Source organism: Henckelia pumila, unplaced genomic scaffold (genome assembly GCF_033568475.1).
Source record: "Henckelia pumila isolate YLH828 unplaced genomic scaffold, ASM3356847v2 CTG_429, whole genome shotgun sequence".
Taxonomy (NCBI): domain Eukaryota; kingdom Viridiplantae; phylum Streptophyta; class Magnoliopsida; order Lamiales; family Gesneriaceae; genus Henckelia; species Henckelia pumila.
The window spans coordinates 4510-76598 of NW_027331826.1; the positions used below are offsets into that span (position 1 = coordinate 4510).

Genomic DNA, 72089 nt, shown 5'->3' on the forward strand with positions numbered 1-72089 from the left:
CGAGTTTTGAGTATGTTGTTTTGGACTAGTAGAGATCGTTTATTCTCAGTCGGTTTTGAGATAGAGCGTCATTCGGAATTGTTATGATTTTTGAAGTGATTTTTGAGAATTGGAGTTTTGAGATTTGGTTGATTTTATTTGTTTTGATGATATGGAATTTTTTTTGAGTTGGTATCGATATTGTATTTTTGTCTATATTTCCGGTTTGATCAGAATATGGTCGTTATGCCGTCAGTTTGAAGTTTGTATATCGTTTCGTTGTTTAGATTGAACGATGTTTGATTGAAGAATTGAATGCCGATATTGATCTTTATGACTTCTTTGATAGATTGATTTGAAGCCAGTGGAGTTACGATTGCAGCTTTGAACAGTTTTGAATATCGAAGTCGGTATAGTATCAATTTTCTTTTTATCGATCGAGGAAGTTTGATTGAATCTGAATGAGTATATTGTTGTTGTTTCCAGGTTGGAGCATCAACGTTAGAGAAGAGGTATAAGACGACTTAGACTTGAATGGAACGATTAACTCGAATCCGACTTGATTCGAGGGTTTTGGAGAAATCACATACTTGCATGTTTTTGTGAACTATTTAAATTATTATTAAAGGCATTAGAATTCATATGCATTCATATTAAGCCAAATGATTGTTTTCATTTTGAATTAGACGTTCTGGGGATTATAGTTGAGTGGCTTTGTAGGCGATTTACTACAATTGCGGATTGATATCCCTATAGTGCTCCGGAGTCTAGAGGATTGAAGTATACATCATCCACCTCGAAAGGTGAGTTCGGTGTGATTGTTATGATACTCTTTCCTTGGGATCCCAACCGAATAAAGAAGAGACGAAATGCATTTTGATTATCAGAGTTGATAATCTAGAGATTTTGAAGTCATGCATATCAATTTTATTCCGCACTTGAATGGATTTGATATATGATGTGGAAGTTGATATATGTCATGATTTGATATGTTTACGTGATATTGTATGTGAGTCTCTTTACTGAGAATATAATTTTTCACCGGATTTATCTGGTTGTTGTCTTTGTTTGTATGTGTACTTGGCAATAGGTGGGGCAGGACCGAGTCAGAGACCGCATGGCTAGGTGGGCGAGTTGATAGAAGTGAGGACTTGTTGTTGTAGAAGTCGAATATGTAATCGAACTTAGATTGTATTCGAATTCGTTATGAGTTTTTGTCTATTGGATAAATTAGACTGAAGCACGTTGTTCTAGTTGAGATTTTATAACTCTAGAACTACCTTGTATTGGTTTATGCATGTTGATTGGATTGAGGTTGTAATGCATGTTTATGTTTGGAATGTATTTTTGTTTGAGTTGACAATATTTTTTTTCGTTTTTTTGTTCTGGTGCAGGGGGCGACCGATCTGCTGTTTTTAGCAGACCGAGCGCACACCCTGTTTACATAACAATAGGGCTGCGATTTTGGAGGCGCCCGGTCTGTAGTTTTTAGCAAACCGAGCGCACCCCTTTTAAAAAAAAATTCCTTGATTGCTTTTAATTCTTGGATCTTGTTTGATTAATGATTGTTTAACCGAGATTAGATGTTTAGAACCGAGGCCTCACAGTTGAGGTTAGTCAATTGAATCATTTTCTTTTCGTGTGTCCATGTCAATTGGCAAATAAATGTATTATGCGGAATAATGTCAACTAACAGATTAGAACTTGTGATTGAATGGATTGATCGGAGCAGCAAGTAAATAAGAGTGTGCAACTGAAGTAAAGGGACACAATGATTTGTTTATGGATGTTCGGAGAATTCAAAACTCTTACATCACCTCTTTTTCCACCTCGGAAGAATTCACTCTAAAAGACTTTGATTATTACAATCAACTCGCAACAGCTCACTTCAAGACTAGGACTTACACACAATTGTCTATCTCAGAACTCCTAAACACTCAAGAACTCAACTCGCAACTGATTTTTGTTAAATGTGGTCTGCAACACCTAAACTAATAACACTAGAATTACAACACTTGATATTCAACTCAATACTTGTGCAAAATGTAATCCTAATTGATCTGATACACCGATATGTTTGCTCGTGTTATTAAGCTCTTTGATGTAATAGTTGAAGTAAGCTTCTGTTACTCAACTGATTTTGGGTGAACTGTTCAGTTTACCTCTGATACCTCTGATAGCTGTAAGTATATGTGTAAGTATCTCTAAGAATAGATGTCGTTAGCTTGTATTTTCCGCAACATTCCCTGACATTGGTAGCGCTTAATCGTGTCACACCCAAATTACCCGACTCAATCGGATAAACAAATAATACAGTAGTGTGAGTAGAGATCGTTCCCATGAGAAAAGGTAAATTTAACGTGTTTAAATAAACTAAAAAGGGGTTTGAGTTTTGAGATTAACTACTAGAAATTTAAGAAATTAAAGAGTAATATTATCACTATCATGCAAGAATGAAAATTAATCTGGAGAAATCAATAAGAGACGAGACTTGGTATCGGTCGACTACACCCTTGATATTCATTAATTCAATCATCGAGTCCCTAAAAATAATTAATGCTATAAAATATTCATCAATAAAAATCAAATTCTTGTTTCACCTTAATTTTAGTTAATTTGAAACCAGCGTTCTAGATTAACCCTTACCAATAAATTAATCCGGATTCCAGCGATCTAGATTTAAACCTAAGGTAGCATTTAAACAAGTAAAACTGACGAATCTAGACAACACAAACACCAGCAGTTATATTTAGCCTAGTCAATAATTGATCCTATGAATTAATAAATTCAACAGCAGAAAATAGCATACGTCTACTGCTTCGCAAATTAGTTGATTCAAACAATTACGGATTTGAATTCTAATTTAGCTATGGTTTGTATCACAAAATTCTAAGATGTCCAGTCCTAAAATCTCGCATACAAGCATAAAATAAAACAGATCAAATATCGATACTTAATAAGGATTAAACACTAAAAATCAAATCTCATGAACAAATTATATCAAAGTTTCGTCTCCCTCAACCAAGTATAAAAGTTTAGCTACAACGATTCATCACAAATCAATAAAAATTCAAAAGAAAGGAAGAAAACTTGAGAGAGAATTGAAAGAACAAAACCTAGCCGCCTTAGAGAGTCTAGAATCTCCAGATTAATCTCCCAAAAACGGAATAAAATCTTAATAAAAACTAGAGTCCAAAATAAAAGAGTTTCTAAAATTAAAGCTTCTTCTCGAACAGACCCGCTCGCTCGATTGGTAGAAAGCTGCAGCTCGAGCAAACCAATTCTTTAGCCAAATTCCAGCTTTTCCATTGCTTCAAAGATTCCTTCCATGTATCCGCCAAAATGCACAACCTAACCACAAAACCGGGAAACCAATCATGCAAACACGGAATATGCAATACGAACAAAATAAATAAATAAAACACGTAAAAAATGCAAAACAACCACAAAAAGACATTAACAAACGCAACAAAAACACAACTATCAAATTCTCCCATACTTGAACCTTGCTCGCCCTCGAGCAAGTCATGCAAAAACAGAATGAAAGGACAAACAAGAATCAAGAAATACTACGGAGCACCGGCCTCAGTATTTTAAAATTTTCACATCCAACCATATCCAACACACTGACATTCTTTTGAAAGTTTTTAAGACACGGACTAATTTCACCGTACAAACTTATAAACTCCGCAACTCAAATTCAAAACACTCTCTTTCAAATTCAATTCACACATTCATAGATCATGAGGACTTCTCAAGGTTTCACAGGATCAAAATGAATAGATAATCAATTTAACATACTCACAATCGGTCAAATGCAAAGAATTCTAGTGTGTGCGTGTTTTGATCGAAAATTCATACTCATCAACAGTGTCAATCGATAGTCCATACACAAAATTCTCGCAACCCCTCTCCCCTAGTATATTGGGAGACTGTGACTCGGTCAATAGGTCTTAATCAGCTTATAATGTCAGGTTTGGCTTATGGCTACAAATGAAGGAAAGTTATTCAAAGAGGGAGTAAATTATGCTCAATATCAAAAGCCCACTCCTTTTTTCTCAAATTTCAACCTCTTTGCACTTCATTAATATTCACATTCTTTATTGCATTTCACCAACTACAAATTTTTTCTTTCTTTTTCACCACTGCCTTTTTCATTCAATTTTTTATTCAATTTTTTTTTTTCATTCCCTTTCACTACAATCTTTTGTTTTCAAACTCCTATCACAACACCATTCCATGTTCACAATACAAAGTAGAGGCATAAAAAGAAATAATTTTAAAATTCAACTTACTCCCTTTAAGGTAGGAATTAGTGTTTAGGCTATCGGTAGTAGTTGTAGGACCTTGAAACAATGTCGAATAGGGGTTTACCACATGTTTACACGCGTGCCACTCGTTTTTCAATTAGTCTCAAACAAGGTACTAGGGATAAATAATTCAGTGAGTGGCTTTAAAAGCTCAAACGATATTCAGACAGACTGCCTACATCACTCCTAAGTCACAGTTTACCCGTATTGCGCCTCGAGGGGTGTCCAAAATTGTTCTAGGCACATCTCAATTCACCGTCGATTCATACGAATTTCAATCAGTGCAGAAAAGAGAAATTTTCAACAGTAAACGATGATTTTGCACCAAACTCAGAAGTATGCACCTCATGTGCTCATATATACTTGCAAGCTCAACAGGGCATCTAAGGATAATTCACAAAAAATAACAAAATTTTGGCCCAAATAATCCAACAATTCCTCAATCCTATCCATGTTTGTATGTTTCAAATCCAAACTCAAGCATAATTCATCGAGTGTATAAGAGTTCAACCGTCTATTTGGTTCCATGAGTTCAAAAAAAAAAATTTAGTTAGATAGGCATGTGATTCAGTGACTAAACAACAAAAATAACTCTTCATCATTGGCCAGACTACCATTTCGTTATCAATTCAGTACGAATGCAACACAATGTTATGACATGAACATGAACTAAATGCAACAATGCAACAAAAAACAAATGAAATGCATGAAACACCCCCCACACTTAAATGATGCATTGCCCTCAATGCATCAAAACAAAACAAAACAAAACAAAGAACTAAACAAAATGCAATGAAAAAAATAAAAATCAGAACTCCCCTGGTTTAGTGGGCGGTGTCCTCTTCCTCTTAAACCTCCGGAGGAAGGACAGAAGCGGCGTACTAAAACGGGTAAGGCGGTGGATAAGGGAGAGCAGCAGGAATGGCTGTGGTATCAATGCCCAGGTGCAAAAATATACCCCGAATGAGAGAGTCTAGAGCTTGAGCGTTGTGTGCCGCCACAGTATTGAATGCATCTTGATGATGGGCAAAGGCGGTGAGCTCGCGGATAGACTCGGCCTGGGAGCGACGATGGGGTGGAGGTGGCCTTGGCGGTGCCGGTGGAAGTTGATATCGGCCGTCCCTTAGAAAGTGCTTAACACAATATGTATTTTTAGCCGCAATAGTGGCGGCGTCGATCGCTCTCATAGGTGGCAACCATTCTTCATCTGGTCGAGTGGGAACACTGGCATGGGTACACAAATCGGTGAGGATCATATGGAAGTAAAGACCCATGGAGGGGTTAGTGATCGATCGTTGAATCTCACTATGGATCACTCGTCCCACGTTAACTGGCCATTCCAGATACAGAGCGTAAAGAAGGAGAGCACGTTCAAGACTAACTTCACTCGAATGTAATATTGGCATCAGACGCCGAGTCAGAAAGATATACCAGGCGGCCGGAATCAATTGCAAGAAACGCTCCTTAAAATTCAGCGAGGACACAGGATCAACCCACGCAGCTCCAGAAAATGTCAGTTGGCGAAGAATCTCGTCCAAATCCGGGTCGACTTTTAGGCTTTGATAAAGAGAATCATCGACCTCCGGGATGTCAAACAAGGAGTTTAACTCCTGTGAAGTAAAAGACAACAGTTTCCCCCGGACAAACGCCTTATTGTCCATTCTCTCTGCGGAATTCGCATAAAACTCACGGACAATGGGTACGACAGCGGGATTGGGTTGCTTGAAAAATTTGTTCTAACCACGTTCTTGAATGAATCGAAAGATCTCACTATCACCAAATTCTAATTCAAATCCACGCTCGGGTATGGGAGAGCGGTTTACCTTGTTGTTATCGTAACGATCACGAGCCGCTTGATTGAAAAAGTGCCCGGCAAGATTGGATGAAGAACGACCCGCACCTGAAGAAGATGATTCGCCTTTAACTCGAATGCATTTAGGCCTCATGTAGAAGTAAAAAGATGACACAATAGCAATAGAGGAAATATGTCGAGCTTTTGGCGTGCAAGAAACTCCCGGTAGATTATTGAAGATACGGGAAATAAAAAACAAAGACGAAATCCGGTGGATGGGACTGAGAGGTCGGATGTCCCGAGTAAGATGATCGGCGACGAGGAGAATTTCCTTGAAAGGCTGAATCTGGCGACGTGAGTCAATTCCCTAAGAGAGAGAAGACCGGCAAAATTGATCGGAGAAGATGGTGCCCGAAGAGTCGTAGTGTCGCCCCGATGAATTCTCTGCGGATTAAGGTGGAGAAAAAATAATTAATACGAGAGAAAAATAGGGAAAGAGTTTGGGGCTTTAGGGATTTAGATAAGAAATAGAAGAGAGAATGATGAAGAGAGAAGGGGATTCACGATTTAAATCGTGTAAAAGTGGCATCGCTCGATCGGTAAGATGTTGCCGATCGAGCGACGCAGAAGTTCAAACTTACTGGCCGCATGAAAAGTGTGCCCACTCGATCGGATAGATGTTGCAGATCGAGCGGCACAAAATGTATTAACTTTCTGCCTTGCTTCAAAACGACGCTCGCTCGATCGGCAAGATTTTGCAGATCGATTGAGCCTAAAAAAATTTCAAATCTTTTTGGATTTTTCTAATTTCCGAAAAACAAATAAACGCAAGAAAAGAACAAACACTGGGAAGTAAAATGAAAGACTAGGGAAAAGAAACGAAAAACCATTGGGTTGCCTCACAATCAGCGCTAAATTTATAGTCAGTCTATAGCTCGACTACATGCCATGATTTACTCGACAATTGGCGGGGCATCAAGAGTGATATCATGCTCGCTCCCTCCGACATGTTCTTGGACTCTTTCATAATAGTGTTTAATCCGATGGCCATTCACCTTGAATGTTTTGGATGTATCCAAGCTTTGAATTTCAACTGCGCCATGGGAAAAGACATTAGTTACAACAAACGGTCTATTCCAATGTGAACGTAACTTACCTGGAAACAACCGAAGTCGTGAATGATAGAGCAAAAATTTTTGACCGACTTATAATTCCCGTCTAGAGATCATCTTGTCATGGAAGACCTTTGTTTTGTCCTTGTAAATCTTGGAGCTGGCATAAGCATCATTGCGGATCTCTTCCAATTCTTGCAACTGCAACTTTCGGTGCTCGCCACTCTCATCCATCTGCATGTTAAAGTTTTTGATTGCCCAATAGGCTCTATGCTCCAATTCCACTGGCAGATGACATGATTTTCCAAAAATCAGTCGATATGGAGACATTCCAATCGACGTCTCGAATGCGGTTCTATACGCCCACAAGGAATCATCCAAGCGCAAGCTCCAATCCTTTCTTGTAGGGTTTACAGTTTTCTCTAGAATGGACTTGATCTCCCAATTTGAAACTTCAGCTTGACCATTCGGCTGAGGATGATAAGCAGTGGAGATCTTGTGAGTCACATGGTATTTTTTTAGCATATTGGCCACAGTACGGTTGCAGAAGTGAGTTCCTCTATCACTGATAATGGATCGTGGAATCCTAAACCTAGAGAAAATGTTATGTTTGATGAACTCTGCAACCACTTTAGAATCATCAGTACGGGTGGCTTTAGCTTCCACCCATTTCGAGACATAATCCACAACAAATAATATATAGATAAATCCATACGAACTAGGAAAAGGTCCCATGAAGTCGATGCCCCATACATCAAAGATTTCACAAACTAAAATAGGTTGCTGGGGCATCTCCTTGCGTTGGGAGATATTACTTGTCTTTTGGCATTGAGTGCACGACTTACAGAACATGTAAGCGTCTCGAAATAAGGATGCCCAGAAAAATCCGCTGTCCAACACCTTTCTTTCGGTCCTTTTTGCTCCAAAGTGGCCACCACATGGATAATAATGACAAAACATGAGAATAGGATTACCTCGCTTGCCGGTATACATCATTGTATGACTTGATCAGCGCAGTGTTTCCACAAGTATGGATCATCCCACACATAATACTTTGCATCGCTTCTCACCTTGTCTTTTTGTGCCTTAGAAAATTCAGAAAGAAACCCTTTAGTAACTAAATAATTGACAATATTTGTGTACCAGGGTAATTCTGTGCTTGCTGAAAACAGTTTCTCATCAGGGAATTCTTCTCGCAAGCTCAGCTCTTCATCAATATGAACTAGACGGCTTAAGTGGTCAGCGACTCGATTCTATGTCCCTCTTTTGTCCTTGATTTCCACATCAAATTCGCTCAAAAGTAGTATCCAGCTTATTAGCCTTGGTTTTGCCTCCTTCTTCGCCATCAAAAAACGAAGAGCTGCATGATCAGAAAAAAAAATGACTTTAGCACCAAGTAAATAAGAACGAAATTTTTCTAATGTAAAAACTACAGCCACAAGCTCCTTTTCAGTGGTAGAATAATTTCGTTGGGCTTCGTTCAGAATACGCGAAGCGTAATAGATGGCATGCGATGCCTTTCCAACTTTTTGTCCCAAAACTTCTCCAACAGCATAGTCACTGGCATCACACATGATCTCAAACGGTTTACTCCAATCCGGTGGTTGGATGATTCGTGCCGAAGTCAATGAGTCCTTCAGTTTGTCAAACGATAATTTGCATGACTCATTAAACTCAAATGACACATATTTTTGTAATAGCGTGCACATGGGGGATGTGATCTTGGCAAATCTTGAATGTACCTCCTGTAAAAACCTGCATGGCCAAGAAAAGAGCGCACTTCCCGCACACATGTGGGATAAGGGAGACTGAATAATATCAATTTTAGTCTTGTCTACCTCTATTCCCTTAGATGAAACAACATGACCCAACACAACCTCTTGCCCAACCATAAAGTGACATTTTTCAGAATTTAAGACTAAGTTGGTTTCGACACACCTCTTGAGGACAAGAGCAAGGTTAGACAAACAATTTTCAAATGAATCACCATAGACAGTGAAATCATCCATAAAAACTTCTAAGATATGCTCAATGAAGTCGGAAAAGATACTAACCATACACCGTTGGAAAGTGGCCGGTGCATTGCAAAGTCCAAAGGGCATGCGTCGATATGCAAAGGTGCCGAACGGGCAAGTGAATGTCATCTTTTCCTGATCCTTTGGGGAAATAGCAATCTGAAAATAACCAAAATATCCATCAAAAAAACAATAGTAAGGATGACAAGCTAACCTTTCAATCATTTGATCAATAAAGGGTAAAGGAAAGTGGTTCTTTCGGGTTCCGACATTCAGCTTCCTATAATCAATACAAAAACCTCCACCCATTTTGAATACGGGTTGGGACCATCTCGTCATCCTTATTCTTCACCACATTAATTCCGGTTTTCTTGGGTACCACTTGGACCGGACTGACCCACTGACTGTCAGAAATTGGGTAGATAACCCCAACTTCAAGTAGTTTCAGAATTTCAGCCTTTACCACCTCCATCATTGGTGGATTCAATTTTCGTTGCGGCTGAAGTGAGGGATTTGCTCCTTTCTCCATCAATATTCGGTGCATGAATGTGGAAGGGCTAATTCCCCATGATGTCTGCTATAGTCCACCCAATATCAGTCTTATGCACTTGTAGAACTTTGACCAATTATTCCTCTTGATCGGCTTCCAAACTATTGGAGATGATGACTGGTAATGTTTCTCCTTCTCCAAGGAAAACATACTTGAGATGTTTTGGAAGTGTCTTTAGTTCGACCACTGGTGCCTGAAAAACAGATGGAAGGCGTCGAGTATTAGAAATTGGTAGTGATATATAGGATATATTACCTGACTGAGGTAGCTGAGGAGCACTGTTCAGAATTTTCTCAATCTCTTCCACTTCTTTGCTGAATCCAATTCCATCATCCTGTTGAATGGGTGCAACAATGGCCACCTCTAGATCATCTTTTCCTACACGATCACAATATTTTTGTGCCAAGTAATCCACAATATCAACAGAAAATACTCAATAATCACTGTCAGGAAATTTCATGGCATCATAAATATTAAATTTCACAACCTCGCCATCAAATTATATAGTGAGTGTGCCACTGTGAACATCAATTTTTATCATGGAAGTTTTCAAGAATGGTCTGCCTAACAAAATAGGACTATTATGATCACCGTTTTCCATGTCTAGCACATAAAAATCTGCAGGAAATACCAAGTCATTCACTTGCACTAACACATCTTCTACTATTTCCCTAGGGTATGCATTAGACCTGTCAGCTAACTGAATAACAATTTCAGTTTTATTCAATGGGCCAAGTTTCAAGGATGCATAGATGGAATATGGCATAACCTTTATTGATGCTCCTAGATCTAACATGGCCTTCTCAAGTCTAACATTCCCTATAGTGCATGAGATATAAAAATACCTGGATCCTTGCATTTTGCGGGCAGTTTTTGTTGGATCACAGCAGATACGTTCTCACCAAGTTCCACTTTTTGACAGCCCTTCAGTGTCTGCTTCCTCTTTGCTGTGCATAATTCTTTCAAAAACTTTGTGTATCGAGGTACCTGCTTAATAGCATCTAGCAACGGAATATTCACCTCAAATCGACGAAAAGTCTCATAAAGATCCTTTATCCCTTCATTTTTTCTAGACTCCTTAAGTGCTAAGGGAAAAGGGGCAACAGGCTTATACTCAGAAAGTGGAGGAAACTTACATCTTGGTGCTTCTTCCTTGGATGCTTCTGCATCGGTCAATTTCTGCTCTTCTAGCAGCTCATCTTTGGCTGGAGCATCCACTTCTTTCTCCTTGATCTTCAACTCCTTCCCATTCCTTAGAGTGATTGCACTTGCGTTCTCTCTGGGGTTTGAAATTGTTTGTGATGGTAAACCGTTGGAATTCTGTGCTTCCAACTTGTTGATTGCAGTGGCGAGTTTCCCCATTTGGGTGTTCAAGTTCTGGATGCTTGCTCGGGTTTCCTGTTGGAAAGGAAAAGTATTAGTCGCAAGATCCTTAACTATGTTTTCAAGAAACTCACCTGGTGTTGGAATCTGTGGACGTTGTTGTTGAGGAGGATATGGTGGTCTAAACGCTTGATTGTGCGGTGGTGCCTGAGGTCCAGGTTGATATGTCTGATGGTTTCCGTATCTCAGATTTGGATGATCCTTCCAACCAGGATTGTACGTGTTGGAATATGGATCATACTTCCGTTGTGGTGGTCCATGAAATCCTCCAGTAGCATTAACATGTTCGACCGATTCCTCTTGAAGTGTAGGACACATATCAGTGGCGTGTCCTATTGCAGCGCAGATGCCACATGCCCTTGCAGTTTGTCTGTGGGGACCTCGGGTGCTAATCTCATCTTAAAGGGCAATTAATGAATAAACATCATTCATGAGAAAATAATAATTCAATCTGAATAAAATTAACTAGAACATTTGGCGACGCAAAACTATACATTTGACGACGCAAAATCACGTCGCAGAATGAACAATTTTTTTTTCAGGACCCCATGCGCGCCCGTGCCCCTCTTCAGGCGCGCCAACGCATGGGTTTCGGACATAATCTGGAAAAATAATAAACATAATAGTTGTAGATATTTTTCTTAGATTTCCAATTCCGCCGACCGCACCCTAATCGGAATTTTCAGTAAAAGGTTATACTCATTCTATCAAAAAGGGTCGGTGCATAAATTTACAAAAATTACCAAAGGCTACAACAAATATCAAAGTTGCTAGGGCTATTTCAAATCTGAAAAATTGCATACATAAGCTCAACATGTCCCAAGCATAAACACATGCATATCTAGACATAACAATAATCGCATACATGTTTCTAAGGTGAAATACAATAAACTCAATTCTAAATTTTCAAAGCTCAAACTAAACCAACACCTTCTAACATGCATTTGACAGCAATCTATTCTTAGCACGAAGTCACCACATGCTAATCTTTCTCAATCACGAGCTATCCAAGCCACTTCTGACTCGCTCATGCCCCAAACCTGATGAAATGCACATATACAAACAAACCAACAGCCGGATAAATTCGGTGAGAATAAATCTCAGTATGAAATACATGCATATACACCATATATGCATATTGAATCTATATGCTATAAGAATTCTAAATCATCAAAACATGTAACAACATGTAATCATAGAAATATACTTCATTCCTAAATCCTTAAAGCATAGTTATTCATCTAAAACAATATCATATCAAGCATATCAATACATTCATATCTAGAATGACATATCACAACATTCTATCATTTATAATTGCATATTCTAAACTATAGAAATCTCTATGTTAATGCATAAATGCAATGCATGTTTCAAGGAATAGGCAATCAAATCTGATACCAATAAATCTTAGTTCTTGGGATCCCGGGAAAATAAAATATTTAACCGACCACCAACTTACCCAATCGAGGTGGCGTTAAATATCTCAATTTCCTTGACTTTGGTGCAACTATAGTGAGTCTTTTAGCTCTAGAAGTAAATCTACATTCTGTGCCACTCAACTACAGCCCTCCAAACGTCATATGCACTCTAGGCCAATCAGCCCTCTGTGCTTTTCAAGGTAGGGTTCAAGATGAATGCAACATAATACTGATGCATTAAATCATACAAATACTGATAAACATCTTGAACACACAATTTAATAATCATTCATAGAAACAATAGTAAATAATCACATAAGAGCACTTAACTAGATAAGTGTGTGATTTTAGGAAAACTCAAAAACCACCACGTTCTCGAGTTGTTCTACCTGGCGAGGATAATGTCGAATCATACCTGTATTTTGATTCACATATCTGAACTTGTGCAAGTCTTGATCAATCACAAGTTATCAATCTTTTGCTCTTCAAAATCTGCTCAATCTCATCAAGATTGTTCAAACTCTACTTGATTCAACTTTGATTCAATTTCAACCAACTCGAGCTCGCCGAATCGAACTCGATATCTTGAAATTAAAATCTGATATGTATTGGTATATACTTCAATATCAGCTGCCAATATCATTTCAATCTTATATAGGCTCAAACAATCTAACAACTTGATCACGTGACTTGAATTCAAACCGACGGCGTAACGGTTTGAAACCGGCAATTCTAATAGCATTAACATCATTAATTACATCATCTAAACCAATCCTCATCACCAATTCAGCAGCATATTCACGTATATAACAGCCCCAATATTTCAGTCTTTCGAATATTCTTTCTAAAATCGAAAACATGTCCAAACGATGATTTTTTTCCGATCCGTCTTAGATATGCTATCGTCGTATATACTAAAACACGTTTATACAATCAAATCTAAATTCTAACAAAATAATAAAATTCAAACATGGTATAACTTCATAAAACTTACGTCACAACAAATTCGTCGACGTCGGGATCGCAAAGATACGATCAATTGGAAATTCTATCGGGCAGATCAATTTCTACGGGGATTTGAAATGAAGAAAATATTGTTGGAACCCTTTCTTCTTCCTTTCCACGGCTGAATCTGATGATAATGACATATATTTACATTCATATACATGCTCACACGTGTGATTTCCCACTTGCATGGGAATTGCACTTTGGTCCTCCAATTTTGGCATAATTGCAAATCAGATCCCGAACATGCGATTTAATTAAATTTCAATTCTAAATAATTTAAGAATATTAGAATTGAATTCTAAACTCTAAATATTCTCAAATTAAATATTCTCGAATTAAAATTAAATCATTTCGGACCTTATCACATTTTAGTTCTTGAACTTCTCAATATATACAAACGGGTCCTTGCTCGGATTTCATCCTAAAATTAAATCCTTGATATTTATAATCTTGGAATTCACATCTTAAATTCCATAAATATCAATTCAAATAATTTTAATCTTTAATTTAATAATTCCAGATATTAAAATCTTACAATCTGAAAATTCTCAAATTAAATATTTTCGACCCGAAATCAAATTTATAATTTCTCAAATTCTTCAAAGTAATATTTTCTCATATTCGGAATTTAAATCTCAAATCCCGTAATTAAGAACTTAATATTTTCGGGCCTTATAATTCCTCTCCTCTAAGGAATGATTTCGTCCTCGAAATCGCATTCGATCTGCTTACTGAGTCTCGTAAGCTGTATAGCTGAATGAAGTAATACTTACTTCAATTATGTGAGCTTTAGATATCTATTCTCATATCTTCTCTTCTATAGTATCTTATTCTTTTTTCTGATCGCTTCTGCAATCATATCTATTCTCATTTACATATAATCACTGAGTCAACTTATATCTAAGTTGCTCTTTCTCGTGATCAACTCTGCATCGGTTAGTTTGCTTCTCTTAAAATATTATCGGCTTCTGCTTTATCTGAATTGAATGCACATGCATATTCTAGCTGCTATACTTCAGCCGATGCATATGGATAACAATTCATCTATCTGACAATTCGAGATTGAGTATTAATCAATAATCTAGATCAAATACTAACAGGGATCAATTATTGATTCACTTCTGAAATCTCTTTCTGAACCTAATGATGCTCGGGAAAGAACTTCTTTGCTGATCATTCGGTTCAGGCTTCAAAATCTATATATGTTGCTCATTTTCTAACTCTGTCTATGCTGCTTTGTTATTATTCTGTTCAAATAAATCTTCACATTCTCTATCTTTTCTTGACTCATATCTGGTGTGATAGCTGATACTTCTGAAATATTGTTTCAATCTAAAGATAATTCTGCTTTTCTTATCAATAAATCATCAAAATACTGTCTCTATATCTATCAGATAGCTATCACAGGAATTATAGTAATCAAGTGAAAAATAATCAATCAACTAGTACCGAATCTAGTACTATAGTTTTGAGCATATCCTCGGAAATCTGGATAATCATATCTGATATTCCACTAGTCGGAGGATGGTATAATGAAATCTCATACATCCTAACACTCAGAACATCTGACAATCAATGTCACACTCTAGAAAACAAATCTAAAGTCTCTATCTCGACAATAGATTTCAATAATTCCTGTAATCTGATCATCTTGCTAACTTCGTAACAGGTATCTCTTTATGTCTGTATCATGTCTAATACAACATATTCTTAAATCTGTCGAAATCTACTACAATCTAAATCACAAAATCATGACGATTTGAGTAGATTCGAACTAAAATCTTTCGAAAAGTTGATATGTTTTCATCTCTTATGTAACTAATCTGTTACAGAAACCACTTGGGTTATTATTTTCTGCTTCTTTTACTGGAATTTTAGTATTGGTAATGTTAATTCTGTTGTATCTGCTTTCATTTCTTTCACCAATACTAATTTCCAAGTAATGACTACATGTAAGTCATACATGTTTAGACAACTTAATGGATATTAAATCTGTTGTCATATGCCTCTTTCAGAATATGATATTCCATATCTAGAATATCTGGCATACTCAAACGATTATTCACCGCAAATTGTATTTGTTCTGATATGCTGTCTTGTCTCATTTCTTAATCTAGCGTTCTCAATCGAATTTTTTTATTGCTTGATCTAATATCAATGTTGCTTTTATCTTTCCAAACCAATCAAGTTTATCTTGGATTGCAACAATTCTGATTGTTTGAGTATCTGTCTCGAAACTCAAGCACAAAAGTACAAAATTACAAATCTGTACACAATTGATCAAGCAGTCATCTAATTTATTCTTTCTATTCCCCAATTATTGGCAACTTATGCAATCAACCCATAAATCTTGCTGCTATTGGAAATCAGAATATCTATCAGTTACGAGCCAAAAACTTCAACATATACTGAATATACACATCAAATAATCAATAATTCTCAAATTTCAAATTAAAGGAACTCGCTCAAGTCAAGGTCATCCAAAATCAATTATTCTGAATGATAAAATCTGCACAATGAAAACAACTCACTTGCATATCAAAACTTAAGCGAGTAAATAAAATCAGACTCTAGCAAAGGAATAAGAGTCAATCAATATCGATCGAGGTCGAATACAAAAACCTCAGAATCGATATTAAGAAATTCAAGAATCGTTATTTCTATGATGAAATAACTTTAGAAAAAATAAAAAAAAAGCTCAACTGTAACCGATTTTTCTTATTTTCTATTGATATGAGTTTCTCTATTAATTCTCAATAGACAATATTCGAATATCATCTTTTTGACTTAACTTATTGTCGTAGAATTAATAAGCATTATGTCGGTACTAGGATAATTCTTCTCTACGTATTATTCTAGCTGTTTCTGGAGTTCTTTAGCTTAAGTAATGCTCTTCTATACGAGTTGTCATAATACCTTCATACTAAACACCACTCTATCTCAAACTCTTTTCATTTCGTAGAAAGGTCGGACTCTTTCATCTGAATAATTGCTGTATAATCTAACCACTGACATATCTATCAATTCTAGGTTAGGTCTATACTAATTCAGTACATCGACTAGAATTATTCCGACATTCTTCTACGTTCATCTTGATATAACCAGTACCGAATAAAAGTAATCGTACTTTCTAAAACTCATATCATAAATCTCTAGTCATTTCTATTGCTGATCTAACTGAATCACTGCAGGTATTGCATAAATATGTATAATGCATGCTAGCTTAGTACCCTAAATTTTAATTATCGAATTCAATCTTATTTCCTCAAATCTGTATTGTATATTTTCTGACTAATCTTATAAATGCGTTCCATCTACTCAAAGATAAAATCTCAGCAAATACAAGTAATAAAGGCTCAACAGATAAGAATTGTAGCATAACAAATCATTGATTTATGAATGTATGTTATACAATCAATATATAAGCAGGTTAACGAGAATTAACTCACTTACCTGCAATATTCTTATCTGATACAACTTGAATCCAATCTTCTGTACTCACTTATTGCCTATAAGATTATCTGTCATTCAAATTTTCTCTTGATCTGTTTCAGCTAGGGGAGTTATGCTTATATGTCTTTATCTGCTGGCGTTTAGGCTGAATCAATCTTTGCTGTTGTTGTCACTATCTCTTATTTCATAGCTATACTACTATAGATGTTGTAGTAGAAGTGATGATCATAGTTTTTTGCAATTACAGAGGCGTGAATAAAATTCTATTCTGCTTTCTACAACCGGTTTGTAGTTTCTTTATTCTATCTCTGGCTTCAATCAACTTATTCAAGTTGTTATGCTTTTATTCTGCAAATTCTGCTTTTTCTATCTTCTCTATCATATGCGGAAAGAAACAATTCTGTTTACTTACCTGCCAAATCATTTCAGCACATCTTCTCTTCAACAAGCTCTTTTGTATAATTTACCAACTTCTTGCTAAGTCATGGAGTGGATATAACATCAGGCTGGCTCTATGTTCATCTGAATATGCTTCACTTGAACAACTGACCCAACTTTTCAACTCAACCCCTTTCTAGACATAGCATATTTTGTATCTTTCTGAGTTTGTGATTCATAGTTCTGGAGTTGTTCAACTCACATACTCCTTAGGGCAATCATCATATCGATCGGCTCAAAACCTTACCTTAACACTGTTCTGTTCTGTCTGAGGTTCTGTTCTGTTTGAGGTTCTCATACTATCTGCACAATCTTTCTTCTTCGATAACAGAAGCAATATATAATGCAGAGATTATAAAAGACAATTCAGTATACAACATATATTCTCATGCTTCTGAATCTAACCCATGCTTGCACATTCTCATGCTTTTGCACCTATTACATACTTACACCGAATTCACTTATTCTAATGAATTCAATAAATCAGGCATACATATCAGCATATAAGCATGTAATTCTCATATCAGTAAAGCAAGCAGTGGTCAATCAACAATCAGGTTTGCATAAGTAAAGCATAATCATGCAATATCATAAATTCATGCGACTCAATCTACCCCGCTCAACTTCTATCTTAGTCCAAAACTTTATGCTCTGATACCACCTGTTGTGGGGACCTCGGGTGCTAATCTCATCTTAAGGGGCAATTAATGAATAAGCATCATTTATGAGACAATAATAATTCAATCTGAATAAAATTAACTAGAAACATTTGGCGACGCAAAACTATACATTTGGCGACGCCAAATCACGTCGCAGAATGAACATTTTTTTTCAGGAACCCATGCGCGCCCGCGTATGGGTTTCGGACAGAATCTGGAAAAATTATAAACATAACAGTTGTAGATCTTTGTCTTAGCTTTCCAATGCCGCCGACCGCACCCTAATCGGAATTTTCAGTAAAACGTTATACTCATTCTACCAAAAAGGGTCGGTGTAGAAATTTACAAAAATTACCAAAGGCTACAACAAAGATCAAAGTTGCTAGGGCTATTTCAAATATGAAAAATTGCATACATAAACTCAACATGTCCCAAGAATAAACACATGCATATCTAGACATAACAATAATCGCATACATGTTTCTAAGGTGAAATACAATAAACTCAATTCTAAGTTTTCAAAGCTCAAACTAAACCAACACCTTCTAACATGCATTTGACAGCAATCTATTCTTAGCCCGAAGTCACCACATGCTAATCTTTCTCAATCTCGAGCTATCCAAGCCACTTCTGACTCGCTCATGCCCCAAACCTGATGCAATGCACACATACAAACAAAGCAACCGCCGGATAACTCCGGTGAGAATAAATCTCAGTATGAAAGACATGCATATACACCATATAAGCATATTGAATCTATATTCTATAAGAATTCTAAATCATCAAAACATGTAACAACATGTAATCATAGAAATATACTTCATTCTTAAATCCTTAAAGCATAGCTATTCATCTAAAGCAATATCATATCAAGCATATCAATACATTCATATATAGAATGTCATATCACAACATTCTAGCATTTATAATTGCATATTCTAAACCATAGAAATCTCTAGGTTAATTCATAAATGCAATGCATGTTTCAAGGAATAAGAAATCAAATCTGATACCAATAAATCTTAGTTCTTGGGATCCCGGGAAAATAAAATCTTTAACCGACCACCAACTTACCCAATCGAGGTGGCGTTAAATATCTCAATTCCCTTGACTTTGGTGCAACTATAGTGAGTCTTCTAGCTCTAGAAGTAAATTTACATTCTGTGTCACTCAACTACAGCCCTCCAAACGTCATATGCACTCTAGGCCAATCAGCCCTCTGTGCTTTTCAAGGTAGGGTTTAAGATGAATGCAACATAATCTTGATGCATTAAATCATACAAATACTGATAAACATCTTGAACGCACAATTCAATAATCATTCATAGCAACAATAGTAAATAAATCATATAAGAGCACTTAACCAGATAAGTATGTGATTTTAGGGAAACTCGAAAACCACCACGTTCTCGAGTTGTTCTACCTGGAGAGGATAATGTCAAATCATAACTGTATTTTGATTCACATATCTGAACTTGTGCAAGTCTTGATCAATCACAAGTTATCAATCTTTTGCTCTTCAAAATCTGCTCAATCTCATCAAGATTGTTCAAACTCTACTTGATTCAACTTTGATTCAATTTCAACCAACTCGAGCTCGCCGACTCGAACTCGATATCTTGAAATTCAAATCTGATATGTATTGGTATATACTTCAATATCAGCTGCCAATATCATTTCAATCTTGTATAGGCTCAAACAATCTAACAACTTGATCACGTGACTTGAATTCAAACCGACGGCGTAACGGTTCGAAACCGGCAATTCTAAAAGCATTAACATCACTAATTACATCATCTAAACCAATACTCATCACCAATTCAGCAGCATATTCACGTAACAGCCCCCATATTTCAGTCTTTCAACGATTCTTTCTAAAATCGAAAACATGTCCAGACGACGATCTTTTTCCGATCCGTCTTAGATATGCTATCTTCGTATATACTAGAACACGTTTATACAATCAAATATAAATTCTAACAACATAATAAAATTAAAAAATGGTATAAATTCATAAAACTTACGTCACAACGAAGCCGTCGACGCCAGGATCGCAAAGATACGATCAATTGGAAATTCTACCGAGCAGATCAATTTCTACGGGGATTTGAAATGAAGAAAATATTGTTGGAACCCTTTCTTCTTCCTTTCTACGGCTGAATCTGATGAGAATGACATATATTTACATTCATATACATGCTCACACGTCTGATTTTCCACTTGCATGGGAATTGCACTTTGGTCCTCCAATTTTGGCATAATTGCAAATCAGATCCCGAACATGCGATTTAATTAAATTTTAATTCTAAATAATTTAATAATATTAGAATTGAATTCTAGCTCTAAATATTCTTAAATTAAATATTCGTGGATTAAAATTAAATCATTTCGGACCTTATCGCATTTTAGTCCTTGAATTTCTCAATATATACAAACGGGTCCTTGCTCGGATTTCATCCTAAAATAAAATCCTTGATATTTATAATCTTGGAATTCACATCTTAAATTCCATAAATATCAATTCAAAGAATTTTAATCTTTTAATTTAAGAATTCCAGATATTAAAATCTTACAATCTGAAAATCCTCAAATTAAATATTTTCGACCCGAAATCAAATTTCTAATTTCTCAAATTCTTCAAAGTAATATTTTCTCATATTCGGAATTTAAATCTCAAATCCCGTAATTAAGAACTTAATATTTTTTGGCCTTACATTGTCCATTCCCTACAGCCATCTGACGCACAAGAGACGACAATTCAATTAATTGTTGTTCAAGGGAAGAAACATTTACCTCACTGTTCTTCTTTGGTGCATAGTCATTCCTGCTGGTGCCAAATTGCTGAGAATTGGCAGCCATGTTCTCTATCAAGTTCCTTCCTTGTACTGAAGTTTTGTCCACAAAAACTCCTCCACTGGCTGCGTCTAGCATGCTCCTGTCATGAGGCAACAATCCTTCATAGCAGTATTGAATTAAAAGATTTTCACTTATGTGGTGCTGCGGACATCTAGCACAAAGCTTCTTGAACCGCTCCCAGTATTCATGCAGTGATTCTTCGGAGTATTGCTTGATTCCATAGATTTCCTTTCGGATGTTCGCAGCTCTAGAGGCTGGGAAATATTTTTCCAGAAAGATTCTTTTCATCTCCGTCCAAGTCGTGATAGAACCAGAGGTTAAGTAATATAGCCAATCCTTACCAGCACTCTTTAAATAAAAATAGAAGGCTCTCAGCTGAATCTGCTCCTCTGTCACTCCATGAGATTTCATACTTGTGCAAACCACGTGGAATTCCATCAAGTGTTTATTCGGGTTCTCACCTGCAAGACCATGAAAAGAAGGTAATAAGTAAATCAATCCAGATTTAAGCTCGAAAGTTGCATTATTTTCTAATGTAGGAAAAGTAATGCATAAAGGTTGTTGATTGGGATCAGGAGTGCCCAATTGTCTAAGACTCAAGTTCGCATTAGCAGTCATCTCTTCTTCTGGAAAAGCAGCTTGAGCAACTTCCTCGCTTTCTCTTGTTGTTTCCTACGAAGTTCTCTCCTTCGCCTGTGCAAAGTTCTTTCAATCTCCGGGTCGTAGAAAAAATCTTCTTCAACAAAATCATCTGAAAGCATGAACGAGAAAGAACTAGAACAAAGAAAAGAGAGAAGAGAGTGAGATTAATCAAAATAAAATAAAAAGAAAAAGAACACAATAAAATTAAACACCGATCCCCGGTAACGGCGCCAAAATTTGGTAGCGCTTAATCGTGTCACACCCAAATTACCCAACTCAATCAGATAAACAAATAATGCAGTAGTGTGAGTAGGGATCGTTTCCACGAAAAAGATAAATTTAACGTGTTCTAAATAAACTAAAAAGGGGGTTTGAGTTTTGAGATTAACTACTATAAATTTAAGCAATTAAAGAGTAATATTATCACTATCATGCAAGAATGAAAATTAAACTGAAGAAATCAATAAGAGACGAGACTTGGTATCGGTCGACTATACCCTTGATATTCATTCATTCAATCATCGATTCCCTAAAAATAATTAATCCTATTAAATATTCATCATTGAAAATCAAATTCCTGTTTCACCTTAATTTTAGTTAATTAGAAACCAGTGTTCTAGATTAACCCTTACCAATAAATTAATCCGGATTCTAGCGATCTAGATTTAAACCTAAGGTAGCATTCAAACAAGTAAAACTGACGAATCTAGACAACACAAACACCAGCGATTGTATTTAGCCTAGTCAATCATTGATCCTACGAATTAATAAATTCAACAGCAGAAAATATCATACGTAGTTGCTTCGCAAATTAGTTGATTCAAACAATTACGGATTTGAATTCTAATTTAGCTATAGTTTGTATCACAAAATTGTAAGATGGTCAGTCCTAAAATCTCGCATACAAGCATAAAATAAAACAGATCAAATATCGATACTTAATTAGGATTAAACACTAAAAAACAAATCTCATGAACAAATTATATCAAAGTTTCGTCTCCCTCAACCAAGTATAAAAGTTTAGCTACAACGATTCATCACAAATCAATAAAAATTCAAAAGAAAGGAAGAAAACTTGAGAGAGAATTGAAAGAACAAAACCTAGCCGCCTTAGAGAGTCTAGAATCTCCAGATTAATCTCCCAAAAACGGAATAAAATCTTAATAAAAACTAGAGTCTAAAATAAAAGAGTTTCTAAAATTAAAACTTCTTCTCGAACAGACCCGCTCGCTCGATCGGTAGAAAGCTGCAGCTCGAGCGAACCAATTCTTTAGCCAAATTCCAGCTTTTCCATTGCTTCAAAGATTTCTTCCATGTATCCGCCAAAATGCACAACCTAACCACAAAATCGGGAAACCAATCATGCAAACACGGAATATGCAATACGAACAAAATACATAAATAAAACACGTAAAAAAATGCAAAACAACCACAAAAAAACATTAACAAACGCAACAAAAACACAACTATCAGACATCATCTTACATTGTTGTGCTTCTGCTTTCGGCGGTGTGGGACAGAAACGAGAAAGTCTATCCAAAAGAATTGCGTTGATTCAGTCTTGCTTGATCAGTTTATTGGTCAGTTGAGTCGAGCAATAGTTTAGCTTTAGGAAAACTGATTCAGTTTTCCTTTCGTAAACTGAATGCATTTTACTTCAAATCTTCAGTTGAGCTATTTGGTCAAAGGTCAACTCAGTTAATGTCTTCAGTTTAACTCGCCAAGTTTACATCTTTGCTTTGCTTTTCTTGATGTTTCTTGAGCGAGTGTAGTTTGACGGCTATGACTGATCAGTTTCGCAAACATCAAAACTATGTAATGTTCCAACAATAATATTAATATATAGAATTTTAATTTTTTTATAATCGAGTTGAACTCAAACTTTATTTAAATAATATATTCATGGTTCACGAGTTAATTCAAGTTTTTATGAAGTTTACAAAAACTTTAAAATATAATTATAAATTTAAATATTCATTAAATTTATTAAATATTAAATTATAAAGTTCTAATAAATAAATTTAATTAATAGATTTTTTTAAATATATTTTTCATTACTAAAATGAAATGTTTAGAAATCAAATCCAAAATTGTTATTATTTTTTTAATCTAAGATCTGACTCATTAGCCTACTAACGAATATGATCACTAGCTAAAGAGTTGAATATTGTCAAGTTTGATCAGTTTGGTTCGTTTATCTTAACAAGTCTTGTTAAACGGCGCAAATAATCTTTTATCGAATCAAACTCTACATCTCTCGGTGTAAAAATTATTTTGTTTTATTTCATGTTTGACTTAATTTCTGCAAAAATTAAAAATATTTACTTTTATGTTATCATATATATGTCACATCAGCGGTGCACATAAGTGCACATGATGAGTGATCACCATATCAAAACTAATATACATATTTTTGACAATATAAAAATATTGTGGCCAAATATTGCTTGTAAAATTTTATATTTTATATTATACATATATAGTCTATCAATAATCAATTTTGAGATGATAATTGAATATAAATGAAAAATTAAATACTCCTTCATTACTCATGATGCAATAAATCTCTCTTTAAATACTACAATTTTAATCTCTTTCTTGCCCTTGTTTTTTACCTCATTTTTTCATAATTGCCAAACGAATTAAATTTTCTTATTTTCATCGTCAATCAAATTATTTTTTGGATTTTTAAGACATTCAAATTATGTTGTTAATATAAAAATATAATTTGGGTACGTAGACCTCGGTTGCCTTCACAAGTCCTGGTTCATAATTGATAGGGATGGACAAGCGTTTCTTATTCAACATGCTTAATTCAGGTACACTATTTTGTAACAGTGATATACGAGATATCAATATACTTATGATATGATATTCCATTAAGATATTTAATATCTACAGGTAAGAATTTTTCTATATGACACTTGTAACATAAAATTTCCGAACATTTTGTGTCGATATTTTATAATATAGATCCAATTATCCATAGTAATAAGAAAATTTGCTCAAAAACTGTCAATATTATTAAAAAACATTGATAAATGTTGTGCCACAATTGAGAAATAGGATGAGTAAAAAATTGTCTAACTCTCGTATTCACGTCAAGATTTTCTATTTATGGTATACCAATTAATATATATATATATATATATATATATATATATATATATATATATATATATATATATATATATAACTTTGTCCGTGTTTGTTAAGTTAGATTTATTTTTTTATATAGTTTTTTTTAACAACGCAAATAACAAAAACTAATCAATCCTCTTAACCAAAATTTATGTCATATTTATCTTATATACGAGATTTTAAATATTGTGTTGTCAAATTTAAATCCAACCACGTAATATACATGTGTTTTTTAAACAAAGAAAACTTATATTTCATGGTAAATTATACTTGTATATTTTTTTGTTTAAATAAATTATACACGTATTTACTTGAAATAAAATAATATAATGGTTTTTTTCTTGGTAATAATATATAGTGATTTGGACCATTACTAATTAGAGGAATCTTTAATTATAGATAAACAAATTATATAAAGCTAATCAAAGAGAGAATGGCAAAGCTTTAATAAGGTTGCTTTCTCACCACTTTCCTCCACTGTCGTCTTCTTCTTCCCTTCTTCCGAGTCAGCCACCATTCTACAATATATACGCAAGCCCTCTCACCTTTTCAACACTCATTTTGCGCACTTTCTTCCCCCAATCATGTCTTCTCCAGTCAAAATTGGTGTGTTCTTCATTTATCTATTGTTTCTTTTATTTATTTTTCTTTTTGCCAACTTGATTTTAGCTCAGAAGTGTTATCATCGTTTTTTAGGATCTTGGATTCTTGAAATCTGATTAATAAATTATGGGAATTTTATGTAATCCGAGATTCTTTGAAGTTGGCTTGAAATGATCGAAAAAAATGGTACCTTTGGTCCTCAATTTCGTGGGTAGTTTCCATTTAAACTATTTACCAAGTTAGCTGCTGGTGTGTGGATAAAGCTCAGTACTAACTAGCTGGATGTAGTTAAGAATCTGATTCTAGTGTTTTTGACATGATACTCAAGTTTGCAAAAATTGAATTTAGATGCTACGGAAGAGAAATATTGCCTTCTTTCTTGTCTTTGATCGGTTTGGGGGAGGTGGGGTTTCTTATGATAAAGTACACACGTCCGTGAATTACTACTGAAATTGAATTTTGGTCTAGTAATTTGTCTATTCTCTTAAAATGCTTCTCAAAGATTTGGTTATGGGGAAGTTGTGTAGGGTGAAACACATGTCCTTGAATCTTGATGTGAATAGATCAGTATGTAGATGGTGCAGTTGTTTTCATGAAAGTGTGAATTTTCTGAATCTTTCTAATGTTTGTTAATGATTCATCAACTTAAATGAAAATTATAGCAGATGATGTAGACTCGGAGCAAGGTTTATCTACTCCAACAACAAGCCAAAACCCATTGGCTGAGCCTTCACCGTCACCATCACCGTCCTCGTCTACTGCACCAGCTCTGGTTCTATCAAATTCGGGGAAGCGAATTGACCAGTCAGGCAAAAAGAAATACGTAAAACAGGTGACTGGTCGTCACAATGACACCGAGTTGCATTTGGCAGCTCAAAAAGGTGATCTTGTCGCAGTGAAGCAGATACTAGATGATATTAATTCTCAAATGGTGAGGACTCTAAGTGGAGCAGATTTTGACATAGAGGTTGCGGAAATCAGGGCATCGGTTGTTAATGAGGTGAATGAGTTGGGAGAGACAGCATTATTCACTGCAGCTGACAAAGGACACATTAATGTGGTTAAGGAGCTTCTCAAGTTCTCCAACAAGGAAACACTTACTAAGAAGAACCGATCATTATTTGATCCCCTGCATATTGCTGCAAGTCATGGACACCATGGTGATGATCTTATTTTACATGAGAAATTATTACATTTATCTGTCTTATGCCTTTCATCTTTATTTGTATTTATTTTTTTAAGTAAACTCGAGCTCATATAACAAGAATTGTAGTGAAGTTTCCAAATTCCAATGCTTTGGGACCCTGTATAATTAACTTCTCCAGAAAAATCGCCGACTGAGTTTTTACTGAATTTGAGTTTGAAGTAAAGCACAATCATCTAAGGGCAAAGTTAAATAATAGGGTATGTTGTGAGTTAAATTCCTGAAAATGCTATAGGACTCAAGGCACTTTCTTTGACTAGGGACCTTAATAAAAATAGATATCATTTAACTTATGGCTAGTGAAATTGCCACAAGTTTTGTATAAAGAAAGCAGTTATAGGTTTTTCTACATGTGTTTTTCTTTTTGCTCCACTATTTAAATAATGTTTGCAGTGCACTTTCATGTTATCATGTTAGATTTATTTTTGTGCCTTGCATTGATTTTACTTCTCATTATTGCAGAGATTGTGCAAGTGCTGTTAGATCATGATCCTAGCTTAATTAAAACAATTGGTCCTGCAAATGCAACTCCTCTAGTAACTGCGGCTTCAAGAGGCCATACTGCGGTGGTTAACAAACTGTTATCAAAGGATTGCAGCTTGCTAGAAATTTCTAGATCAAATGGAAAAAATGCATTACACTTTGCAGCCAGACAAGGGCATGTCGACATTGTCAAGGCATTGCTAGACAAAGATTCACAATTGGCTCGAAGGACCGACAAAAAGGGGCAAACAGCATTACATATGGCTGTGAAAGGGGTTAGCTGCGAAGTTGTGAAATTACTTCTAGATGCTGATGCAGCCATCGTTATGCTGCCCGACAAACTTGGAAACACGGCTTTACATGTGGCCACGAGGAAAAAGCGACCAAAGGTATACTATGAATTATCTTCCACTTAACATTTACCCTAAATAACGATTGCCTTTTGTTTCACTCTTCCGGTTAGTATGATTGAATCCAATCCATTTTTTATGAGTTCGGGATGCTAGATACATATGGTCTTGTTGACATATACCATCGTATTCTTCTGGATTTTAGAAAGATCCTCAAAATGAATTTTTAATCTGTTGCAAAATTAAACTTGCTCTTGTTGAGACATACCATCATCTATGAAGTAATGCCGCCCACATGCGGACTCATATTTCGCATCGTTGCTGCGGCAAGTTACTGCAAAATTATGTGTAGATCGTAGGAAACTTTGCTATTTTTCTAAAGACGAAATTTTGTAAGCTTTTCTAAGACTCCTTATAAATGTCATTGTTCGTTGTCTTTGCTTGATCAGTTTCTGATGTGTCGTGTTTTTTTATAATTTGAAATTGTCTCTGATTATACTCTACCACTGAAGCATGTATCTGTGTGCACTTCCTAAATTTACTATTTGATCGATGTATATGTTTGCTTTGGTGATTCTTGATTCCATGCAGATAGTTGATGAGTTATTACGTCTACCTGATTCGAATGTGAATGCACTATCACGAGACCACAAGACTGCTCTAGACATTGCTGAAGATCTTCCCCTTTCCGAAGAATCCTCCCAGTTAAAGGCATGCCTATTACATTACGGTGCTGTGCGAGCCAACGAATTGAATCAACCCAGAGATGAGCTACGCAAAACCGTCTCTCAAATAAAAAAAGATGTTCACATTCAGCTTGAACAAACAAAGAGAACAAATAAAAATGTCCATGGAATTGCTAAAGAGCTTCGGAAACTACACCGAGAAGGTATAAATAATGCCACCAACTCGGTGACTGTGGTAGCTGTGCTCTTCGCAACAGTTGCCTTTGCAGCCATTTTCACAGTGCCTGGTGGGGACGACAACAATGGAATGGCAGTGGTTGTGAGTAGTATTTCCTTCAAAATTTTCTTTATTTTCAACGCCATCGCACTTTTTACGTCCTTGGCTGTTGTCGTGGTTCAAATTACTCTGGTTAGAGGTGAGACGAAGGCTGAAAGACGTGTGGTAGAAGTTATCAACAAACTTATGTGGTTGGCTTCCGTGTGCACATCGGTGGCATTTATGGCGTCTTCATATATAGTGGTTGGCCGGAGACATGAATGGGCTGCAATACTGGTTACACTTGTTGGAGGAGTTATAATGGCTGGGGTTCTTGGAACAATGACCTATTATGTGGTGAGGTCCAAGAGGATACGATCCATGAGGAAGAAGGAGAAATGTGGTCGGAGTGGCTCCAACTCATGGCATCAGTCAGAATTTTCAAATTCGGACATCGACCCAATTTACGCACTCTGATGAATGAAAATCGGGTAGCTGACTCGAGAATGGATGAATCTCTTAGTAGTAAAGATATGTAATCATGGGACTCGGGTGGTTTTAGCTGTATACACTCGAGTTGGGTACTTGATCGTTGAAAATGAACTGAGCTGCAGGTACAATGAGTTTGCTTCTTTCTATACAATTGTGCTCTGAACTATGGAATATATATACACATATGCGTGTCAAGGACTGACAATCCTCCTTTGGTGAATGGGATATATTTTACATAATATTGTGCCTGCATTGCTTTCGGTTTCTTGAAAACCTGGTAAACAAAATATGGCTCATAAGGAGATTATATTGCCGACATACATAAGTCATGGACAGCCTACAAAACCGCCCAAGGCGACCGCTTTTAGAACTCCGAAGAAGTTTAATTAATCTTTATAGATCCATCTGGTTTCTCATAACTATGAACTCGAAACAGCGGGAAATGTTTATTTGATCATTGGAAACGAAGTAATTTTAATTTCTTTCTATATTCCTTGTCCAAAGATGAACGATGTTTCTTTTCTTTCGTGCATATAAATAAAATTGTCAGCAGTGCGGTAGCCGGACGGTCATTGCCCCCGTCTCGATCGCATGTCTAAACTTTGTTTTCATATTGACATACTAAAGTTTATTAATATAAAGTGCTCATATATTATATAATAGTAAAGTTTAAATATTTTTTTATAAGATAATAACATTAAGTGGTTTAAAAAAAAAAAGACAATAACATTAAGAAATAATAATAATAATAATAATAATAATAATAATAATAGCAACGATTACTAGCTCTTTTGTACAAGTCTTGTGTGTATATCCAGTCGATATGCTTTATAAGTTCTCTTGTTGAAAAAAAAAACAATTGATGCTACAGGTACAACGAAATTTGTATAACAAATCTTGTGTGTATATCCAGTCGATATGCAATTTTAATTTTCCATATTCCTTGATATCCTGATAAGAGAACCCGGGCAGGGAGATAGTCCGGGCAGGGAGAGAACTCGGGCAGGAGCTAGATAGTCCGGGCAGGGAGAGAACCCGGGCGAAAAGATAGCCCGGGGGGTTTCCATAGATCCGAATAAAATAGCGAAAGCCAGACATCGTAAGTTGGGTTCTGTGAAACCAAGGGAAGGAAAAAGGAGGTAGGGCCCAGACTTCCTATTTTTGAGATCAGGAGAAGGCCACGTCTATCTTGAGTGTGTCAGGCCCCTGCTACAGACCAAATCGTCACTGACCACGTTACAACGGTGCGGGTTTTGCCTAAAATTACGGAGGTCTATTCACATGTGGCAAACATCCCATCACGCTAAAGGTTGTCAGTTAGCCCACACCTTGTAATCATGAAAATCTCAGCTCAACAAGTATAAATACCCGGCTTCTGAGTCTGGCCAAGGTATGCAAGAAATTCACCTATCACGAATTTATGGCACACATTCACTTTCTCTAAAAATCCCTAAGCCCACTCCATACATCTTATTTGACTTAAGCATCGGAGTGGCGACGTCGGAGAACCTCTCCGGTGCCCCACTAACGAGCTTTCTTGTTTTTGGTGTGTAGGCATTACTCCGAGGAGACGAGAGAGCTTATTACCCCATAGCCCGGGGTCTTACTCACCACCCGGGTACCCATTTTATGATAAACGCATCATTGGCGCCATCTGTGGGAAAGTGAGTCAAAGGCATAGATATGAACGTCGTCGAGGAGCCTGAAAGTTCCCATCATGCGCTAGCAGCCATCCAGGAGCAGGTGAATGCCATGATGGAGACTGCAGTCCAAAAAGTCTTGGCTGCGCAACGAGGAGAAGGAGTGGGAGAAAAAGAGAAAGAGCAGGAGAAGGAGCCCGTAAGGGAGTCACAAGGGGGAAAGGAGAAGGAGAAGGAGAAGGAGAAGGAGAGGGGAGTGCAGGGAAGCATACATCTAGAGGAGGGAGGGGAATCACATGCTGAGTCTGCGAATGTTATCATGGCAGGGGAACTAGAAGTGTTGAAACAAAAGATCTAGAAGCTAGAAAACACTGACTCGTGGGAATCTTCGCGGGTCAAGAGGCCGGGATGCCCCTTTTCGCCAGAAATTATTAAAGAGTCGTTACCAACACACTTTAAGTCAGCTAAGATTAAGGAGTATGATGGTAGTGGCGACCTAGAAGAGCATATGGCTCGATTCGAAAATGTAGCCATGCTGCACTGTTACAGTGACCAAATCAAATGCAAAGTGTTTTTGAACACTTTGGTGGACTCGACCCAGAGATGGTTTGAAAACTTGGAGATGGGAAGCATTCATGCCTTCAAAGAATTCCGGGAGGTCTTCCTACAGCATTTTAGCAGCAGCAAGCAATACAGAAAGACTACCCTCAGTCTTTTTGAAATAAAGCAGGTAGGAGAAGAGTCTCTAAGGGCCTACATCAAGAAGTTTAATAAAGTAGCCCTGGAGGTGCCGGCCTGCGCCCCTAAAACCCGGATTACTGCATTCACACAAGGGCTTAAAGAAGAACTTTTTCGATCTTTGGTAAAAAAATACTCCCAAGAACTTTGAAGACCTCCTAGCTCGGGCGGAGAAATACATCAACATGGAGGAGGCCCAGCGACAGAAGAGAGAAAAAGACCGCCGGGAAGGAATCAGGGAAAGAGGAAGCCGGGGTGGCCAGGGGGGAGCAAAAGGTGATCACCCGGGGAGGTTAATAACCTATGCTCCTCAAAAAGTGATTAAGGACCGAGGGGTCCACATGTGCAAGAAAAATGTGCAATTGGTTCCCCAGAAAAGGCCAGGGAGATATTGCACGGTTCATCGAGTTAACACTCACGACACCAGCGAATGCAGGAGACTCCTGGCCGACACAGAAAAGCCTGAACCAGAGGAGCTGGGGCGATTGGAGAAGAAGCCTAGGGGACTCCCGTGGGCATCAAGACCCGCGGTACCCAAGTACAACAAGTCGGTACCAGAAAAGTCCCGAGAAGTCGTACCAAGATGCCTTGACGCAGGAGAACGAGAGGGGCCCTCGATGGAAGTGATTAACATGATATCCGGAGGGTCCAAGGATGGAGATTCAAATAGGGCCCGAAAATCTTGGAGCAGAAGAGAAAGCCTGGGCTTGGAGGCCCAGAAGCCCACCTTCTGCCCAGTCATCACCTTCGGAATGGAATATTTGGAGGGCGTGTATGTCCCCCACAATTATGCTTTACTCATTCGGGCCCAAGTAGCTAACTATGATGTAAAACGAGTGTTTGTTGATTCTGGAAGCTCAGTGAACGTCATCTTCCAGGAAGCCTTCGAACAGATGGATTTGCAAGGGTGCGAAATTAGCCAGGTAAAAACCTTTTTTACGGGTTTGCGGGTCACACCGTCCAACCCAAGGGTGAAGTATGGTTGCCCATCACCTTGGGGTCAAAAATTCTGAGGAAGACAGTCATGACTCTCTTCACCATTCTAGAAGCTCCATCCTCCTATAACATTATTCTAGGGCGACCCGCCCTGAATGCCTTCATGGCTATTGCTTCAGCCTACCATCAAAAGATCAAGTTCCCGGTGGGTCACCAGGTGGGCGAGGTGAGGGGAGATCAAACTTCTTCTCGAAGGTGTTACGCTGATACTGTCCAGGTGGATAACAAAAAAGCTCGGACTGAGCAGGGGGAGAATGGTCCCAGCAAAGAGGAGGTCTGCACCGTGGAGGAAATCAAGGAGGAACACGTGGCCGTGGAGTTGATACCACATCAGCCAGGGAAGGTTGCTAAGATTGCTCGGGATTTAGAATCCGTCCTGGCTGATCAATTAAAGTCATGTCTGGCTCAGAACTTGGATGTATTTTCCTGGTCTCCAAAAGAACTGACCGGGATACCGGTCCATGTAGCGGAGCATAAATTGAATATTACGCCAGGGTCCCGGCCTGTCAAACAAAAGAAACGACATTTTGGAACAGAGAAGGACAAGGTTATTGCTAACCAAGTCCGGGATTTAATGGAGGCAGGACATATCCGGGAAGTACAATTTCCCACTTGGCTATCCAATGTGGTGCTGGTGCCTAAAGCCACCGGGAAGTGGAGGATGTGCATCGATTTCCGGGACCTGAACGAAGCTTGCCCGAAGGATTTCTATCCTCTTCCTCGGATAGATCAGCTGGTGGATTCCACATCAGGTTTTGAACTACTCTGTTTTATGGATTCTTACCAAGGATACCATCAGATTCCCTTGGCCCCGGAGGATCAAAACAAGGTTAGTTTCATCACCTCAGAAGGAACCTTCTGTTATGTTGTTATGCCTTTCGGATTAAAAAATGCAAGGGCCACGTATCAAAGAATGATGGACAGGGTTTTCCAAGTCCAGCTCGGCCGAAACGTGCATGTTTATGTAGATGATATCTTGGTAAAGTCTCGTACACGGGAAGATTTCATTCCCAACTTGGAGGAAAACTTTGGCACCTTGCGAAAGTACGGGGTGAAGCTCAACCCGGCTAAATGTGTGTTTGGGGTCAAGAGTGGAAAGTTCTTGGGTTTTGTGGTAACAGAGAGAGGGATAGAAGTGAATCCTGAAAAAGTGAAGATACTGAAAGAAATGCCTTCTCCTACATCTTTCAGGGAGGTGCAGCGATTGACCGGGAGGATTATTGCTTTGTCCCGGTTCATCGCCCGATCGGCCCATCGCAGCTACCTTTTTCTTTCAGGTGCTAAGGAAAGCCCAGAATTTTGGATGGACTAAAGAATGTGAACGGGCTTTTCAGGAGCTCTTTATAAAATAGCATCTAGCTAGTCTGCCAGTCTTGGTCAAGCCAGATCTCGGAGAGAGGTTGTGGGTATATCTCTCCACAACCGAGCAGGCTGTAAGCTCTGTGCTGATAAAGAGGAAGCCGGGGATCAGAAGCCAGTATATTATGTGAGTCATGCTTTGAAAGGACCAGAGGCTCGATATATTGAGATGGAAAATATGGCCCTAGCCCTTGTCCTTACTGCCCGGAAGCTCAGACCCTATTTCCTATCTCACCCGGTCACGGTCTTAACCAACAGCTTACTTGGCCGAGTAATGACGCATCCGGATGCTTCGGGCAGGATGGTCAAGTAGATAGTCGAATTGGGGGAGTACGACATTGGGTATCAGACCAGAGCTGCCATCAAAGCACAGGCCTTGTCTGATTTCTTAACAGAAGTCCTCACCTTTGACCAAGAAGAGGTTTGGAGGGTGTTTGTAGATGGAGCTAGTTGCCTCGAAGGGAATGGAGTAGGGGTGGTCCTAATCTCCCATACTCAGGAAAAGACCCGGATATCCATGAGATTGCATCCTTCTAGATCCAACAATGAAGCGGAGTACGAAGCGGTCATCGCCGAGATGAGGTTAGCTCGGGAGCAGGGGCCGAGCATGTGATTGTTTACTCGGACTCTCAGTGTAGTGACCCGTATCCGTAATTAGAGATTAATGAGCATATTAATCGTGTAATCATGTTTATATTAAGTAAAACATGATTAAGGAAATTCCAGATGAATTAACGGACTTCGTAAATGGATCCAGAACACTCAAAAATGTTCCAGGGTGTGGGGACCCGGGTTGCTAATCTTATCTTAGGGCAATTTATTGTAATTAACAATTAAACAAGTACATACAAGAATTAAAGAAACAAGAGCTAAAATTTTTTTTTTTTTTTTTTTTTTAAACAAGGCAGGGTCTCGCTCGATCGGGAAATATGCTGTCAAAAATCTGCTGCCAAAGAATGGATAAACAAGTCATAATCTTTTATACATGCTACAAAATCAAATACATGCTATCTTATAACGTCTTACAAGCTTCTAAACATAATAAACATAAACTAGCATGTATTCAAGCCATAATATACAAAGTTCTTGTATCACTTCTAGCATGGTTCAACAACATAAAGTACAAGTTGTGCTACTTAAGCCCGTGTCCTCACTTGCTATGCCTCTATCTCGAGCTATCCTTGTCTTTTCTGACTAGCTCCTGCCCCACCTATTGCCATGCACACATACAAAACAAAGCAATAGCCGGATAACTCCGGTGAGAATAAAATCCCAGTATAAACAACTTTAAACGCGAGATAATAAACGTGAATGCAATGCAAATGGCAAAGGAAGGCTATCAAGCTGATATCAATAAAACTTAGTTCTTTGGGATCCCGAGGAATAAAATAACTATCAAACCACCGACACTCCCATTCGAGGCGACATCAAGTATTTTAGTCCTCTGACTTTGGGACAACTATAGTGAGTCTTCTGGCTCTGAACATAAATCCATATTCTGTGCCATGAGTCAAGCTGACTCTAGAAATAAATTTACAGTCCATGCCACTCACTACAGCTCTCCAAACGTCATCTGCACTCTAGGCGATGGCTGCCCTCTGTGCTATTAAGGCTGGAGTTCAAGATGAATGCAACATAAGCTGTATGCATTAAAAGCTATAAAACACATCTTGAACAACTAAGCATATAAGCAAACAAAGCAATACAAACAAATAATCACATAAGAAATATAAAAAAACAAGTATGTGATTGACATGGGAATACTTGAAATGAAAGCTATTTCAAGCGTTCTATCCCATCTGGATTTGCTGTCATTTATACCTTTCGATGTCGTGTCTGACAGTACTTCAAGTCTGAAAACATCATAGTAAAACCATCTATCAAAATCTGTTCCAAAGCATAACAAAATTTCAACTAAAGAACTTCAAACCTTCTAAATCGTTCTCGATTCGAATCGACAATCTCGAGTTCGGAACACTTTGATCAAATCTGAAAAATAGTAGATACAATCTAACCATATCAAATTCCAACTCTAATCATGCTTTGTTCAATCAATAAGAGCAAAATCTTGACAATTTGCAAATCGGCGGCATAACTGCTAAAACCGGCAATCCAAACAATATCCAAATCAATCCAACAATCCAGATAACTTATAATCTCTAACATATCATCTCATTACCATAAAAATCAGTATCAATCAAACATGATAGTGTTCGAATTATTCTTCCCAAATTCATATAAAATCCGAACGACAGTCTTTTGTCGAACTGTCTGCGAATACACGATCGGTACAGCTGATATACGCATATATGATAAAATCATAATTTTCCATCTTTCACATAAAAATAAAATCTGAGATATGTGAATAAACATGTACCAAATCGAAGGTCTCGGAGCTGTGATCGCAGATATATATTTATCTGGAATTTCTGACAACCGGAGCGCGAGTTATCGAAGTTTGAACGGACAAAAATGGCTTGGAAAAGGGTTCAGCCGAGTTCTCTGTTTTTCCTTCTCCAAAATATGATATATCACGTGTGTTCAGAATAATTCAAGTGGAGAATGAGATATATATAGAATATTTGCAGTTTAGTCCCTGAACTTTTGACTATTTGCAATTCAGTCCCCGGAAAAGCGATTTAATTCAATTTCAATCCTTCCAATTTAAGAATTATTAGAATTTAATTCTAAACTCTAAATATTCCCAAATTAAATATTCTCGAATTAAAATTAAATAATACCGGGCCTTACATTTCTCCCCCACTAAGACATGAGTTCGTCCTCGAAATCACAAGAAAGCTGTATAGACAATCTGTATACACATAAGATAATGAAATAGCATAAAACAAAATAAGAACTCACATCAATGAAACAACTCTGGAAATCTCTGTCTCATGTCTGACTCAGTCTCCCAAGTCGCTTCTTCGATGCCATGTCGACTCCACTGAACTTTGACTAGCTGAATTATTTTGTTTCTGAGCTGTTTGTCTTTGCGATCAAAAATCTGAATAGGCTGCTCAAAATAACTAAGAGTCTCGTCAAGTTCAGCTTCATCAGGCTGAAGAATATGGGAAGGATCAGGCTGATACTTCCGCAGCATAGAGACATGGAATACGTCATGAATACCAGACAAAGATGGAGGAAGAGCGAGTCGATAAGCAAGATCGCCTATCTTCTCGATAATCTCATATGGACCAATAAAACGTGGAGATAACTTTCCTCTCTTTCCAAATCTGACCGTACCTCTAAACGGAGAAATCTTCAAGAAAACTCTGTCTCCCTGATCAAAAGATAGAGGTCGTCGTTTGATATTTGCATACTTTGCTTGTCTATCCTGAGCTGTTTTCATTCTTTTCTGAATAAGCTTTACTTTCTCTGTCATTTCTCGGATCATATCAGGTCCAACATCAGGAACATCTGAGATATCATCCCAGTACAACGGTGATCTGCATTTCTTTCCGTACAATGCTTCAAAAGGAGCCATCTCAATGCTCGTCTGATAGCTGTTATTATAAGAGAATTCTGCAAGTGGTAATGAATCTTTCCAACTAGTACCAAAATCTAGTACTATAGCTCTCAACATATCCTCAAGTGTCTGGATAGTCCGCTCTGACTGTCCGTCTGTTTGAGGATGATAAGCTGTACTCAGATGCAATTGAGTACCAAGAGCTTGTTGCAAGCTATGCCAAAAGTGTGATGTAAATCTAGGGTCTCGATCTGAAACAATAGATTTAGGCACACCATGTAATCTTACCACTTCTCTGACGTAGATTTCTGCCATCTGATCATGTCTGTACGTCATTCTGTACGGAATAAAACATGCTGATTTCGTCAAACGATCAATAATCACCCAAATGGCATCGCACCCTCTGGATGAACGTGGTAGCTGTGTAACGAAATCCATGGAAATGTGATCCCATTTCCATTCTGGAACTGATAGACTCTGCAATATACCACCTGGTTTCTTTCTTTCTGCTTTTACCTGTTGGCAATTCAAACATCTGGCTACAAATTCAGTCACATCTGACTTCATTTGTTTCCACCAATACTGCATTTTCAAATCATTATACATTTTTCTGCCACCAGGATGAATACTGAATCGACTACTGTGAGCCTCTTTCAAGATTTGTTGTTTCAAAGCTGAAACATCTGGAACAACAAGTCTGTTATTCACATATAACACATTATCAGCACTGACCTGATATTCAGATTGATGTCCAGATCTGACCATAGCAATCGAATTCTGAATATTCTGATCCTCTTTCTGTGCTTCTTTGATTCGTATCAAAAGTTTTGGCTCAGCTCGTATAGCACAAACACAGATAGGGTGCATATCTGTTGCAAATATTAATCCAGAAAGACAACAATCTTCCACCATTTGAGATACACCTATCGTAGACAAGGATAAAGAACATACCTTTCTACTTAAGGCGTCCGCAGCTGCATAAGATTTTCCTGGATAATATTTATTCTCGCAATCGAAATCTTTCAATAAATCAAGCCATCTACGCTGTCTCATATTCAATTCTGATTGCGAAAACAGATATTTCAAACTTTTGTGATCTGAAAAGATTTCAAACTTCTCACCATAAAGATAATGTCGCCATATCTTCAATGCAAAGACAATAGCGGCAAGCTCCAGATCATGGATAGGATATCGAGTCTCGTGTGGCTTTAACTGTCTCGAAGCATAAGCGATAACATGACCTCTCTGCATAAGCACACAACCCAGACCCTTGTGAGAAGCATCACAATATACAACAAAATCACCTGTACTGATGGAATCGTCAAGATAGGTGCACTTGTAAGCCTTTTCTTCAACTCCAAGAAACTAGTTTCACAGGCTTCAGTCCAGACATACGGCTTATTTTTCTGAGTCAGTTGCGTAATAGGCTTCGCAATGCTGGAAAAATCTCTGATAAAACGTCTATAATAACCTGCCAAGCCCATAAAACTCCGTATTTCTGGTACTGATGTAGGTCTAGGCCAATTCAATACAGCCTCGACCTTACTTGAATCCACTGAAATCCCATCACCTGAAATAATATGCCCAAGAAACACAACTTTCTGCAACCAAAATTCACATTTCGATAACTTAGCATATAATTTCTCATTTCTCAAAGTCTGTAAAATGAGTCGGAGATGTTCAGCATGCTCATGTACATTCTTGGAATAGATCAAGATATCATCGATAAAAATAATGACAAAGTCATCCAAATATTTTTGAAATACCCGATTCATCAAGCCCATAAATACTGCAGGAGCATTAGTTAAACCAAAAGGCATGATGATAAATTCATAATGTCCATACCTTGTTCTAAAAGCAGTTTTAGGAATATCTTCATCTCGTACTCTCAGTTGATGATATCCAGATCGCAAATCAATCTTCGAATAGATAGCTGAACCCTGTAGCTGATCAAACAAATCATCTATTCTAGGCAGTGGATATTTATTCTTGATGGTTACCTTGTTCAATTGACGATAATCAATGCATAAGCGCATGGAATCATCTTTCTTTCGTACAAACAGTACCGGAGCACCCCAAGGTGAAACACTCGGTCTAATGTACCCCTTGGCTAACAAATATTCCAATTGATCCTTCAACTCCTTCAATTCAATAGGTGCCATTCTGTAAGGAGCCTTGGATATTGGTTGCGTACCTGGCATTAGATCAATACTGAAATCTATATCTCGTACTGGAGGTAAACTAGGAATTTCATCAAGAAATACATCAGCAAATTCATGCACAACTGGAATATCTATTACTGCTGGACTGGATTTCAATACATCGACTGCATAAATCAGAAATCCTTTCGCCCCTCTCTGCAATAAACGGGTCATAGATAACACAGATATCAAAGGAATCTTGGCTCGAGAACCCTTACCGTAGAATTTCCATTCAGATGCCATTTCTGGTCTAAATCGAACCACTTTCTGGAAACAATCTACATTTGCTCTGTACTTGGTTAACATGTCGATACCAACAATACAATCGAAATCTGATAATCCAAGTACTATACAATCTATATTAATCACATTCCCGTCATATTGCAACGCACAATTTCGAATCATTCGAACAGATATAATACCTTCACCCAACGGTGATGAAATAGAAACAACAGTAGGCAATGGCTCAGAAGATAAAGAATGCATCATAACAAATTTTTCAGAGATGAATGTATGAGATGCACCTGTATCTATCAAAACATAGGCATGATAACCATAAATAAAGCAGTTACCTGCTATGACATCGTCAGGTGCCGCCTGTGCCTGTTCCTCAGTAAGTGCAAAAACTCGAGCCTGTTGTCTAGGAGGTTGAGTCACAGTTTGGCTTCCTCCTCCTCTGGTCTATTGCTGAGGTTGCTGAGGCTGAAATGAATGCACTGATTGCCTTTCGGCCTGAGGTATTGGTCGAGAAGAACTTTCACCTATAGCTCTTTGAGGACATACCTTGGCATAGTGACCAGGTTGACGACAAATATTGCAATTACCTGTCACACCCTTGCACTGATCACTTGAATGTTTTCCACCACACTTAAAACAGAATGCTCCTGATTCACCAGTTCTCTGACCTGCCCCAAACTGTCTCTGTCCACTAGAACTTGAAGAACTACTACCTGGCTTCTTAAATTGTTTTCCCTTTGGCCTGAATCTAGAATCCTTTCTGCCACTGCTTCCTCCCTCAAATCTGGGAGATGTTTGCTGAAACTGTGGCGGATTCTGTGAAATGAAAGCTGATACAGGCTGGGGAAATGGCTATGGAATGAACGGTGCTCCTCTTTGTCGCAAAATACCTGCTTCGGCTCCCTTAGCTTTGTTCAAGGCATCAGCAAAAGTATTTGGTCGTCCACTGTTCACCAAGGTAAACACATCTGGATTAAGGCCATTGATAAACTGATCCGCCATTGCTTCATCAGTAGCTGCTATATGTGGTGCAAACTTCAAAAGACTTGAAAATTTGGCCACATATTCCTCGATATTCAAATTACCTTGCCTTAGATTGGCAAATTCAGCACCCTTAACCTTCCTGTAGGAGACTGGAAAGAAACGTTGATAGAACTCAGTTTTAAATACAGTCCAGGTGATAATCGTACCTCGTTGTTCCAATGCCCATTTGGTAGTAATCCACCAACTTTTGGCAACTTCATGAAGTTGATGTATTACCAGTCGGATACGACGATCATCTGTATAGTCAAGTGATTCAAATAGTTGTTCTATATCTTCAAGCCAATTTTCACAATCAACTGAGTTTTCTGTTCCTTTCAGTTTTGGCGGTTTGAATGATTGAAATCGCTTTAACAAAGTCTCCATTGGAGTAGCAGTAGGATCCAACGGGTCAGTAGATGTACTACCCTGTGCATTCTGAGTTTTAACAATTGGCGGTGGTACTTGTACTGGTTCAGCTGGAGGAACCACTAATGGCTGTCTAATGACCGCTGCTTTACGGGGAGGCATATCTGATTGTCAAACAGATTAGTGCATAAACAATATAATATGCAAAAATTTATTCCATCCTTCTCTGATAAGCATTCTCATGCATTCTCATGAGAATTCAGGTTCTGACTAAGGATATTCTGGAATACAATTGCATATATATAGCATGCAGTAGCAATAAAAGCACATAATCATGCAATCACATAATTATTGCTATATATAAAGCATGCTAGCAGAGAATGCACATAATCAGATATAACATGTACTCTCATGCAATATTAAACAATCAGACAGACTCAAACTACCCCGCTCATCAACTTCTATCTAAATCCAAAAACTTATGCTCTGATACCAACTATTGTGGGGACCCGGGTTGCTAATCTTATCTTAGGGCAATTTATTGTAATTAACAATTAAACAAGTACATACAAGAATTAAAGAAACAAGAGCTAAAAAATTTTTTTTTTTTTTTTTTAAACAAGGCAGGGTCTCGCTCGATCGGGGAATATGCTGTCAAAACTCTGCTGCCAAAGAATGGATAAACAAGTCATAATCTTTTATACATGCTACAAAATCAAATACATGCTATCTTATAACGTCTTACAAGCTTCTAAACATAATAAACATAAACTAGCATGTATTCAAGCCATAATATACAAAGTTCTTGTATCACTTCTAGCATGGTTCAACAACATAAAGTACAAGTTGTGCTACTTAAGCCCGTGTCCTCACTTGCTATGCCTCTATCTCGAACTATCCTTGTCTTTTCTGACTAGCTCCTGCCCCACCTATTGCCATGCACACATACAAAACAAAGCAATAGCCGGATAACTCCGGTGAGAATAAAATCCCAGTATAAACAACTTTAAACGCGAGATAATAAACGTGAATGCAATGCAAATGGCAAAGGAAGGCTATCAAGCTGATATCAATAAAACTTAGTTCTTTGGGATCCCGAGGAATAAAATAACTATCAAACCACCGACACTCCCATTCGAGGCGGCATCAAGTATTTTAGTCCTCTGACTTTGGGACAACTATAGTGAGTCTTCTGGCTCTGAACATAAATCCATATTCTGTGCCATGAGTCAAGCTGACTCTAGAAATAAATTTACAGTCCATGCCACTCACTACAGCTCTCCAAACGTCATCTGCACTCTAGGCGATGGCTGCCCTCTGTGCTATTAAGGCTGGAGTTCAAGATGAATGCAACATAAGCTGTATGCATTAAAAGCTATAAAACACATCTTGAACAACTAAGCATATAAGCAAACAAAGCAATACAAACAAATAATCACATAAGAAATATAAAGAAACAAGTATGTGATTGACATGGGAATACTTGAAATGAAAGCTATTTCAAGCGTTCTAACCCATCTGGATTTGCTGTCATTTATACCTTTCGATGTCGTGTCTGACAGTACTTCAAGTCTGAAAACATCATAGTAAAACCATCTATCAAAATCTGTTCCAAAGCATAACAAAATTTCAACTAAAGAACTTCAAACCTTCTAAATCGTTCTCGATTCAAATCGACAATCTCGAGTTCGGAACACTTTGATCAAATCTGAAAAATAGTAGATACAATCTAACCATATCAAATTCCAACTCTAATCATGCTTTGTTCAATCAATAAGAGCAAAATCTTGACAATTTGCAAATCGGCGGCATAACGGCTAAAACCGGCAATCCAAACAATATCCAAATCAATCCAACAATCCAGATAACTTATAATCTCTAACATATCATCTCATTACCATAAAAATCAGTATCAATCAAACATGATAGTGTTCGAATTATTCTTCCCAAATTTATATAAAATCCGAACGACAGTCTTTTGTCGAACTGTCTGCGAATACACGATCGGTACAGCTGATATACGCATATATGATAAAATCATATTTTCCATCTTTCACATAAAAATAAAATCTGAGATATGTGAATAAAACATGTACCAAATCGAAGGTCTCGGAGCTGTGATCGCAGATATATATTTATCTGGAATTTCTGACAACCGGAGCGCGAGTTATCGAAGCTTGAACGGACAAAAATGGCTTGGAAAAGGGTTCAGCCGAGTTCTCTGTTTTTCCTTCTCCAAAATATGATATATCACGTGTGTTCAGAATAATTCAAGTGGAGAATGAGATATATATAGCATATTTGCAGTTTAGTCCCTGAACTTTTGACTATTTGCAATTCAGTCCCCGGAAAAGCGATTTAATTCAATTTCAATCCTTCCAATTTAAGAATTATTAGAATTTAATTCTAAACTCTAAATATTCCCAAATTAAATATTCTCGAATTAAAATTAAATAATCCCGGGCCTTACATAGGGAGTCCCAAGACATGAGTGGGATCGGAGCTTCCGATCTTGGTGGGTTCGGAACCACATCGGAAGCAGGGAGATCGGAGCTTCCGATCAGCGATCGGAGCTTCCGATCGGCTTTCGGTGACAGGTGTGTGGTTGCATGTGCAGGGATTTGACGCGTGGCGATTGGAGCCTCCGATCGGGGAACGAAGCTTCCGATCTGCGGATGTTCGGAGATTTCGATCGAGAACGGAGCTTCCGATCGATGTCTATAAATATAGGTGTGAGGGCCTCATTTCAAAGCGCACCGAGTTTCTCTCCTTCGCCCTCGTGGCTCTATTTTAGGGCTTTGGGTACTCTTATTTTAGAGTTGGAGTAGGAATCATATTTTAGTATAGTCAGACAGTGTCTGACATAGTAGCGGAGCAGTGCTCGAGGCTTTGGAGCTGCAGCAGGGGTATACCCCTAGTTGCGGGATAGACGCCATCAGCGGGCTGACGACGGACGCATGTATAGCTATGGTCTCCTTAAGTTATTTAGGAGTATGCAATAGCTTAGTTAAGGCTTTTAGAGCTTAATGGATGATGCATGGATAATTTTCATTGTAGAGTTGATGATAGGCTTGGAACCTAGAGTGGACTGCTAGGACTGCATGTAGCAAGGTACGTAAGTACTGACTGAGATAGCCAGCGGGTTTTTCATGCTTATATGTTGCATTTGTATGTGTCATTTTATTATGCAGCACGTGCATATCATATTGTGCCTGTCCATCTTTTGAGATGAGCCATGTAGGGCCGCTCAGCCCTGTTAGGACGGTTGATGTCGAGCGCCCCGCGACCGACGGGTCAGCCGACACTAGCATCTGTAAGACACGGTCTAAGTCCATTAGAAATGAGCAGTGTACGCATGGTTTGCTCCCCGGGTTGTACCACTCATGTCCTAGGCGCCATTACTGAGCAGTGTATACAATTATCCCAGATATGGATACCCGATTATTTGCATGCATCATATTTGTATGTTTTACCCGTGCTTTCATATTGAGCTTGGAGCTCACGTCCAGTATTTTCTGTGTACCTGGGCACCCATTCGACGGGGAAGGTGTAGGTGCAGGATTGAGCACCAGGAGCTTGGAGTAACTAGTGACCAGTGAAGACAGCGGGATTAGCTGTAGGTCTTTACCCTTAGAATTATTTGTAATTCGATTGGGTTGTATATTTGTTATTTAAACCGGTTGTATTATGCCGGTCTGCTTTTATTTAAGTCTTCCGCAGCGATTTATTTAATGCATGCTTAATTATGATCTTAACTCTGATTAGGTAGTGGATCCGGGTTGGGTCGCTACATTTATTGGTATCAGAGTGTGCATGCAAGAGACTTGGTATATAGTACTGAAACTTTGGGTTATCCTTGTAGGACGAATGAGACCTAGCGAATGGGAGATTGGTTAATCATTGCCGAGGTTGGCGTTGGTTTCTTCCATTGTGTGAAATGCAACAGTGATGAGAACACCGATAGAGGTGTATCAGTAGATAGTATGTCTGCGGTGGGTGGCTCATCATTAAGGCATTGTATAGCTGATCGAAGATCGTCTGGATTCCAGCAGGAGAAGATTGGAAGAGAAGATCAAGTATTTTTCATCATATGCATCTGAGGACTTTTTGGAACGCATGGTGTGTAACAACCTATGTGGCTTCAGTCCGAAGCCTTCATCAGGAAATGCCTCGAGTGTCTAAGGCATGGCAGGTTCCGAGCGTAAGGTCCCTAAATTCATGCAGAACATGGTTTTGCTGGTATACTTGTATCGATGCTTTTGGTAGGCATACGGGAAACTTCATGTGCAAAAGCATGACTTGATTACAAGAATAAGGCTGACGGTAGATCGTGAGCAGAAGAGGTCGAATGACATGCACTGATGTTGAACATAGCTGGTTAGCTATCACGTGCCATTTCTCCGGAGTTCTTCGCGGGAGGACATGTAGAGAGACTTGGACGGGGTACGCTTGCATTGCTACGTGTGTCGATTAGAAGCTTCATGTTCAAGAAACGAAGACGAGTACGACAATTTTAAATACTGCGTTGTAATTGTAAACAGTATTCCGGTTGTAATGAATCATCAGGCTGTGGTTGTATCATTTCAAGTTATTGAATGTACATTTTTATTGTATTTTGGGATACGGATTTGTATTACATGAGATTGTAATAAAGAAATTGTATATAACCTGAAACGATGATACATGTTTTTCTTTGGAAAATTGTCCAGCAATTCGTGAATGATTGCAAGTAATTTTTCTAAGTTTGGCTTGGTTCTAGTTGAGCAGTGATCAACTACGTTAGTTCTTGAGTTTTGAGTAAGCCAGCTGTAATTGTTTGACTTGTGGTTAGTCTAAGTGTTTTCCTAGGATTGACCTAGATAGTCAGTGGACTAAGATAGTGTCATCGATGAGTGGACTCATCTAAAGACATTAAAGGTATTGTTCGGGATAGAACATTGAGACTTGTTCTAGGTTGTTTTCTTTGAACAGTAATCTAACCTTCATAGGTTGAGACTTGTGATGATGGGATTTCATCGGGATACCAGGTCCAGTATATGCCGAGAGTTGTGGACTATGACCATGACTAGACGTGATGGGGCGCGACCCTATGCCAGTATTACTCTGGGAGTCTTTGTACTTCAGAGGATTACTTGGGAGCCTTGGTGCTTCATAGGATTGCGGTGGGAAGGCTACTCAGTCTAGGGATGTGGTAGCAGTCACGATAGGGTATGACCTTGGATTAGATATCAGGTTTGATATTGATGGTACAATATCGTTTGGTGTGCCAGAGATAGAGGTTGAGTATTCTACTATAGGAACCAGTCTTGGAGGGATTTCCTTGACGAGTGTGTGGTCTGAGCAGATAAGGTTTTAACCTTTGGGTTACTGCTAGACGTGTAGATCTAGTAGGTGGACGAATTTCTACCAGTGATGACTAAGGATTGTCATTAGAATTTTGATTCGAATTTTCTAGCGATGGAAATCATCCAAGATATTGGATGGGATGTTATTTTAAGACTTCGACTCGAATACGAGGACTACTCCAGGATGATTGACTTTATATGTAATGGATTATATCAGATGTTAAGGATTGTACAGGGGATATTTGAGATATGAGGGAAGCGTGGCCTATAACCATGAAGCCTTGGTGGTTGTCCAGGTGGGTTATCATGGTAAGCTACCTTAGTCTTAAATTGTTGTACAATCTTAGCGAGGGATATAATCAGGGGCGTGTCCGAAGATTGTGAGAATCCTTGGGATTATTTAGTGTAATATTCTTAGACTTGTCGAATCGTGATGTTCATTCTGAATGAACGAGGCAAGGCCGATGAGTCAAGTTTTTGCACTAAGTATTGTCTGATATTTTCAGAGGTTGAGCGTAGGATTTTTTCCATGGAATGGAAATGGGCTAGGTTGATAGATCGCGAGCGGATCTTGGGCTTAGTTCATCTTAATGTTTGTATTGGGTGAACATGACAACGATTAGTAGTGTTAAGTGGCATGGGATCTGTGCTAATGACTACCAGTAGCTATTGGCTAACTCTGTCAGAGTTAGATTGATTAAGTTCAGTGTACAAGGCAGCTGTCAATGGTAAGGCACGAGGTTGTGTCGATAGACTACTAATAGCTATTATATGGTTATCAAGTATTGGCATGTTGAAACCATAGCGATTTGGGTATTCCAAGTGTTTGGTCATATTCTTTGTGGTAGCTGAGTCATGGGAATTGATTGAACCACGTGCCACCTAGGTTTAGATGATCAGTGGTTGTTTGATCGGACGAGTGCGAGCGTCAATAGTTCGACGAGATCGATAGGGCAAATCCAATCAGTGGTGACTTGGATATGGCAATCGAGAAATACTTGGGATAGTATTTTGTCGCTTAGTGTTTAGGAGATGAATACTTGGTATAGTCTCGGAGCAGGTGATGCTTTGAGGTCTCTAGGTTGCCAGAGATGAATCTATCGAAGATTGCAATTGATTGGTATGGTCAAGTTAAGTGTTAACTTGACAGGGGAATCAATCGAAGAAATTGGTAGTTCATCGGAAAGTATTCCTGTGATGACGTCTAGGTATACCGTTGGGTATTGAGATCCAACGAGTCTTGTGGATTCTAATGGGTACTAGTAAATGAACATCAACTGTCGAGCTAAGTTGTTCAAACTGCTTTTAGAAGTTGAGAAAATAGATTAAGTGAACTAAACTTCACTTGATCATCTTTAAAGAAAGAAAATAAGTTTCAGAGTGTATTCACCCCCCCTCTACCCTCTGAACCGATCCCAACAAGTGGTATCAGAGAGGGTTTTTCCTCAACTGTTGATCTAAAGCTTTGAAATCATGACTTCTTTCAACAAAATTCCTATGTTCTCTAAAGAAGATTATGATGACTGGAAAATTCGTATGCAGGCACATCTTGCAGCACAGGACGATGACATGCTATATGTCATAACAGATGGTCCCATCAAAATCATGAAGATCAACCCAGCTCTGGCCGTTGGTGCAGGTCAAATGATTGAGAAACCTAGAGCTGAGTGGACCACCGAGGACAAAAATAAGGCCAATCTCGACAATGTGGCCAGGGACATCCTCTACAAGACACTGGACAAGAATATGTTCAGCAAAATCAAGTCATGCTCCACAGCAAAGGAGATTTGGGAGAAGCTCACTCAGCTGTGTGAAGGAAATGACCAGACCAAGGAAAACAAGCTCACCATGGCCATCCAAAAATATGACAATGCCAAAATTAAGCCAGGGGAAACCATGGCTGAATTTGATGAACGGTTTAGTAGTATCATCTGTGATCTCATTGCTTTAGGTAAAACTTATACTAACCGTGAAATTGCTGTGAAGGTTATGAGAGCCCTGCCTAAAGAATGGGAGATCAAGACAGTGGCCATGAGGGAGTCCAAAGATTTAAGCAAAGTAGAACTGCATGACCTGTTTGCTGATCTCAAAGCTTACGAGTTCGAGCTCAACATGAGAACAGAAGATGAACCATCCACCTCTCAACCAACCAAGGCCTTAACCTCAACGGTGATGCGTCCACCGGTTGAGGAAGCTCCAAAAAGATCAGTTGAGCAAATCAGCAACGAGGCCATGACACTCTTCGTCAAGAAATTCGGTAAATTTATGCGTAAAAACAATTCCAAGTTTAAAACTTATCATAAATCGGACCATACAGACGATGGTCCCACTTGTTTTAACTGTGGAAAACCAGGCCACTTCATTGCAGAATGCACCAAGCCCAAGAGCAATGATCAGAAGCAGTTCTTCGAAAGGAGAAGGGGCAAGGATGACAAAAGGTCGTTTAGAACGAGGAGAGACCAGAAGGTTCTAGTAGCAGACGAAAGCAAGAGTAAGTGGGCTGAGTCTGACTCTGACAACCCCGATACCGGAAGCTCCTCAGATGACAGCGATGATGAAAAGGTGGAATGTCTTATGGCTGACATCGAAGAAGAAACTGAGGAGGTATTTGACTTTGGTTCACCCGAATTCACTCATAGCGATCTAGTCACTGCTTTACACGAAATGACTAATGAATACAAAGAATTATCCAAGGAATTCGAGAAAGTAAAGGCAGAAAGAGCTGACCTAAAAGATAAGTCAAGCGAATCTAGCTGCATGCAGCGAAAGGAGCTTGATGGTCTTAAGGTCAAGCTAAATCTGCTGCCTACCGAGAATGACACCTTGAGAAGAGTATTCCAAGCTACCTTGACTGAAAACAAAAAATTACTTGAAACCATTAAAGCTTGGAATAAATCTTCTGCAACCATTGACAAGATTCAAGAAATCCAAAGGCCGGTACATGACAAAACCGGTCTAGGGTTTGGAACAAATGAACAGTCTATGGAACCTTGTATTCAGTCGAGTCTGGACAAAGGCAGTCTTAACAAAATAAGATTTGTCAGGTCCAGCACGATATATGAACATGATGAGTGCAGCGTTGATAAAAATCAGAAAATATCCAATGAACGAAGCTCCAAGCATAAAGGGCTGGGATATGTGGATCCCCAGACCTCTAATCGAAGAGAAACTTGGAGTCAACCAAAACCTAATGAAAGAAGAAAGGGAAACCAATCTAATTTCAAAAGGCCATGGAATGAGTCCAACTACTCTAAGAGAAGATGGTCAAAGGAGAAGCCTTACCAGTACTTCAATTGCAGGCCAGTTCAAAAGAGATATAGGCTAACTGATAAGGATCAAAAAATCAAGCAGCACACAACAACTTCACAAGCACACATATTTATTGCTTATCGACCACACAGATTTCTGGACACACACACGGGCAAACCTGTAAGGGTGTTCCAGGTGTGGGTCCCGAAAGGGCTAATCTGACCTGGACCCTACTAGATATGGGTACCAAAATTTCTTCTTTTTTAACAGGTACTCAAAGTTCAAACGAGCGAGAAGATCACTTCAATCGAGGACACTACCTGATACCTGGATAGTGGCTGCTCACGACACATGACAGGGAATCCAGATCTCCTAACAGAGGTTGTGCAATGCAAAGGACCAAAGATCAGCTTTGGAGACAACTCCAAAGGTAAAACCATGGGTAAGGGTAAGATTATCCATGGTAACATCATTATTAAAGATGTTTTGCTTGTTGACAACTTATGCTATAATTTGATAAGAATTAGCCAACTGTGTGACAATGGTAATTCGGTCGAGTTTCACAAGCACACTTGCATCATCAAAAATGACAAAGGTGAGACTCTCATGACCGGTGTAAGAGACCTAAACACCTACAAGGTAAACTGGTCTTGCTCACATATTTCATCACCTACTTGTCTTACTGCTCATCATGATAAACATTGGTTGTGGCATAAGCGGTTAAATCATCTAAATTTTAAGTCCATTTCCAATTTGAGGAAGCATGATTTGGTTTCTGGTCTGCCTGAAGGAGATTTTGTAAAAGACAAAGTTTGTCCTGCTTGTCAACTAGGAAAGCAGGTGAGAGCAACTTTTAAAAATAAAGGGTGTATGTCATCTTCCAAATGCTTGGATTTACTTCACATGGACCTCTTTGGTCTTATACCAGTGAGAATCATAGGGGGAATGAGATATGCTCTTGTAGTGATAGATGACTTTTCTCGATTTACTTGGGTCATCTTCCTTCCTTCAAAAGATCAAACTGCACCTCACCTGATTAAGCTTTTTAAACGCTTGCAAAATGAAAAATCTACTGTGATAGATTGTTGGGATCGGTTCAGAGGGTAGAGGGGGGGTGAATACACTATGGAACTTATTTTCTTTCTTTAAAGATGGTCAAGTGAAGTTTAGTTCACTTAATCTATTTTCTCAACTTCTAAAAGCAGTTTGAACAACTAAAGTAGTGCGGAAACAGTTCAAAGCTTTTAGTGATGCACAAGCAAGTTAAAACAAAGATGTATGAGCAAGATGTATGGGAAGTATGCAATAATAAATGAGGCACGGTTTATGGAAGTTCGAAGGCTTAATCCTTCTACGTTTCCCCTTCTTCCACTTAGGAAGGAATTCACTAGAAGACTTTGGTTATTACAACGTCTTGCAATACACCCACTTCAGACTTAGGACTTATCCAATGCCTAATCCGAAACTCCTAGATTTACACAGATAAGATTCTCAGTTCTTATCAGACTGGTGGAAGCTTTCAGAGTAGCTTCAAGTCTCTTCAGTAGTGGACGAGGTCCGGTTGAGCTTCTCAAACTGCAGAGCGGTCGAGAGGCTTGGAAACCCTAGATTGATCCTTGAAGATCAGATATGTAGTATGTAGGCGAGGGTTGATTTGAGCAGTAAGTGTATGATCGTATAAGTGTGCTCAGATATTGCTTCAGTATATCAGATGAAGGATTCTGATAATATTCAAATGATCGAGTTGATTGTATGTTTGTCCACTCTGTCTTTTCGTCTGCGTTTCATTTTTTTTCGTTCCAATGTTGAGCAATCTTCTCCTTATATAGGCTCATCAGCAACATCTTTATTTTGAACGTTCCGAGACTGCATTGAATGCACATTTAATGCTTCATAAATGCATTGATGATTCTGCATGAAGATCGTACACTTCTTTAAATGTAGATAACTTCCAGGGTCCAAATATGGAATAACCGGTCGAATGCTTTATCTGTAGCCATTATGCGTTTTTGCCATTTTAGTGCAACCTGTTGTCTTGATGCAAGAACCAAGAAATCTTCTGATACGCCGGTTCTGCTTTTGATAAAAGATCTTGCAACGAATGTCTTGTCTCAATTATTTGACTTGAATTATCTTGATAAGCGGTCAGCATCCTACCGGTAGATAGAGTTTCACTCTGCTGGTTTGAGTAGACAGTCGATAGACTTAGTAACTGCAACCGGTCGATAGACAATGTAGCTGCAGTCGGTCGATAGACAAAGGCGGTTGACATGTTTCCGGTAGATAGATGAAGGACTAGATGGTTGCGGTAGCACTTGCAGTTTTGGTAGCAGTAGCAGTTGCGGTAGATACCTGTGATACATAAAATTGGTAGCAAACTCCTATACAATGAGTCATTGTTTGTTATAACCAAAATGTCGGATTCAACAATTTCCCCCTTTTTGGTGATGACAAAACTAAAGTGCTCCGAAGCAAAGTAGGAAAGCAGTAAAATGAACTTCATTGAGAGAATGAATTTCATTAGTACAAGAAGCAGTCTTATTACACCTACTGAAGTACAATAAAACGGGAGACAGTTGAGACAAGTATAGAAGAGACAAGTAGTTCATCTTTTGAACCAACTAGCTCCTCCTGACCTATCTCCTTCTCTCTTTCTTCTATCAGCTTCGTCTTTTCTTCTAGACTCTTCTTCTCTTCTTCTTGCCTCAGCTGCTCTTCATTGCTCTTCTTCCCCCTTTTTGGCATCACCTTGGTTGAGTCGGATGGCGATCTCGGTGAGTTGAGTGCCAAGGCAGGCTTGCATGGTGTCAATCTTTGCATCCATTCGAGCAATCAGAGCAGCATGCATGGTGTCCATCCGGGTGTTCATCTGCTGATTAAGGCATTGTTCGGACTTGATGATTTGACCCGAGACGGTAGATATTGAGTTAATGTGAGTGCGATTATGGGCATTGATTTCTTTGGAAAATAGAGCAAGTTCTCTGGACACGGTTTCAAAGTGCCGGATCATCGTCTGTCTGGAGTTGTCAACCCCTGCGGAAGTGCCTGCGAGGGATTGCGAGAAATATTGAACAGTTTGCGATAGATCCTGAAGCCTGGTCACGAACGTTTGATCAGGAGCTGCTGCCAGGGCTTCAATAGAGGAGTCGTCGAGCTGAAGCATTGGAATCTCTGGCTCATCCTTTGTTGAAGCTGGGCTAAGCTCGTGGTGAGTTGATACTGGTGAGCTGGTGAAAGAGTGGGTGCCCAGTGAGCCAACTTGTGGCTATGGGCTTTGATGACTCTTTGTACAAACAATCTTTTGTTTAATATAATTTACACTTTTATTAATGGCAATGACTTTATCTTTCTTCATATTGTTATATTATGATATACTACTGTTGTTTTGATAAAGACCTTGAATATAATATAGTGTATGTAAGATGTGGTAGAACATGGGGATGTCTATCATGAAATACATCTTATAGTCACTGTATATTCTAAACTTTTCCTAGTCGATTGAGCCGTCCGATAATAAGGATAAGGATCGCTCGAGTTTGAGACTAGCATTTGCGATGCGGAGTACCACGTTTCATTGGTAGGGAACATGGAGATGTTCGAAGCATGCAAATGGATATTCATAGGATGAATAATCGAACTACCCTATCCGGACTTTCCAAGTGGTTATCACTTATCGAGTGGATTAAGTCCGCGGTTTTGGTTGTACACCATTAGTCCTTACTACTTGAAACATCATGGAGACTCTATATGCTAGTACTGTGCTTTGACTCGTTTACCGACTCTATGGGGGTCATCAGGTGTCGGGATTGGGTACAGTTACAACACATATAGGAGTCGATGCATTGTTGTCAAGGATTCACCACATACTTGCGAGTGTGGATATCCTATGCGATCTGAGGAGATATTAGTGTGACGAATCTCTGGCCAGAGTACTTGATGTGATTTAAGAAATGGTTTCTTAGTAGCACATGCGATGTCACTAATTTGATCTTCAAGATGTATTGCATAGTTATCGAATCTTGAGCGACTCTCGATATACCAATGGTTGTTGATTCGATCGGGATATATGGATGAAGGGACCGTACTGTACGCTAACCAAAATCTACTGGTTCTTGTAGGCACTATCAGTGATACCTAGGGAATAATGGGGCGATGTTGCTAGGCGCTTTACCATGATTCGTTGGGCAAGTCGGAAATCGTTGTTCCGAGTCACAAGGAGTTGTGAGCCCACGGCTAGCTGTATCCCTGAACCATTGAGGGTCACACAGTTAATGGAGTTTTAATCCCCGTTGAGATAGTTAAATTTAAAGAGTTAAATTTAATGAATAAAGAAGTTGGACTTCTTAAATAAGAGTAAGGGAGTAGGATTTCCTAAAATGACATAGGGATGGACATTTTTGGAAACCACTGAATTCGGATTCAGGAAAATTTATCTTGACTTTATAATGTGCAGAAATGGTTTCTGTGCACATTGGTGAAATCGGTTCATCAATCAGAGTCACGATGAATTTTATATTAATTTCTGAACATGTGGGCTTTGCTTGTCGGGCCTTAACTTATGACTAATGGGCCCTAAGCTGTTAGTGGCCTGCATTATAAATAAGTTATTGCAGTACAGAAATTACACACAACAGGTCATAATTTGAGAGACAAAAATCGAAAACCCTAGTCTCCCTCTCTCAATTTTCGGCCGACCCCTCCCTCTCTGTGTTAGAGAAATTCCGGTCTGTGATTTTGAATTGCAGTCTGGAATAAGCGAATCAAATTCGTTATTCTCTTCGCAGAAAACTTCTGATAGATTTTCTAGTGCAATCTATCAGAGGGATTAAACCTCTATTCGTGGACCTGATTGAAGGAGTTCATCGGTTCCAGGGAGAGACAACAAGAGCAGAGAAATCTGTTGGAGTCCAATAATCTCACTTCGAGATTGAAGGTAAAATTTAATAATTGTTATTTAATTTTACACACACTTATAATTTAATCGTTGAACGGTTGATACCCACACTATGGAATTGTTCCATAATAAAATTTTAAACTTCCGCTGCACCGGGTATCAATCGTGATTGATCTGAGAGCCGCGTTTCCAACAGTGGTATCAAAGCCAGGTTGCTCAGATCAAACGATTAAATTAATCGATTGTACAAAAATTTTTTGAGTCTCGGTTTTTGAAACAAAATAAATATTTTTTAAATAAAAAAAAAAAAATTTTCGGGGCAAAACCCGGGCAGCGATTGGATCGCTGCCCGGTGGGGCAGCAATTGTTGCTGCCCCGGGCGGCGCCGCCCACGGCGACGCACGGCGTCGCCCAGGGGCGGCGCTCAGCGCCGCCAGGGCAGCGCTCGGCGCTGCCCAGGGCGGCGCACGGCGCCGCCCAGGGGCGGCGCCAGGTGCCGCCAGGGCAGCAACTGTTGCTGCCCTAAAGGGGCAGCCGGGCTGCCCCGGCCCGCGCCCACGGGTGCGGGCCGGCCCGGGAGTGTCCCGGGCGGCCCGCGGGAAAAATTAAATTTTTTTATTTTAAAATTAATTTTAATGTGTTAAAATTTTATTTTTGGTCCGTCAAAAATTGTTTTTGATTGGTTCACGAGATTTCGGATCGAATTGTTCGAGTCCGTAAACTTTAAAATTGATTTTTGGATAAATTTGAATTTTTGGAAAATTTTAATGTTTTATCCTTAAATTGAATTTTGAAATCAATTATTTTTGGTACAATTGATGATAAGATTTGATCTTATGAATATATTAAGTAAAATATGATTTTATCTATAAAATTGGATTTTGTAGATAAAATATGATTTTATTTGATAAATAGATAAAATATGATTTTATATGTAAAATGAGATTTTATATATAAAATATGATTTTATCCTGTTTAAATTTGAAATGTCACTGCATGTTATCTAATAAATTAATTTTGAATTAAATGTTATTGGATAAGGATGATCGATTGCCATGACCAATTTTGTAGGTGTATGTTAGGAATTTACATTTGTTTTTATTGTTGTTGGTTTTATTAATGGGCCTGGTTTATGGCCCGATATGAATGTCATATGTAATAAAAGTGGGCTTGGTTTATGGCCCGTTCCCACCCCTAAAAATGTATCCCCTGCTTGTCATTGTTATTTATTGTAAATACATTAGATTTAGTGGGAGATCAAGATTTGAAGATGGTGGGCCCAGCAGACAATAAAGACGAAGAAATGTAAATTGGAAGCTAATGTAATAGGATTGCATTGCATACTGCATATTACCTAGGATTGGACTAAGACTCGTGATTGGCAACCACGAGTCAATTAGAAATGGAATCGATCATCCTATATATAATATATGATATTATGATTGTATGCATGTTTTAGACATAATTGCGTGAATCCGGCAAGCATGCAATAATTTGAAATTGATGAGACAAATTTTTATAATTAAAAATCCCTCATTTTAAATATGATTTAAAATTGATATCAAGATAAATAAAGGAAATTTAAATTTGTTTAAATGTTCCTACCTTCCATCAACGGTCAATGTATGAGATGCTACCCGCGGATACGGTCCGGCTCATATTATTGGGGGGGCCCGTCCGTCGGAAAGCTGTACATTGGATCGACACATGTTGTAAGTTGGGTGGAACTCCCATGGGATCGGCTCATATTATTGGGGGATCCACATGGCGACCGTCCATCACAACTTAATATTGATGGGTCATCTTGACATGTCACTATAAACGGCGTCATATTATTGGGCCCTTATTGGACATGAGGTAAATACATGGGGGTTGCTTTGGAAGCAATTGGGCTCTACCTTTTGAGAATTATGGTTGGCTGATATTATTCGGGACCATAAGTTTGTCAATTGGACTCCATGTTCCCACTAAGGAAAAAGTTTCCCGTTTTCACTAGAGGGTAGTGAAATCGTTAAAATAGTGGGAGTGAGATTCATAAAATTAAATTCGCCTATTTTATGTCTTAGTAAATTGCTTAAACAATCATTGATATATGTCTGTTTTTCTTTTCAGTATTTCATACAATGAATTCGCGTAATCCATTATTCTCGATCCTCGAACAAAACAAGTTGACTGGCGCAAACTATACGGAATGGTTCCGGAAGTTGAAGATTGTCTTGACTTCGGAGAAGATGCTCTACGTGTTAGAGAAATCACCTCCGAAGGAAGCACCAGCTGACGTAAGTCCGGAGGAATTGACCAAACTTGATACATGGTGGGACCATGACATCAAGACCAAATGCTATATGCAAGCCTCGATGTCTGATGAACTCCAGAGGCGATTTGAGGACACCGTGAATGCTGCTGACATTCACGCTCAACTCAAGGAACTTTTTGGGGCTCAATCGAGGGCTGAAAGGTTCGCTACTGTTAAGGAGCTAATGACGTGTCGCATGCGTGAAGGGACTTCGGTCCGTGATCATGGGGTACGAGTGATTTGGCTCATACAAAAGTTAGCGACCCTTGATTTGGTGTTGGAGCATGAACTCAACGTGGATTTACTGCTTCTGTCTCTTCCTTCTTCGTTTGACGGATTTGTGGTAAATTTTAATATGAACAAGATAGAGGCCACCCTTGAAGAGATGGTCAATATGCTTGTGACATATGAATCCACACTTAAGAAGGATAAGCTAGCTTTCTTGGTGGGCTCCTCATCTTCTGCAAAGAAGGGGCCAAGTATGAAGGGCAAGAAACGTTCTGCCCCACCCAAGAAAGTCGAACCCGAGAAGAAGCACAAGACAAAGGCTTCAAACAATGCAAAATCCAAGGATGTTTTCCATTACTGCAAGAAGCCCGGTCATTGGAAGCGCAACTGCAAGGAATATCTAGAGCAGTTGGGAACTGCAAAGGGTATGTTCTATATTGAAATAAACATTTCACTTAATACAACTTCTTGGGTATTGGATACCGGATGTGGATCTCACATTTGCAATGATTTGCAGGTGATGACAAGAAGTCGCAGGCTTAGAATGGGTGAGACCCAGCTGAGGCTCGGGAATGGTTCCAGAGTTGAAGCTACGGCCATTGGAGATGTTTGTTTAACTTTGCAGAATGGTTTTAAGTTATTTTTAAGAGATGTTTTATTTGTTCCGGATTTAATTAAAAACATTATTTCTGTTTCTATGCTAGATAGAGATGGTTATTCTTGCAATTTTGTGAATGGGATTTGCAATATTTACAAGAATGAATGTTTGATTGGAAATGGACAACTTGAAAACGATCTATACAACTTAAAACTAAAAGACGTTCCAATAAATTATATTGATAAACCGGAGACAACAAACAAAAGGAAAATCGATAGTCAAAACCCAGCAAACCTTTGGCACGCTAGACTAGGTCATATTTCCTCAAGGAGGATGAACAAGCTAGTGGGAGAGGGCATGTTTGATATGTCTGATATTAACTCTCTACCTACTTGTGAATCCTGCCTAAAAGGAAAAATGACTAAATCTCCTTTTAAGGGGAAACCTGAGCGTAGTCAAAATCTGTTGGATTTGATCCATACAAATGTTTGTGGACCATTTAGAGTTGGGACTCAATATGGCCACACCTACTTCATTACCTTTACTGACGATTATTCAAGGTATGGGTATTTATATTTAATGAAATATAAGTCTGAAGCATTTGAAAAGTTCAAAGAATTCAAGGCTGAAGTAGAAAACAAGCTAGGTAAAAGCATTAAAGCACTTCGATCGGATCGAGGTGGAGAATACTTAAGTACCGAGTTTTTGGACTATCTAAAAGAGAATGAGATTCTCTCTCAGTGGACTCCTCCTATGACACCACAGCTTAATGGTGTATCGGAGCGTCGTAATCGAACTTTGTTGGACATGGTTCGATCCATGATGAGCTTCACTGAACTTCCACCTTCGTTTTGGGGCTATGCGCTTGAAACGACGGTATTGTTGTTGAACAACGTCCACACTAAAGCAGTGGACAAAACACCATACGAGTTATGGAATGGCAAAGCTCCTAAGTATTCGTACTTGAGGATTTGGGGATGTCCTGATTACGTGAAGCGGACAGTGGGAGATAAGTTGGATAGTCGATCCAGCTTATGTTATTTTGTAGGGTATCCGAAGAATTCAATCGGATATTATTTCTATTATCCTGCTGAAACAAAGGTGTTTGTTTCTAGGAATGCCACCTTCTTGGAGAAGGAGTTCTTATTGGATAAGAAAGGCGAGATGATGGAACTCGAAGAAGTTCGAGAAGAACCCGAAATACAAAATAACGATCCTACGCCTCAGGAACCATTACCGGACACGCCTGAACCTAGAAGATCCGAGAGGACTTCTAGACCTCCTGTTCGATATGGTCTTCTTCTTGAAGGGGATCAAGATGAACCCGACATTGGATGTGATCCAAGAAACTTCAAGGAAGCAATTTCTGATGCGGATTCAAATTTATGGCTTGAAGCTATGCAGTCTGAATTGGATTCGATGCATACAAACCAAGTTTGGTCTTTAGTAGATCCTCCTGATGGAATTGTTCCAATAGGGTGTAAATGGATCTACAAGAGAAAGCTTGGGCCTGATGGTAAGGTATTGACCTACAAGGCACGATTGGTGGCAAAAGGTTATACTCAAAGACAAGGAGTTGACTATGATGAAACCTTTTCACCAGTTGCAATGTTCAAGTCCATAAGAATCCTTATTGCCATAGCTGCATGGTATGACTATGAGATATGGCAAATGGATGTGAAGACTGCCTTTCTTAATGGAGACATTAAGGAAGAAATCTATATGAAGCAGCCTGAGGGGTTCACATCCATGGGAAGCGAGCATAAGGTATGCAAGCTTCAGAGATCAATTTATGGTCTAAAACAAGCATCAAGAAGTTGGAACCAGAAATTTGATGAAACAATAAAAGATTTTGGTTTCATCAAGAACCCGGAGGAACCGTGCGTGTACAAGAAAGTAGTTAAGGATGCTGTGACATTCTTAGTACTTTATGTTGATGACATCCTACTCATTGGGAATGATGTAGGGATGTTGCAGTCAACAAAGATATGGTTATCAGGTAGATTCTCGATGAAGGATTTGGGTGAGGCATCCTACATTCTTGGGATACAGATCTATAGAGATAGATCTAAGAGAATGATAGGACTCACTCAATCAACCTACATCGACACCATATTGAAACGGTTTTCAATGGATGGGTCCAAGAGAGGACATCTACCCATGTGTCATGGAGTTTCTTTATCCAAGTCTATGTGTCCCAAGACTGATGCAGAGATAGAGAATATGACACATGTACCATATGCGTCAGCTATAGGTAGTATCATGTATGGGATGATATCTACCAGACCGGATGTAGCATTTGCTCTGAGTGTCACGAGCAGATATCAGTCTAATCCTGGTCAAATGCATTGGAAAGCCGTGAAGGACATTCTTAAGTAATTACGAAGGACTAAGAATATGTTCATGGTATATGGAGGACGAGATCTGAAATTGGAAGGCTATACCAACTCTAGCTTCCAAAGTGACGTGGATGACTCGAAGTCAACCTCTGGATTTGTGTTCATGCTCAATGGCGGTGCTGTCTCTTGGAAACGTTCCAAGCAGGACACCACAGCGGATTCCATCACTGAGGCTGAATACATTGCAGCATCAGCTGCTGCTAAAGAGGCCGTTTGGATGAGGAAGTTCGTCCAAGAGTTGGGCGTCATTCCTGAATTTGTTGGTCCAGTCCCGGTGTACTGTGACAACACGGGTGCCGTTGCTCAAGCAAAGGAACCAAGGTCTCATCAAAGATCCAAACACGTACTCAGGAAATACCACATCATCCGGGAGATTGTGGAAAGAGGAGACATCACTGTCGAACGAGTGGCCTCTGCAGACAATATCGCTGATCCGCTTACTAAGCCCTTGCCAGGACCATTGTTTGACAAACATCGCGAAGCAATGGGTCTACGTAGTATGACTAGTTGGCTATAGGGCAAGTGGGAGATTGAAAGAGTGGGTGCCCAGTGAGCCAACTTGTGGCTATAGACTTTGATGACTCTTTGTACAAACAATCTTTTGTTTAATATAATTTACACTTTTATTAATGGCAATGACTTTATCTTTCTTCATATTGTTATATTATGATATACTACTGTTGTTTTGATAAAGACCTTGAATATACTATAGTGTATGTAAGATGTGGTAGAACATGGGGATGTCTATCATGAAATACATCTTATAGTCACTGTATATTCTAAACTGTTCCTAGTCGATTGAGCCGTCCGATAATAAGGATAAGGATCGCTCGAGTTTGAGACTAGCATTTGCGATGCGGAGTACCACGTTTCATTGGTAGGGAACATGGAGATGTTCGAAGCATGCAAATGGATATTCATAGGATGAATAATCGAACTACCCTATCCGGACTTTCCAAGTGGTTATCACTTATCGAGTGGATTAAGTCCGCGGTTTTGGTTGTACACCATTAGTCCTTACTACTTGAAACATCATGGAGACTCTATATGCTAGTACTGTGCTTTGACTCGTTTACCGACTCTATGGGGGTCATCAGGTGTCGGGATTGGGTACAGTTACAACACATATAGGAGTCGATGCATTGTTGTCAAGGATTCACCACATACTTGCGAGTGTGGATATCCTATGCGATCTGAGGAGATATTAGTGTGACGAATCTCTGGCCAGAGTACTTGATGTGATTTAAGAAATGGTTTCTTAGTAGCACATGCGATGTCACTAATTTGATCTTCAAGATGTATTGCATAGTTATCGAATCTTGAGCGACTCTCGATATACCAATGGTTGTTGATTCGATCGGGATATATGGATGAAGGGACCGTACTGTACGCTAACCAAAATCTACTGGTTCTTGTAGGCACTATCAGTGATACCTAGGGAATCATGGGGCGATGTTGCTAGGCGCTTTACCATGATTCGTTGGGCAAGTCGGAAATCGTTGTTCCGAGTCACAAGGAGTTGTGAGCCCACGGCTAGCTGTATCCCTGAACCATTGAGGGTCACACAGTTAATGGAGTTTTAATCCCCGTTGAGATAGTTAAATTTAAAGAGTTAAATTTAATGAATAAAGAAGTTGGACTTCTTAAATAAGAGTAAGGGAGTAGGATTTCCTAAAATGACATAGGGATGGACATTTTTGGAAACCACTGAATTCGGATTCAGGAAAATTTATCTTGACTTTATAATGTGCAGAAATGGTTTCTGTGCACATTGGTGAAATCGGTTCATCAATCAGAGTCACGATGAATTTTATATTAATTTCTGAACATGTGGGCTTTGCTTGTCGGGCCTTAACTTATGACTAATGGGCCCTAAGCTGTTAGTGGCCTGCATTATAAATAAGTTATTGCAGTACAGAAATTACACACAACAGGTCATAATTTGAGAGACAAAAATCGAAAACCCTAGTCTCCCTCTCTCAATTTTCGGCCGACCCCTCCCTCTCTGTGTTAGAGAAATTCCGGTCTGTGATTTTGAATTGCAGTCTGGAATAAGCGAATCAAATTCGTTATTCTCTTCGCAGAAAACTTCTGATAGATTTTCTAGTGCAATCTATCAGAGGGATTAAACCTCTATTCGTGGACCTGATTGAAGGAGTTCATCGGTTCCAGGGAGAGACAACAAGAGCAGAGAAATCTGTTGGAGTCCAATAATCTCACTTCGAGATTGAAGGTAAAATTTAATAATTGTTATTTAATTTTACACACACTTATAATTTAATCGTTGAACGGTTGATACCCACACTATGGAATTGTTCCATAATAAAATTTTAAACTTCCGCTGCACCGGGTATCAATCGTGATTGATCTGAGAGCCGCGTTTCCAACAGCTGGCTGAAGGACCTTCCAGCAGTGGTACAGTAGGAGATGTGGTGGTCTCTACTGCAGCCAAGATGGTAGGCGGAGTTGCAGGGTCAGCAAACGGTGTGTCCATCAAGATGTCTTCCACAAATTTGTCAATAGATGGAGACGATTGAAGCGCTGGTTCAGAAACATTCAGTGGTTGTTCTGGAAGTTCAATTGATACAATAGTGCTTGGTATCACGGTGGAGGGCACTACTACTGCACCAATGCATTGAGTCTCTATCACAGAGGTGACAGGAATTTCCGGTTCAGCAACCTCTAATAACTCTTGAAGACGGATTGGAGAGGTGTGAGCGGTAGCAGCTGGAGATGAAGGATCATCAGTGGCTTCCGGTTGAGGTGACGAGATGGCTGCTGGTGCTGCGGTTGAGGTGGGTTCGACCGGTTGTGATGAAGATGCTGCCACGAGCGATCCGAGAGCGGATGATTGAAACAGGTCAGCAGTAATGAGACCGGTGAGAATCCCATCTGAGAGAGCGGCGGCAGATACGTCTTCTTCACCCTGATCCTGGGTAAGGAAAGTCTTCATCATCGCCTGAGCCTCTAATCCATAAGCTTTTAAGCAAGCTGCAGAAGTCGTCGCCTGTACGTTATTGATGGATTGGTAGTTCTGAAGCAGGTGAGTGACTTGACGTAGGCTATGCTGTAGGCCAGACAAGATTACAAAATCATCACTTGCGGCAGGACTCTTGGCATTGAAGTTTTTCACTCGCTCAGAGATAAGCAGAGACGTCAGGCTTCCGCGAAGCTTTAAGTCAATAAGCTGTCTTCTTCCCAAAGACACCACAATGTCTTCAGTGTCGGCGAGAAGGAACATCTTCTGCTCAATAGTGCTGAGAGCTTTCCACTTGGGAAAGATTTGAGCGTAAATCAAGTGAGTGCGGGAGTGATGCCACTTGTCAAAGCGTTGTAGGTGGCGCTTGACAGTTCGGATAGTGTGAGAAGTAATCAAATTAAGCTCCATGGTAGCTGCTGGTAGGGCCTTGGGTGAATAGATCATCACACCTTTCCCTTTGTCGTTGAGATCAGATGGAGTGATCTTTGCAGTAGAGGTGGCACCTTCAATAATCATCACGCCCTTGGTAGGACGTGGAGCAGCAGTAGTGGGCTTCTCGACCGCTGGCATCACCTGAGGTTGAAAGGTAGGGGCAAGTCCAGAAAGGGACTTCAATTTCTTGTGTTGCCTCTTCTTCTCGCCTGCTGGCGTAGCTGGCACAGCAGCTTTGGATACTGGAGGAGAGGACTTGCTGAAAGCTTGAATGAGTGGGACATTCTCACACGATTCTTCTTCAGAGTCAGAATCAATGATGAGTTGACGTTTGGCAGACTTCTTGGAGCGAGCCTGCTTGGCTACTGCCGGTACCGATGGAATCGGTTGAGCATCAGCAGCACCACTTGCGGTTGATGGCAGAGTGTCGACCGCAACCTCCCTTTTGTTCAAGAATTTGAGAATGGTAGCCTTGTTGAGCCATTTGGAGGGGTGCAGTGGCTCAGTCTTGGAGAAATCCACTCCAAGGAGACTCAAAACATGGCAAATTGGCAGAGCATATCCCTCGGATTGCCCTTTGCCTCTGATCATCTCACAGAGAGTGGTGAACAGTATATCTGACCAGTTGATGTTGATCTTTGAGGCAATGCATGCCATATACTGGAATTTCTCCAACGTAACTTTGTCATAAGATCCAGCCTTGGCAAGTAGATTCTTGGCCACGATGTTGGTCAGTAGCCTGAATGGGGCTTTAAGATGAGTCTTCTGAGCAGGCAGCTTGATCGGAGCTCCTGTGGCAGAGAATTCCTTCAACCAGTAAGAGCAGTTGCCGTCAGGAATGTCTGCGCATTTTGTCAAACCCCTGGAGGGCAGATCAAACGTGCTGGCGAAAAACTTCTGATTGAATGAGTAGGATTGAGCACTTGATAGTCCCATGCTCTATCTGGGCTGTAGCAAAGAATTCCTTCAGTACAGGCAGATCGCAGATGGCGCTGCTGCCCAGAAATATCTTTAGTCCGGAGGCTTCAAGCATGATGAAGACCTCAGTGATTCCTGTATTATTGGCATCAATAACGGAGTCGAAGCTGATGGCAAGGCAAGTCTTCTGGATCGACATGATAAGCTGTGGATAAAAAGCTTAAACAGAAAGTAAGCAGAAAGCTTTTTGAGAGTAATAAGAGATGAGAGTTATGCAGTATAAAAGCTTTAACAATGGTGAAGAGCTTATGTGCGAGTTGAAAGAATATATATAGGAACCTATGGGCCATAGGATGATGTCATGTGATTGCAAATCTCCAAAAAAATTTGAATTTCAAAAAGTTTTGAAGTACACAATCGCTGCGCCCAATCAGTTACTTTTGGTTCAAAGCACAAGGCGGTTAGTACGGAGCTTGTCAGGGACTAGCTAAAGGCGGATGATATGCAAACATTTAAGGAAATTTAACAGCTAAGACATTAAAGTCATACTAGTAATCATCCCCCCTAAAAGCATGCATACTAACTTAGATCCACTAAGCCAAGAATATTGCGAAAATATGAAAACTTAGCGTCCGGTAGAGGCTTGGTGAATATGTCTGCTGCTTGCTGATCGGTAGATATGTATTACAGCCTGATTTCCTTCTTTAAGACATGATCTCGGATAAAGTGATGCCTGACATCAATGTGCTTTGTCCTTGAATGCATCACTGGATTGTGAGTGATGGCTATGGCACTTGTATTGTCACAGTAGATTGGAGCTTCACTCGACCGGATTCCATAATCATTGAGCTGCTGTTGAATCCAGAGTATTTGAGCGCAACAGCTGCCAGCAGCAAGGTATTCTGCTTCGGCGGTCGAGGTAGCAATTGATGTTTGCTTCTTACTTTACCAAGAGATCAGTCTGTCTCCAAGGAATTGACATGTGCCGCTTGTACTTTTGCGATCAATTCTACAACCTGCATAATCTGCATCTGAATAGCCAATAAGATTAAGATTTGAATCTTTGGGATACCAAAGACCCACATTAGTAGTGCCCTTAATATATTTAATTATACGTTTGGCGGCAGTGAAATGATATTGCTTAGGTGCTGCTTGAAATCTAGCACACAAACAAACTGAGTACATGATATCCAGTCGACTGGCAGTCAAATAAAGCAGTGAGCCAATAAGGCCTTGATACAGTGTTACCTCGACCAGAATTCCCCCTTCATCTTTATCAAGTTTAATTGATGAACTCATGGGGGTAGATACGGTTGATCACTGTTCCATTCCAAACTTCTTTACCAGTTCCTTGGCATACTTGGATTGATTGATGAATATTCCAGTTTCAAGTTGCTTTACTTGCAATCCAAGAAAGAAGGTTAGCTCTCCCATCATACTCATTTCAAATTGCTCCTGCATCATCTTAGAGAACTTTGAGCACAAATTGGGGTTAGTTGACCCAAATATAATGTCATCAACATAAATTTGTACTAGTAAAACATGATCACCTTTTACAAATTTAAAGAGGGTCTTATCGACCGTTCCTATTTGGAAATCATGTTCCAGCAAAAATTTTAGCAATGTATCATACCAGGCGCGATGTGCTTGTTTTAATCCATAAAGAGCTTTGTCAAGTTTATAGATATATTGAGGGTGAATAGGGTTAACAAAACCTGGCGGTTGTTCAACGTACACCTCTTCTTGAAGTAGTCCATTGAGAAATGCAGACTTGACATCCATTTGATATACTTTAAAGTCCTTGAAAGCTGCATAGGCAAGAAAGATGCGGATTGCTTCTAGTCTTGCAACTGGTGCGAAGGATTCCTCAAAGTATATGCCTTCTTCTTGTCTGAATCCTTGAGCAACAAGTCAAGCTTTGTTACGCACAACAGTGCCATGTTCATCAAGCTTGTTACGAAACACCCATCTAGTTCCAATAACATTTTGATTTTCCGGTCGAGGAACTAGATGCCAAACATTGTTGCGGGTGAAATGATTCAACTCTTCGTGCATAGCTTCAATCCAGCTGGCATCTAATAGAGCTTCATCGATCTTCTTGGTCTCTACCTGAGATATGAAAGCTGCATGCAAGAATTCATTAATCATTTGCCCACGTGTTTTCCGAGGAGCAGAGGGGTCACCTATGACCAACCCAGGTGGATGATCTTTGTTCCACCTAAAATAATTCCCTAATGGGTTGTCATCAAACTGTTGATGAGCGTCCTTGTTTACTGGATCATCATTGGCAGGAGGATCGTTGTCAACCGGTCGGTCCTCTACTGGTCTTATTTGACCACACTCGGTAGAAGGAACTGGATCATCCTTCTTTGGAGGATATGGATCACTGTCACTCTCTTCCTGTAGATTTGTGTTTTCCAGTCTATGACTCAGATCATTTATGCTCCCTTGAGATTGTTCTGTACATAAGATAGACTCATCAAAAACAACATGAATGGTTTCCTCGACCGTTAGTGATCTTTGATTGAACACTCGATAAGCTCTGCTAACGGCTGAGTAACCAATAAAAATTTCTTCGTCTGCTTTGGCATCGAAGGCTGTCAAATGAGTTTTACCATTGTTGTGGATAAAGCATTTGCACCCAAAATTTTTGAAATATGAAATATCAGGTTTTGTGCCATTCCAGATCTCATATGGAGTTTTGTTAAAACGTTTATTAATCATAGATCTGTTTTGAGTATAGCAAGCTGTGTTAACTGCTTCTGCCCAAAGTCGTTGAGAAACATTAGAATCAGCAATTATAGTTCTAGCTGCTTCTTTTAAGGTACGGTTCCTTCTTTCAGCAACCCCATTTTGCTGTGGAGATCTAGCAGCTGACAACTCATGCTTGATTCCCTGATCATTTAGATAGGTCACAAGAGTGGTGTTTAAACATTCAGTCCCTCGATCACTCCTGATTCTATCTATCACAGTAGATTTTCATTTTGCAAGCGTTTAAAAAGCTTAATCAGGTGAGGTGCAGTTTGATCTTTTGAAGAGAGGAAGATGACCCAAGTAAATCGAGAAAAGTCATTTATAACTACAAGAGCATATCTCATTCCCCCTATGCTTCTCACTGGTATAGTACCAAAGAGGTCCATGTGAAGTAAATCTAAGCATTTGGAAGAAGACATGCACCCTTTATTTTTAAAAGTTGCTCTCACCTGCTTTCCTAGTTGACAAGCAGGAGATACTTTGTCTTTTACAAAATCTCCTTCAGGCAGACCAAAAACCAATTCGTGCTTCCTCAAATTGGAAATGGACTTAAAATTTAGATGATTTAACCGCTTATGCCACAACCAATGTTTATCATGATGAGCAGTAAGACAAGTAGGTGATGAAATATGTGAGCAAGACCAGTTTACCTTGTAGGTGTTTAGGTCTCTTACACCGGTCATGAGAGTCTCACCTTTGTCATTTTTGATGATGCAAGTGTGCTTGTGAAACTCGACCGAATGACCATTGTCACACAGTTGGCTAATGCTTATCAAATTATAGCATAAGTTGTCAACAAGCAAAACATCTTTAATAATGATGTTACCATGGATAATCTTACCCTTACCCATGGTTTTACCTTTGGAGTTGTCTCCAAAGCTGATCTTTGGTCCTTTGCATTGCACAACTTCTGTTAGGAGATCTGGATTCCCTGTCATGTGGCGTGAGCAGCCACTATCTAAGTACCAGGTAGTGTCCTCGATAGAAGTGATCTTCTCGCCCGTTTGAACTTTTAGTACCTGTTAAAAAGGAAGAACTTTTGGTACCCATATCTAGTAGGGTCCAGGTCGGATTAGCCCTTTTGGGACCCACACCTAGAACACCCTTACAGGTTTGCCCGTGTGTGTGTCCAGAAATCTGTGCGGTCGATAAGCAGTGAATGTGTGTGCTTGAGATGTGTGCTGCTTTATTCTTTGATCCTTATCAGTTAGCCTGTATCTCTTTTGAACTGGCCTGCAATTGAAGTACTGGTAAGGCTTCTCCTTTGACCATCTTCTCTTAGAGTAGTTGGACTCATTCCATGGCCTTTTGAAATTAGGTTGGTTTCCCTTTCTTCTTTCATTAGGTTTTGGTTGAATCCAAGTTTCTCTTCGATTAGAGGTCTGGGGGTCCACATATCCCAGCCCTTTATGCTTGGAGCTTCGTTCATTGGATACGTTCTGATTTTTATCAACGCTGCACTCATCATGTTCATATATCGTGCTGGACCTGACAAATCTTATTTTGTTAAGACTGCCTTTGTCCAGACTCGACTGAATACAAGATTCCATAGACTGTTCATTTGTTCCAAACCCTAGACCGGTTTTGTCATGTACCGGCCTTTGGATTTCTTGAATCTTGTCAATGGTTGCAGAAGATTTATTCCAAGCTTTAATGGTTTCAAGTAATTTTTTGTTTTCAGTCAAGGTTGCTTGGAATACTCTTCTCAAGGTGTCATTCTCGGTAGCCAGCAGATTTAGCTTGACCTTAAGACCATCAAGCTCCTTTCGCTGCATGCAGCTTGATTCGCTTGACTTATCTTTTAGGTCAGCTCTTTCTGCCTTTACTTCCTCGAATTCCTTGGATAATGCTTTGTATTCATTAGCCATTTCGTGTAAAGCAGTGACTAAATTGCTATGAGTGAATTTGGGTGAACCAAATTCAAATACCTCCTCAGTTTCTTCTTTGATGTCAGCCATAAGACATTCCACCTTTTCATCATCGCTGTCATCTGAGGAGCTTCCGGTATCGAGGTTGTCAGAGTCAGACTCAGCCCACTTGCTCTTGCTTTTGTCTGCTACTAGAACCTTCTGGTCTCTCCTCTTTCTAAATGTCCTTTTTTCATCCTTGCCCCTTCTCCTTTCGAAGAATTGCTTCTGATCATTGCTCTTAGGCTTGGTGCATTCTGCAATGAAGTGGCCTGGTTTGCCACAGTTAAAACAGGTGGGACCATCGTCTGTATGGTCCGATTTATGATAAGTTTTAAACTTGAAATTGTTTTTATGCATAAATTTACCGAATTTCTTGACGAAGAGTGTCATGGCCTCGTTGCTGATTTGCTCAGTTGATCTTTTTGGAGCTTCCTCGACCGGTGGATGCATCACCGTTGAGGTTAAGGCCTTGGTTGGTTGAGAGGTGGATGGTTCATCTTCTGTTCTCATGTTGAGCTCGAACTCGTAGGCTTTGAGATCTGCAAACAGATCATGCAGTTCTACTTTGCTTAAATCTTTGGACTCCCTCATGGCCACTGTCTTGATCTCCCATTCTTTAGGCAGGGCTCTCATAACCTTCACAGCAATTTCACGATTAGTATAAGTTTTACCTAAAGCAATGAGATCGCAGATGATACTACTAAACCGTTCATCAAATTCAGCCATGGTTTCCCCTGGCTTCATTTTGGCATTGTCATATTTTTGGATGGCCATGGTGAGCTTGTTTTCCTTGGTCTGGTCATTTCCTTCACACAGCTGAGTGAGCTTCTCTCAAATATCCTTTGCTGTGGAGCATGACTTGATTTTGCTGAACATATTCTTGTCCAGTGTCTTGTAGAGGATTTCCCTGGCCACATTGTCGAGATTGGCCTTCTTTTTGTCCTCGGTGGTCCACTCAGCTCTAGGTTTCTCAATCATTTATCCTGCACCAACGGTCAGAGCTGGGTTGACCTTCATGATTTTGATGGGACCATCTGTATGACATATAGCATGTCATCGTCCTATGCTACAAGATGTGCTTGCATACGAATTTTCCAGTCATCATAGTCTTCTTTAGAGAACATAAGAATTTTGTTGAAAGAAGTCATGATTTCAAAGCTTTAGATCAACAGTTGAGGAAAAACCCGCTCTGATACCACTTGTTGGGATCGGTTCAGAGGGTAGAGGGGGGGTGAATACACTCTGAAACTTATTTTCTTTCTTTAAAGATGATCAAGTGAAGTTTAGTTCACTTAATCTATTTTCTCAACTTCTAAAAGCAGTTTGAACAACTAAAGTAGTGCGGAAACAGTTCAAAGCTTTTAGTGATGCACAAGAAAGTTAAAACAAAGATGTATGAGCAAGATGTATGGGAAGTATGCAATAATAAATGAGGCACGGTTTATGGAAGTTCGAAGGCTTAATCCTTCTACGTCTCCCCTTCTTCCACTTAGGAAGGAATTCACTAGAAGACTTTGGTTATTACAACGTCTTGCAATACACCCACTTCAGACTTAGGACTTATCCAATGCCTAATCCGAAACTCCTAGATTTACACAGATAAGATTCTCAGTTCTTATCAGACTGGTGGAAGCTTTCAGAGTAGCTTCAAGTCTCTTCAGTAGTGGACGAGGTCCGGTTGAGCTTCTCAAACTGCAGAGCGGTCGAGAGGCTTGGAAACCCTAGATTGATCCTTGAAGATCAGATATGTAGTATGTAGGCGAGGGTTGATTTGAGCAGTAAGTGTATGATCGTATAAGTGTGCTCAGATATTGCTTCAGTATATCAGATGAAGGATTCTGATAATATTCAAATGATCGAGTTGATTGTATGTTTGTCCACTCTGTCTTTTCGTCTGCGTTTCGTTTTTTTTCGTTCCAATGTTGAGCAATCTTCTCCTTATATAGGCTCATCAGCAACGTATTTATTTTGAACGTTCTGAGACTGCATTGAATGCACATTTAATGCTTCATAAATGCATTGATGATTCTGCATGAAGATCGTACACTTCTTTAAATGCAGATAACTTCCAGGGTCCAAATATGGAATAAACGGTCGAATGCTTTATCTGTAGCCATTCTGCGTTTTTTCCATTTTAGTGCAACCTGCTGTCTTGATGCAAGAACCAAGAAATCTTCTGATACGCCGGTTCTGCTTTTGATAAAAGATCTTGCAATGAATGTCTTGTCTCAAGTATTTGACTTGAATTATCTTGATAAGCGGTCAGCATCCTACCGGTAGATAGAGTTTCACTCTGCTGGTTTGAGTAGCCAGTCGATAGACTTAGTAACTGCAACCGGTCGATAGACAATGTAGCTGCAGTTGGTCGATAGACAAAGGCGGTTGACATGTTTCCGGTAGATAGATGAAGGACTAGATGGTTGCGATAGCACTTGCAGTTTTGGTAGCAGTTGCGGTAGATACCTGTGATACATAAAATTGGTAGCAAACTCCTATACAATGAGTTATTGTTTGTTATCACCAAAATTTCGGATTCAACATAGATAGAATCAGGAGTGATCGAGGGACTGAATTTTTAAACACCACTCTTGTGACCTATCTAGATGATCAGGGAATCAAGCATGAGTTGTCAGCTGCTAGATCTCCACAGCAAAATGAGGTTGCTGAAAGAAGGAATTGTACCTTAAAAGAAGCAGCTAGAACTATGATTGGTGATTCTAATGTTTCTCAACGGCTTTGGGCAGAAGCAGTTAACACAGCTTGCTATACTCAAAATAGATCTATGATTAATAAACGATTTAACAAAACTCCATATGAGATCTGGAATGGCACAAAACCTGATATTTCATATTTCAAAATCTTTGGGTGCAAATGCTTTATCCACAACAATGGTAAAACTCATTTGACAGCCTTCGATGCCAAAGCAGACGAGGGAATTTTTATTGGTTACTCAGCCGTTAGCAGAGCTTATCGAGAGTTTAATCAAAGATCACTAACGGTCGAGGAAACCATTCATGTTGTTTTTGATGAGTCTATCTTATGTACAGAACAATCTCAAGGGAGCATAAATGATCTGAGTCATAGACTGGAAAACACAAATCTACAGGAAGTGAGTGACAGTGATCCATATCCACCAAAGAAGGATGATCCAGTCTCCTCTACCGAGCGTGGTCAAATAAGACCAGTAGAGGACCCACCAGTTGACAACGATCCTTCTGCCAATGATG

At 39.1% G+C, this 72089-nt stretch overlaps 1 protein-coding gene across 2 annotated transcripts; it reads left to right on the top strand.

The window, feature by feature from the left end:
* Nucleotides 1-25225: 25225 nt before the first annotated feature.
* On the top strand, nt 25226-29444 carry LOC140871159 (ankyrin repeat-containing protein ITN1-like). Of its 2 annotated transcripts, none has more exons than XM_073273595.1 (4): nt 25226-25365; nt 26025-26522; nt 27029-27438; nt 27991-29444. In XM_073273595.1, the coding sequence occupies exons 1-4, from the start codon at nt 25344-25346 to the stop codon at nt 28816-28818; spliced, it is 1758 nt and encodes a 585-aa protein (XP_073129696.1). In that variant the 5' UTR covers nt 25226-25343; the 3' UTR covers nt 28819-29444. The 2 variants fall into 2 exon arrangements, with proteins under 2 accessions (XP_073129696.1, XP_073129697.1); XM_073273596.1 differs by having other exon boundaries at nt 26028-26522.
* The last annotated feature ends 42645 nt before the right edge of the window (nt 29445-72089 follow it).

What these genes read in the sequence shown, in the direction of transcription:
- LOC140871159 (XM_073273595.1), top strand. Translation starts at nt 25,344, where the DNA reads ATGTCTTCTCCAGTCAAAATTG. An exon ending in GTCTTCTCCAGTCAAAATTG is followed by an intron (nt 25,366 to 26,024) that starts GTGTGTTCTTCA and finishes TGAAAATTATAG; the next exon opens with CAGATGATGTAGACTCGGAG. An exon ending in CGAGGAAAAAGCGACCAAAG is followed by an intron (nt 27,439 to 27,990) that starts GTATACTATGAA and finishes GATTCCATGCAG; the next exon opens with ATAGTTGATGAGTTATTACG.